The sequence below is a fragment of the Pan paniscus genome, chromosome 11 (genome assembly GCF_029289425.2).
Source record: "Pan paniscus chromosome 11, NHGRI_mPanPan1-v2.0_pri, whole genome shotgun sequence".
Lineage (NCBI taxonomy): Eukaryota > Metazoa > Chordata > Mammalia > Primates > Hominidae > Pan > Pan paniscus.
This window is the reverse complement of record NC_073260.2, coordinates 2,694,348-2,754,043: the sequence shown is the minus strand read 5'-3', so window position 1 is coordinate 2,754,043 and position 59,696 is coordinate 2,694,348. Positions and strand designations below refer to the sequence as shown.

The 59,696-nt window shown below is 60.5% G+C and overlaps 2 protein-coding genes across 8 annotated transcripts; one reads left to right on the top strand and one right to left on the bottom strand.

Annotated features, from left to right (window-relative positions):
- The first annotated feature begins 33,235 nt into the window (after nt 1-33,235).
- EGFL7 (EGF like domain multiple 7) lies at nt 33,236-42,716 on the top strand. 7 transcript variants are annotated; one of them, XM_003816966.5, is made up of 10 exons: nt 33,413-33,430; nt 35,013-35,106; nt 38,561-38,682; nt 38,877-38,993; nt 39,934-40,049; nt 40,242-40,337; nt 40,497-40,658; nt 41,278-41,342; nt 41,949-42,111; nt 42,287-42,716. In XM_003816966.5, the coding sequence occupies exons 3-10, from the start codon at nt 38,603-38,605 to the stop codon at nt 42,307-42,309; spliced, it is 822 nt and encodes a 273-aa protein (XP_003817014.1). In that variant the 5' UTR covers nt 33,413-33,430; nt 35,013-35,106; nt 38,561-38,602; the 3' UTR covers nt 42,310-42,716. The 7 variants fall into 7 exon arrangements, with proteins under 7 accessions (XP_034785435.1, XP_034785434.1, XP_003817014.1 ...); XM_055117464.2 differs by lacking the exon at nt 33,413-33,430 and having other exon boundaries at nt 35,000-35,106; XM_034929541.2 differs by lacking the exons at nt 33,413-33,430; nt 35,013-35,106 and adding an exon at nt 36,072-36,137.
- A 465-nt stretch (nt 42,717-43,181) lies between these two features.
- AGPAT2 (1-acylglycerol-3-phosphate O-acyltransferase 2) lies at nt 43,182-57,425 on the bottom strand. The gene is made up of 6 exons (XM_003816964.5): nt 57,054-57,425; nt 47,753-47,886; nt 47,285-47,460; nt 46,952-47,047; nt 44,774-44,846; nt 43,182-43,966 (listed from the first exon to the last, which is right to left on the bottom strand). Exons 1-6 carry the CDS (start codon nt 57,233-57,235, stop codon nt 43,791-43,793), a joined length of 837 nt encoding a protein of 278 aa, XP_003817012.1. The 5' UTR covers nt 57,236-57,425; the 3' UTR covers nt 43,182-43,790.
- Between the last annotated feature and the right edge of the window lie 2,271 nt (nt 57,426-59,696).

Genomic DNA, 59,696 nt, shown 5'->3' with positions numbered 1-59,696 from the left:
GCAGCTGATGGCACAGGTGAGCAAGCCGGAACTCCACAGGCTCCCTGTCCTGGGTTTGCCCCTGGGGCCCTCGGCTCCTCTCCCCAGCAACCTGTGTGTCCGGGATTCCCCCGCCTCTGTCCTGTGTCCAGCTGGGGAGTGGGGCCCCGGGATGGATCGTGGGAACAGCCACGGGGCCACTGAACAAGGCTTGAGAGGGCTGGGCAGGGTGGAGGCGGCTGCACCTGTGCCTGTCTTGCTGGGGGGTCCCTGGAGACTGGGGTCCTCGCCTGGGCCCTGTGCCCACCGCTCTGCACTTTGGTTTCCTGGTGGCATCAGGACCCATCACTCTGGGCCAGCCGAGGGCTATCCAGCTAGGACACCCAGGCCTGGTGGCTGCCCAAGGCCCCTGAGGCTGGGCCCGGTCAGGGCTTCCCAGCCCCTTCTCCCTTCTTGGCAAACAAAGGCCCTGCCAGCCATATGCTGCGACTCTGATTTGTTGGGCGGGGGACCTGGGGCATTGGGCACGCCCCACCCCACCCACCCTGGCACAGCACAAATGCCTCTTAGCCTGCACAGTTCCTCTCTGCACCCCATAACCCCTCAAACTGAGCTGCTCCCCACAGCTGGGTCACCATCACCCCAGCTGCCCAACCGAGGCGTGTCACAGTGAAGGCCCCAGCCCTGCCTGTTGCAGGGGTGAGGGGAGGGGCGCGACGACACCACCCTGTCCCCAGCTCCACTCCCTGAGGCACCGTCTCCTCCTCACAGCCCCCACTGGTCTCCTTACTGCAGTGCCCAAGACCCATCCTGGACTGGGGTCTGGTGCTGGGAATCTCACACTGGACCCCCAACCTGGCTCCCATGTGCCTGTCCTGCCCAGCCCCAGGCTGCCCCTCAGCAGCTCTCACCCCCTAGACCCCAGACTCCTGTCTCCCCTTCCCCACTCCTCCCAGGCTGGGCTGGGTCCCGCTGTGCCCATGTCTGCCCGCATATCTGTAGGACCACTCGCCGCCTCACCCCTGCACCCCCACCCGCCGGCCACAGCCACTCCCAGCCTGCACCTGCCAGGGCTTCACAAATGACCAAGGGGAAATGAAAACACAACTCTTCTGAGTTCAGCTGTCCAAGGCAGAGGCTGGGCAGTGCCCCCTGCCCACCAGCTCCTGGAGCTGAGCCAGGGGCTCTGGGAGTGGGGGAAGGAGTCAAAGACCCCCGAGCAGAGGAGAGACTGGAGAGGGACTGGTTGGGGTGAATCGGCCTCCAGCGTCTTCCAGCAAAGCGTCTCCTCCCACCCACGCTGGCCTGCGACCATTCCCCAGACACCTGGCGCCACCCACCGGGCCAAGTGGAGGCTGCGTGTGGGAGGGCTGTAGCCCTCAATGCCCTGGGGTGCTCAGATGAGGGGGCTGAGAAGGGGAGGGGCCCTAGATGGGGAGGAACAGAGAAGCCCTGTTAGACACATGCCTTGAAGAAACTTGGTTTACACACATACACATGCTTCCACGTGCGTGCACACACTGGCAGACACACGTACATACACACGCACACATGCTCACACAGATGCCCATGCTTGCACACACCCATCCACGCTCACTAATACACATGCACGCATGCTCACAAACTGACGCCCGCATGCTCACAAACTGACGCCCGCATGCTCACACACAAGCACACGTGCTCACACACATACATACGCATGCATGCTCACACACATACACGTACATGCATGCTCACACGTGCACACATACACACACCCATGCTGACACACATACATACATGCCTGCACACACACACGCATGCTCACACAGACTACTGCATGCTCGCACACGCACACATGCACACATGCTCACATACATACACACGCATGCATGCTCACACATATACACACGCATGCATGCTCACACATATACACACGCATGCATGCTCACACACATGCTCGCACACATACATACACACACATGCTTACACACACGCACGCATGCTCAGACTCCCGCATGCTCACACACGTGCTCACACACGCACGTGCTCACACATACACATGCACAAATGATCACACACACACCTGCATGCATGATCACACATGCACACATATGCACCCATGCTTGCACACATGCTGACACACATACGCACGCAGGCATGGTCACACGCATACACACGCACACATGCTCACACGCACTCATGCACACACATACATGCTCACACACATGCACACATACACACACCCATGCTCGCGCGCACACACACACACACATGCTCACACACATACACACACACCCATGCTCGCACACACACCACACACGCATGCTCCCACACATACACACATACATGCTCTCACACACTCTCACTCTCACACATACGACTGTTCCTGGGGCTGTGCTGCCCCCCTGTGGCTGCTGACAACTCCATGTCCAGCCCACTCAGCTGCCGGATCCCCAGGAGGGCCAGCATGGATGCCTGGGGCAGAGGAGGCACGCAGCCACCCAGGGCCAGGGAGCACCAAAGCCTGGGTAAGGGCAGAAGCCGCCAAGCCCCCGGTTTGCTCCACCCCTCAGTCCCCATCACAGTCTGGGCCAGGACTCAGAGCCCTGGGTTCCCCAACAACCTGCCCCTCCAGGGAACCCAGGACCCCTTAGGACGGAGCTCCAGACCCCATCAAGGACTAAAGGAAGAAAATTAAACACAAACAAGGTAGAAGAAATAATGAAAACACGAGTGGACAGAAATGAAGTGGAAAGCGGACAAACAACAGAGAAAATCAAGGAAAGCAAGAGTGAGTGATTTGGAAAGATCCACAGAACCCACAGATTTCCAGCTGGACGAATCAAAGGAAACAAAAAGAAGAAACCACAAATCAGCACTGTCAGGAAGGAGAGGAGGCGCCATCTCACCTCCCACAGACACCGAGAGAGTGAAAGTGTCAGGAAGGAGAGGAGGTGTCGTCTCACCTCCCACAGACACCGAGAGAGTGAACGTGTCAGGAAGGAGAGGAGGTGTCGTCTCACCTCCCACAGACACCGAGAGAGTGAACGTGTCAGGAAGGAGAGGAGGCGCCATCTCACCTCCCACAGACACCGAGAGAGTGAAAGTGTCAGGAAGGAGAGGAGGCGCCGTCTCACCTCCCACAGACACCGAGAGAGTGAACGTGTCAGGAAGGAGAGGAGGTGTCGTCTCACCTCCCACAGACACCGAGAGAGTGAACGTGTCAGGAAGGAGAGGAGGCGCCGTCTCACCTCCCACAGACACTGACAGAGTGAACGTGTCAGGAAGGAGAGGAGGTGTCGTCTCACCTCCCACAGACACCGAGAGAGTGAACGTGTCAGGAAGGAGAGGAGGTGTCGTCTCACCTCCCACAGACACCGAGAGAGTGAACGTGTCAGGAAGGAGAGGAGGCGCCGTCTCACCTCCCACAGACACCGAGAGAGTGAAAGTGTCAGGAAGGAGAGGAGGCGCCATCTCACCTCCCACAGACACCGAGAGAGTGAAAGTGTCAGGAAGGAGAGGAGGTGTCGTCTCACCTCCCACAGACACCGAGAGAGTGAACGTGTCAGGAAGGAGAGGAGGTGCCGTCTCACCTCCCACAGACACCGACAGAGTGAACGTGTCAGGAAGGAGAGGAGGTGTCGTCTCACCTCCCACAGACACCGAGAGAGTGAACGTGTCAGGAAGGAGAGGAGGCGCCGTCTCACCTCCTACAGACACTGACAGAGTGAACGTGTCAGGAAGGAGAGGAGGTGTCGTCTCACCTCCCACAGACACCGAGAGAGTGAACGTGTCAGGAAGGAGAGGAGGTGTCGTCTCACCTCCCACAGACACCGAGAGAGTGAACGTGTCAGGAAGGAGAGGAGGCGCCGTCTCACCTCCCACAGACACCGACAGAGTGAACGTGTCAGGAAGGAGAGGAGGCGCCGTCTCACCTCCCACAGACAGTGAGAGAGTGAACGTGTCAGGAAGGAGAGGAGGCATCGTCTCACCTCCCACAGACACCGAGAGAGTGAACGTGTCAGGAAGGAGAGGAGGCGCCGTCTCACCTCCCACAGACACCGACAGAGTGAACGTGTCAGGAAGGAGAGGAGGCGCCGTCTCACCTCCCACAGACAGTGAGAGAGTGAACGTGTCAGGAAGGAGAGGAGGCATCGTCTCACCTCCCACAGACACCGAGAGAGTGAACGTGTCAGGAAGGAGAGGAGGCGCCGTCTCACCTCCCACAGACACCGACAGAGTGAACGTGTCAGGAAGGAGAGGAGGCGCCATCTCACCTCCCACAGACACCGAGAGAGTGAACGTGTCAGGAAGGAGAGGAGGCGCCGTCTCACCTCCCACAGACACCGAGAGAGTGAACGTGTCAGGAAGGAGAGAAGGCGCCATATCACCTCCCACAGACACCGACAGAGTGAACGTGTCAGGAAGGAGAGGAGGTGTCGTCTCACCTCCCACAGACACCGAGAGAGTGAACGTGTCAGGAAGGAGAGGAGGCGCCGTCTCACCTCCCACAGACACCGAGAGAGTGAATGTGTCAGGAAGGAGAGGAGGCGCCGTCTCACCTCCCACAGACACCGAGAGAGTGAACGTGTCAGGTTTATTAACAGCTTTATGACCACAAATTTCCCAACTTAGATGACATAGAAAAATTCCTTGAAAGACGCCAATTGTTGGATCTGGCAGAAGAAGTTTCATCACCAAAATGGCCCTAGATCTAGTAAAGAAATTCCATATACAACTAAAACCTTCCCACAAAGACAATTCCTGGCCCAGATGTCTTCCCTGGTGGATGCAACCAAACATTTAGGGAACAAATAATATCCATTCTACACAGACTCTTCCCAGAAATACAAGTTTAAGAGGCCACCATTACCACAAGCTCAAAACCAGAAGAGATATCATGGGAAAAGGAAATTACAGGCCAACTTTCCTCATAGACATGGACACAAAACAGTTTCTAGAACACTTGCCTGAAAAGCAAATAGAGGCCGGGCGCGGTGGCCCATGCCCGTAATCCCAGCACTTTGGGAGGCCAAGGAGGGCGGATTTCTTGAGGTCAGGAGTTTGAGACCATCTTGGTCAGCATGGTGAAAACCCGTCTCTACTAAAAATACAAAAATTAGTCGGGTGGTGGCGTGCACCTGTAATCCCAGCTACTTGGGAGGCTGAGACAAGAGAGTCACTTGAACCCGGGAGGCGGAGGTTGCAGTGATCCGAGATCGTGCCATTGCACTCCAGCCCAGGCAATAAAGCGAGACTTCATCTCAAAAAAAAAAAAAAAAAAAAAAAAAAAAAGCAAATAGAATAATTTTTTTAAAAACACATAGACACAAAAGTTGTAATGAAATAAATGCAAAGTAAATCGAATTGTGCAATATATAAAGAGGATACTACATCAAGACCAAGGGGAGTTTATCCCAGGAAGGCAAGGGATCCAGCTTTCTTTTTTCTTTTTTTTTTCTTTTTTTGAGATGGAGTCTTGCTCTGTCACCCAGGCTGGAGTGCAGTGGCGCAATCTCAGCTCACTGCAAGCTCCACCTCCCGGGTTCACACCATTCTCCTGCCTCAGCGTCTTGAGTAGCTGGGACTACAGGCAACAACCACCACACCCGGCTAATTTTTTTGTATTTTTAGTAGAAACAGGGTTTCACCGTGTTAGCCAGGATGGTCTCAATCTCCTGACTTTGTGTCCGCCTATCTCGGCCTCCCAAAGTGCTGAGATTACAGGTGTGAGCCACCGCGCCTGGCCCCTTTTTTTTTTTTTTTTTTTTTTTTTTTTGAGATGGAATCTTGCTCTGTCACCCAGGCTGGAGTACAGTGGTGCAATTCTGGCTCACTGCAACACTGCAGCCTCCGCCTCCCAGGTTCAAGTGATTCTCCCGCCTCAGCCTGCCAAGTAGCTGGGATCACAGGTGCGTGCCACCACGCTCGGCTAATTTTTGTATTTTTAGTAGAGACAGGGTTTCGCCATATTGGCCAAGCTGGTCTCAAACCCCTGACCTCGTGATCCACCCACCTCAGCCTCCCAAAGTGCTGGGATTACAGGCGTGAGCCACTGTGCCCGGCCAGGATTCAGCTTTCTAAAGTCAATCAGCATAATTTACCATGTCCAGCTAACAGACAGACAGAGAGGGACTCCCTAAAACAAGAGCGGTTTATTTGGGACTAGCAAGCTGCAAAGGGAATGCTTGGCCTCTGTAAACTACGTGCATATTCCTGTAGGGAAAGGAAGAGGAGGGTTTCTAAGGGAAAATGGGGAGAATCATGTTGTTTTGAAAATTATCCTTGGCTACAAATACCAACAGCTGGGGTGAGGCCAGTCAGAGGTTGGACAGGCGGTGGCTGAGCAGACATCCTCGGAGAAGCATTGTTTGGGTCTCAAGGCCTTCGTGCAGGGCTCTGCTGCCCATAGTCTTTTTCCTCAGGCACAGGCATGACACATCTCTTCATGACCTCGCCCAGCTCTGTTTGTCACGGTTTGGTGGTGGTGGTGGTGTTGTTTTGTTGGTTTTTGAGATGCCGTTTTGCTCTCATTGCCCAGGCTGGAGTGCAGTGGTGCGATCTCGGCTCACTGCAGCCTCTGCCTCCCGGGTTCAAGCGGTTCTCCTGCCTCAGCCTCCCGAGTAGCTGGAATTACAGGCACATGCCACCACACCAGGCTAATTTTTGTATTTTTAGTAGACACGGGGTTTCACCATGTCGGTCAGGCTGGTCTGGAACTCCTGACCTCCGGTGATCCTCCTGCCTCAGCCTCCCAAAGTGCTGGGATTACAGACGTGAGCCACCGTGCCCAGCCTGTTGTTGTTTTAACACCAGTGACCTTATATTTATTCTGACAACTTTCACATTCATGTTAACAGAATAAGAAAAAAATCCATGTAATCCCCTCGGGCAAAATCATGACAAAATGCGTCATTGTTCGTGGTGCAGACTCTCAGCAAACCAGCAATGGAAGGGAGCCAACTACACTGACAAGACCATCTATCCAAACCCATCGCTGAAGCCATGGCTGACGGTGAACCACAGAAGGCCCCAGCCGAGGTGGGGACCAGGGCCGGGGGGCTTCTCTCACCACCTCTCTCTGCACCGTGCAGGAAGTCCCGGGGCAATAGGGCAGGAAAAGGAAAGGAAGACATACATGATCCGACATGTAGAAAATCCTTTTAAGGCTCACGTAATCCCAGGTGCGGTGGCTCACACCTGTAATCCCAGCACTTTGGGAGGCTGAGGCAGGCTGATCACCTGAGGTCAGGAGTTCAAGACCAGCCTGGCCAACATGGTAAAACCCTATCTCTACTGAAAATACAAAAATTAGCTGGATGTGGTGGTGCATACCTGTAATCCCAGCTACTTGGGAGACTGAGGCAGGAGAATCACTTGAACCAGGGAGGCAGAAGTTGCAGTGAGCCAAGATCTTGCCACTGCACTCCAGCCTGGGTGACCGAGTGAGACTCCAACACAAAACTAAATAAATAAAAAATAAAAATAAAAAAACACAGAAAAGTGCTCAACATCTGTAGAACCAGAGAAATGCAAATTAAAATTACAGTGAGATGCAGCCAGGCGCAGTGGGAGGCCGAAGCAGGCGGATCATGAGGTCAAGAGATCGAGACCATCCTGGCCAACATGGTGAAACCCATCTCTAAAAATACAAAAATTAGCCGGATGTGGTGGCGCGTGCTTGTAGTCCCAGCTACTAGGGAGGCTGAAGCAGGAGAATCGCTTGAACCCAGGAGGTGGAGGTTGCAGTGAGCCAAGATCACACCACTGCACTCCAGCCTGGCAAAAGAGCAAGACTCCATCTCAAAAAAAAAAAAAGAAAAATTACAGAGAGTTGCCAGTACATACCAGTTCATCAATGGTAGCAAACACATCTCACGAATGTAAGACGTTAAATAATCAGAGAAACTGTGTGCGGGCTGTATGGAACTGTCACGAAACAACATTGCAACAAATTCAGCTTAAAAATCTTAATTGGCTTTCATTCACAATTCTGAAATTGGCTTAGAACCAGGACAAATTCAAACCTGGAGCTGCACAACGTTCATGGAAAGGGAAGTGATATGCAGAGGCAGTTTTGGTGGTGGCCACTGGGCACTTTGCCTTGAAATCAGCGGCCACTGGCAACTGACAGCTGGCAGCTGCGGTGACCTGGACCCAGTCCCTGTGACAAGAGGCCAGCCTTCTGTGGCCTTCAGGCCATGCCAGGCTGCAGTTTGCTGTATGGACTCATGCCCCAGGCCTCCTCGGTGAAAACTTAACAGGACTCTCGGGTTCATTTTGAAACCTTTATGTAAGTCTTAGCCGGGCACGGTGGCTCATGCCTGTAATCCCAGCACTTTGGGAGGCTGAGGCAGGTGGATCATGACGTCAGGAGTTTGAGACTAGCCTGACCAACATGGTGAAACCCCGTCTCTACTAAAAATACAAAAACTGGAGGCCGGGCACAGTGGCACATGCTTGTAATCCCAGCTACTCGGGAGGCTGAGGCAGGAGAATCACTTGAACCCAGAAGACGGAGGTTGCAGTGAGCTGAGATCGCGCCACTGTATTCCAGCCTGGGCAACAGAGCGAGACTCCATCTCAGAAAAAAAAAAAAGAAGAGAAACCTTTATGTAAGTCTAAATCTATTCTGAAATTAAAAGTTGATGTAAAAATCTTTAAAACGTAGCCTGCAGTCACATGGGGGGAAGCCAGAGGAGGGGGAAGATGAGTGAAGCCCAGCTCTGCTCCTGGGAGCTGAAAGCACAGGTGTCAAAACACCAGCCGGGAGTGCGGCAGTGCAAGGCCTGGTCCTGCCTTCCCCGAGTGCTCAGGACAGAATTTTCCATCTGTTTTATTTTTTAAATTTGTATTGATTGATTCATTCATTCATTTATTGAGATGAAATCTCGCTCTGTCGCCCAGGCTGGAGTGCAATGGCATGATCTCGGCTCACTGCAACCTCCACCTCCCAGGTTCAAGCAATTCTCCTGCCTCAGCCTCCCAGATAGCTGGGATTACAGGGGCCTGCCACCACACCTGGCTAATTTTTTGTATCTTTAGTAGAGACGGGGTTTCACCATGTTGGCCAGGCTGGTCTCGAACTCCTGACCTCAGGTGATCTGCCCGCCTCAGCCTCCCAAAGCACTGGGATTACAGGTGTGAGCCATCGTGCTGGGCCCATTTATTTATTTATTTATTTATTTGAGACAGAGTCTCGTTCTCTCTCCCAGGCCGGAATGCAGTGGCGCAATCTTGGCTCACTGCAACCTCTGCCTTCTGGGTTCAAGCGATTCTTCTGCCTCAGCCTCCCGAGTAGCTGGGATTACAGGCACCCGCCACCACGCCCAGCTAATTTTTTGTATTTTTAGTAGAGATGGGGTTTCACCATGTTGGCCAGACTGGTCTTGAACTCCTGACCTCAGGTGATCTGCCCACCTCAGCCTCCCAAAGCACTAGGATTACAGGTGTGAGCCACCACACTGGGCTTATTTATTTATTTATTATATATATATATATATATTTTTTTTTGAGGCGGAGTCTCGCTCTGTCACCCAGGCTGGAGTGCAGTGGCATGATCTTGGCTCACTGCAACCTCCATGTCTGGGTTCAAGCAATTCTCTGCCTCAGACTCTCGAGTAGCTAGGATTACAGGTGGCCACCATCACTCCCAGCTAATTTTTTGTATTTTTAGTAGAGACAGGGTTTCACCACGTTGGCCAGGCTGGTCTTGAACTCCTGACCTCAGGTGATCTGCCCGCCTCAGCCTCCCAAAGCGCTGGGATTGCAGGTGTGAGCCACCCGCCTGGGCCATTTATTTATTGTTTGAGGAACTGCTATATTGCTTCCCACAGTGGCTACATCATTTTACATTCCACAACATCACACTAGGGCTCCCATCTCTCCACACCCTGAACAACACTTGTTACTTCTTTTTTTTTTTTGAGATGGAGTTTCGCTGTTGTTGCCCAGGCTGGAGTGCAATGGCGTGATCTCGGTTCACTGCAACCTCCACCTCCCGGGTTTAGGCAATTCTCCTGTCTCAGCCTCCTGAGTAGCTGGGATTACAGGCGCCTGCCACCACACCCAGCTAATTTTTGTATTTTTAGTAGAGATGGGGGTTTCATCATATTGGTCAGGCTGGTCTCGAACTCCTGACCTTGTGATCCACCCGCCTTGGCCTCCCAAAGTGCTGGGATTACAGGCGTGAGCCACCGCACCTGGCCACTTTCTTTTTTTTGAATAGTAACCATCCTAATGAGCTCGGGACATTGAGTTGTGGTTCTACTTAACTTCTGAACAGAGGGAACACAGCAAAAACGACTGCTTCAATGCCCCCCTCTGCTCATTCTCACATCTGTGTCAACTTTGGGATGGTTTTACCTTTTTTTTTTTTTTTTTAAATCATAGAGATGGGGTCTTACTATGTTGCCCCATCTGGTCTTGAACTCTTGGCCTCAAGTGATCCTCCACCTCGGCTTCCCAAAGTGCTAGGATGACAGGCGTGAGCCACCGCACCCAGCCCTGGGATGGTTTCGATTACATCATTTTTCTCATCATGGGTCCCGTTCTCCTGCTTTTCCCATTGCCTGGCAGGTCCTCTTCCTTTGGACGCCAGTCCTTGTGAATTTCACCTGGCTGGGTGCCGGGGATTTTTGTCTTCCTGGAAATCTTCAGCTTTGTCCTGGACGTGCGGTTAAGTGATCTGGAGGCAGTTTGATCCTTTCTAGTCTTGCTTTTATGGCTTGGTAGGAGGGCTCAGAGCACAGCTCGGGCTCAGGCTGATCGTCCCCCGCCGAGGCAAGCCCTTCCCAAGGGCTTCACCCAAGTCCCCGTGAGTTACGAGATTTCCTGCTTGGCTGATGGGGAGAGACACTGTCCTCAGCCCTGCAGGAGTCGGGCCCTGTTCCCTCTCATCCTTCCGGGTGCCTTTTTACCCACCCTGGGGAGTTTCCTTATGGGGATCCGCAGGGCCATGCTCTTCCAGATACTCCAGGGGTCCCATCCAGGTCTTCAGGGTCCCTCTCTGTGCGACCCTCTCCACTCTGGTACTGTGTCCATGAACTCGAGCCGCCTCGGTCTGTCCAGCCTCGGGGGTCCACTGGGACCTGCATGGGTTCCCCCTTCCCACCCACAGCCCGGACTGCCTCCCAGGGCAGTGAGCACGGGTGACTAGGGCACGGCTGTTCCCATCGCTCAGGGTTACTGTCCTCTAACGCCTGGTGTCTCGTGTCTTGGAAGCCATGTGTCTGCGTTTTGTCTGGTTTTGTTTTGCTTTTTGGCTGTTTCGGGTAGGAGGGTAAGTCTATGACATCCCGCCTCAGCTGGACGGAGAAGCTTTTCCTAGAGTAATGGAAATATTCTCAATGTGGTTTTGGATGGTGCCGCAGGGTCTGCAGTGGACACACTCGCTGACCTCATGCAATCCGGCGACTCTGCTGCAGATGCTGGGACTCGTGGGCCCCCACCATCGGGGGAGCCGGTCCCCATAAACTCCACCGTCGCGGGGGCCGGTCCCCGTAAACTCCACCGTCGCGGGAGCCAGTGTCTGTAAACTCCACCGTCGCGGGGGCCGGTGTCTGTAAACTCCACTGTCGCGGGGGCCGGTCCCCGTAAACTCCACCGTCGCGGGAGCCAGTGTCTGTAAACTCCACCGTCGCGGGGGCCGGTCCCCGTAAACTCCACCGTCGCGGGGGCCGGTGTCTGTAAACTCCACAGTGCACTCACAGTGCACGCCCAGAGAGCAGCAGCAAGGGGGCTCAGCAGGTGATAATTTTCTGGAGAAAAGAAAGAAGTGGCCTGGTTGGTTCCCCATGCCTAAGATTGGGCCTCCCGGCCCCTCAGCCTGGTGCCCTTGAGCATCTGTCCCTGCCTGACCTGGGGCTGTCACTCACCTGCCAGCTCCTCCCTGTCTGCTGTGCCACACAAGCCTGCCCCACACACCAGACAAGACCTCCTCTTTCCCCCCACGTTTTCCATGAATGTTTGCACACAAAGGCTCAGTTCAGGGCCTATTAACTAAAAATTTTTAATGTTTATATTTTTATTTTTATTTTTTTGTTGAGAAAAGGTCTCACTCTGTCGCCCAGGCTGGAGTGCAGTGGCACTAACACAGCTCCCTGCAGCCTCCTCCCGGGCTCAAGTGATTCTCCCACCTCAGCCTCCCAAGTAGCTGGGACTACAGGCAGCACATTGGCCAATGTTTCAGTGTTTTTGTGGAGATGGGGACTTGCTGTGTTGCCCAGGCTGGTCTCAAACTCCTGGGCTCAAGCGAGTCTCCCCCCTCAGCCTCCCAAAGTGCTGGGATTACAGGCATGAGCCACCACACCTGGCTGTGTTTTTTTAAATTTTAAAAGCAACGTGTGCACTTAGTTTAAAAGTTTCCCCAAGACATAGAGAAAATAGCAACTCCAACTCCAGAAGTGATCACTTAAAATTCCTTTTTTTTTTTTTTTTTGAGACAGAGTCTCGCTCCCTCGCCCAGGCTGGAGTGCAGTGGCACCATCCCGGCTTACTGCAAGCTCCGCCCCCCAGGTTCACCCCATTCTCCTGCCTCAGCCCCCCAAGCAGCCGGGACCACAGGCACCCGCCACCAAGTCCGGCTAATTTGTTTTATTTTTTAGTAAAGATGGGGTTTCACCGTGTTAGCCAGGATGGTCTCCATCTCCTGACCTCGTGATCCACCCGCCTCGGCTCCCCAAAGTGCTGGGATTACAGGCGTGAGCCACCGCGCCTGGCCCACTTAAAATTCTTTTAGCCAACTTAGCTCTTCTAGCCGGCATTACTCCCTGTTTTGAAATAATATGCTCATCATGCAGGTCCTTGAAGCTTCCTGTTGACTTCCTACCAGAAGATGAGGATCTCACTTTCCCGTCTCTCCTGGCCAGTGCATGCCCTTCTCCCCTCCCACCTTCAAACAGACGACGGATCCCAAATTCTTCACACGGATAGTCAGCACTTGCATTAATATAACTCTGTAATTGTTCACTCTTGAGCCAAGTACTATATGATAAATGCATTTCCTTTTTACAACTTTTTGTTTTTCCTGGAATTCAAAGTTGCTTCCTTTTTCACTTGCTTAGTTAGAATATTGGTTAAGTTACTGAGGCAAAGAACCAAAACAACAGGAATCTAAACATGATAGAGTTGGTTTCTCCCTCACATGAAAGTCCCGAGGCTGATGGGCTTCCCTGCCGCTCTCAACACGCGGCTTCTGGCTCAGGACCAAAGGGGCTGCTCCACCTCTCACCATCTCCCTGCCTGCAGGAGGGAGGGAAGGGTCAACAAGAGAGTGACCCTGGCCAGGCACGGTAGCTCACACCTGTAATCCCAGCACTTTGGGAGGCCGAGGCAGGTGGATCACAAGGTCAGGTGTTCGAGACCAGCCTGGCCAATATGGTGAAACCCCAACTCTACTAAAAATACAAAAATTAGCCAGGTGTGGCGGCGGGCACCTGTAGTCCCAGCTACTTGGGAGGCTGAGGCAAGAGAATCACCTGAACTTGGGAGGTAGACCTTGCAGTGAGCTGAGATCGCACCATTGCACTCCAGCCTGGGCAACAAGAGTGAAACTCTGTCTCAAAAAAAAAAAAAGGAATAAAAGAAAAAATAAATAAAAACCAACCACCTTCAATCTGATAATTCTGGGCGGAAAACTGAATATAGTTTGGACCAGATCTTCGAGAAAAATTCATATACACCAAATTAACTAGTTCTGTTAAAAGGCTGCTATAAAAATACACATCATCATGAGATATACAGAACTTTAGAATCCAGCTAAGAGTGGAGAAATACTGAATTTCTTAATTTATCTGGAGGGGGCTGTAAATCCAAAGGTAGAAGGGCATTTCAGCGTTCTGGCGTGTTCTGAGATTCTAGGGTATAGTATCTCCCATACACACAGAGAGCATTTTGAAGGTGGCTACGGCCAGGACACCTCGGGGTGGGTTCTCCTGGAGAATGACCCTTTCTTTTAATGGGAAGATCCGGAAGTGACACCTCCCACTCCTGCTCTGGTCCCATTGACCAGAACTTGGTCACAGGCTAAGTTAGAGTCTGCAAGGAGGCTGGGAAACGTGGTCTTTAGCTGGACAGCCTTGAGCCCAGTGAAACCCCTTTTACCATGAAATGGGAGGGCACAGCTTGGGTGACAATTAGAGGTCGCCGCGGCACGGGTGGTCCTCACCCGAGCTCTCCCACGGAGCCGCAAGGCTCGTCCCTGTGTTCTCACACGCATCAGGTCATCGCTCCTTTCCATTTCTTTTCTTGAAGGCATCGCCTGGCCTCCTGGAGACCTTTGCCCCACCCGTCTCCTCTGGACTGGCCACTCTGGTCACTCTGACAGCCTCCCTTCAGCTGTGACGCTGCCACTTCTTCTTTCAGTCATCACGGGAATGCCCCCTGTGGGTTTTCCACGTTTGAATCCCAGAGATTTGGCAGCCGGCCCCTCCCCAGAAGATCGCGGGGACCTACTGCCCCTGCAGAATCCCTTGGCCTGCCCCAAAGCCGGCAAGCAAACCCTCACCCCAAAGCGTCTGGCATTCCCTGGTCACCTCAGGACAGCCCAGCCTGCCATCCTCCCCGATATGCAGGCCGTGCCGCCGTGTGACTCGCAGGATTCAGGAGTCAGGGGGCCAGAGTCGGCGGCCAGGCTTTCCCTGGAGGCTGTGCCCAGAGCTCCCCAGAATGTGAAATGTGGTGACAGCGGTGCCCGCTGGCTGCTTGCAGGACCCCGGCAGTGACCCCGCGGGCAGGGCCCCCCCGGACGGCCCCCTGCGGAGGGCACAGCTTTGCAGGTGGGGTCGGAGCACAGGGTCCCAGGGTCCCAGGCCCCACTTCCCAACCAAGCCAGGTCCTCTCTCCGCCCCTCTCCTCGAATCTTAAGAGCCTTTGGAGAGAAGCCACGCAGGGCGGGACGCACAGGCTGTCAGGGTGGGAGGGGTGCGTGTCCCACGTGCAGGGAGCCCCGCCCAAGGCTGGCAGCAGCAGGGTAGAGGCCACTGGTCCAGGGCAGCTTCCGCGGGGAAACACCGCCGCGCTGTGAGCATTGGGGGAACTGCAGCCGCCGCCCCATCTGCCGGCTGCGGGTCGTTGGGGGGGCCCCATGCCAACGGCCATGGAGGCCAAGGACCCCCGGAACCCCTCGGCCTTTGTCCCAGGAGAGGCTCCTCACACCCTCGGTGCCAGGGCCCTGGGAGCCCGTGAGACCAGGGTTCTCCCTGCTCAGACTCTTCCTGTGGCCTGGAGGGGACAGTGGGGGTGACAGGCACTGACCACCAGGCAGGCAGCAGCCAGGCGGAGCCTGGGGTGTGAGGACACAGAGGTGACCAGGTGCTGAGCCCCTCCCTGATGAGCTCAGCACGGAGGTGGGAGCCCCTGACCCTTTCCCAGGGCTCTGAGTCGGCCTTGGAGAGTGTGGCGTTGAGCCTGGCCAGAGGTCAGCAGATGGCGGGCGGCTGGCGCTGGGGCCCCGGCTCTGCAGAAGGGTCAGGCCCCAGCACACCCGGGCATTTCCTGTGCAGCCCCAGATGGGTGAGGTCAGCTGAGAAGGGGAGAGGCCACAGGGGACTTCCTCTATCCTCTCAAATTAGCGGAGGCAGGGCCCCGGGCCGGGCCAGGGCCTAGGGCGGACGTGCTCTGGATATGGCAGCCTCTCCTCTCCCACCCCCCAAGGAAGCGCTACTCAGCTACAGCCGCAGCCCCAGTTGATGGGTGGGAAACTGAGGCACAGCCAGATCCACAGATGACAATGCGCCCGGTCGGCGACTGCGGGTGGCCCTGCGCTCTCTGGCCTGCAGGTCACAGGCTCCAGCCACGGCCAACAGAAAAAGACTCTCACGGCCTGGCTCACCCACTGTCAGTCAGGGACGCAAAGGTCCCTCCCACAGCAGGGCCACGACCTGAATCTAGCCACTGGGCTCAGGATGCCTCCCCGGGAGGCAAGGGAGAGCCCTGTCACCACGGAACAGGTTAGAGGGGCACAAGCCTCTGTGGGCCTCTCCCACGCCCCCCGCCCCCCACCCCCCGTGCTTCTGCAGAAGTGGGGGTCTGCAGGGGCTCTGGCGCCTTCCCACAGCAGGTGTCATCAGGGCAGGAACACAGTCCCCACCGCCTACCCATGGGTTTCACGTGCTGGGGGCAGTCATCACCCCAACCTCAAGAAGCCAAGAGGACTGGATGTGGCCTCAGCACCCCACCAGCAGCCATGTCCTCCCAGGGAGGGAGCATGACTTACGCCTGGGGCAGAATAGGCTGCAGGGCCCGCTGGGAAGCCGTTCCCGGACCCCAGCTCAGTCCTCCGGCAGATTCACTCCGAGGAAGGTAGCACTGGTGACCTGGCCGGTGCTAGGCCCCCAAGCCCGCCCGCCAGCGTTCTTCAAGTCTGCACGTCCGAGGGCGGGAGGGAGCATGGACCCTGGCAGCCCCACCCTGACTGGGGTGGCCCCACATCCACCAGAGGGCAGCTGGGCCCAGTCCCGGCCATCCCCTTCAGGAGCCAGCACAGCAGGAGGGCCCCTTGTCAGCCAGAGCCTGGGTGGACGGCAGAGCCCCAGGGGCCGCCTCTGGACTGAGTTTGTGCCTCACCTAGCTGGGGCCTGACCTCGAGAGGTCACTGTCGCCCTGGGCCTCAGTTTCCCCATCCAACGGGTGGGGAGAGCGTTAGCACCCACATCACAGCGGCCCCACAGATCAGTGCAGCGTGAAGGACTCAGCTAACCCTCCAGACCCCAGAGGCTGGGCCTCCCACCCCGCTGCCCCTGACCCATCCTGCACATCTGCCCCCACCTGGCTCCCCTTGCTCCCCTCAGCGTCCCGTCCCGCTGGGTGGGGGCCTCCAGCGCCTCCGCCTCCGGGCTTCCAGGCAGGAAGGCGGCGGAGAGGAGCGTTTCCGCGCAGGCTGCTGTGCTGGGAGTGCGGCCTCTGATAAGGACACACATGGCTGGCTGCACGTCCGCCTTTTGTCCCTGGCTCCCGCCAGCCCTTCCTGCTCCGGCCTGCAGGGTGGGGACTATGGGCCCAGCTGCAGCCCTCCCCCGACCCCCACCTCCACTCTGCCCCTGGCTCCACAGCCCCTGGGGTCCTGGCTGCCCTGGGGGAGTTTGAGGCCCCCAGTAGCAGCTACGGCTGGGGCCCCGGACAAACTGGGGGTGTAGGAGCTCTAGGAAATCAACCCCAGGGGGGCTGCTGAGGCTAAACAGAAGCATCAGCCCCAACCCAGCAGGGCCAGATGTTCTGCTCTCCCTCCCCCAGTTTCGGCTGCCGGGAGGGTCCCCACCGAGGGTCCCCCCCGACTCCTGCACAGGCCTAGCCACAGGCTCCCTCCCGGGCTGGACCGACCACTCTCCTGTTTGAGGTCCCAGAGAGGCGCTGGCCTGGCCCGGCCCATGTGCCCCACAGACACCCCTGGCTGCTCCTCCGGCATCTGTCTTAAAGTGCCAGCCCAGCGTGAGCCCCGCATCAGCGACCGAGAGGCATCCATCCTTACCCCCGACTGCCCATGGTGCCCACGCGGCAACCTCACAGCCGGTCTGCTGAGCTGGGCGGAGGAGAGGTTCCACCCACCCCAGAAGGAATCCACTCCCATCCCCTAAACTCCAGGAGCTGCCCTTGGCTGAGGAAGGACTGCAGAGGGCACGGGGCAGGCTGAGCCCAGGGTGGCAGGGGCTGCATAGTGCCCGGGATGCCTGGCAGGAGAGAGACCCGCAGCCCAGAAGGCTTCCTCTCCAGGACTGGGGGCCCCTCAGTGCTCACACCTCCCACTGACTCCCAGCATCCCCTACAACGTGGCCCACGTCTCAAGGGATTGGAAGGAGCCCCCGCAGAGGCCATTGGCACGGACTAGAATGCAACCCAGTGGGGCATCCACCGATGTGGTCAAACGCTCAGCCAAGATGGTGGGAAGCGTTCAGGTCTGAGGCATTTCTTCTTTTTCTTGAATAACACCTTTATGGCTGGCCACAGTGGCTCATGCCTGTCATCCCAGCACTGTGGGAGGCCGAGGTGGGCAGATCACCTGAGGTCAGGAGTTTGAGACCAGCCTGGCCAACATGGTGAAATGCTGTCTCTACTACAAATACAAAAATTAGCTGGGTGTGGTGGCAGGCGCCTGTAATCCCAGCTACTAGGGAGACTGAGGCAGGAGAATTGCTTGAGCCCAGGAGGCAGAGGTTGCAGTGAGCTGAGATCGTGCCACTGCATTCCAGCCTGGGAGACAGAGTGAGACTCCACCTTGAAAATAAAATAAAAATAACAGCTTTATTAAGAAATCACTTATATACCATACAATTCACCCATTTAAAATGTACAATTCAGTCCGGGCTCAGTGGCTCATGCCTGTAATCCCAGCACTTTGGGAGGCTGAGGCGGGTGGATCACCAGGTCAGGAGTTTGAGACCAGCCTGGCCAATATGGTGAAACCCTGTCTCTACTAAAAATACAAAAATTAGTCGGGCGTGGTGGTGGGCACCTGTAATTCCAGCTACTCGGGAGGCTGAGGCAGGAGAATCACTTGAACCTGGGAAGCAGAGGTTGCAGTGAGTTGAGATCGTGCCACTGCACTCCAGGCTGGGCAACAGAGGGAGATTCTGTCTCAAATAAATAAAATAAAATAAAATAAATAATAATAATAAGCGGGCGCAGTGGCTCACGCCTGTAATCCCAGCACTTTGGGAGGCCGAGGCAGACGAATCACCTGAGGTTGGGAGTTCAAGGCCAGCCTGACCAACATACAGAAACCCCATCTCTACTAAAAATACAAAATTGAATGGGCGTGGTGGTGCATGCCTGTAATCCCAGCTGCTCGGGAGGCTGAGGCAGGAGAATCACTTGAACCCGGGAGGTAGAGATTGTGGTGAGCTGAGATTGCACCATTTCACTCCAGCCTGGGCGACAAGAGTGAAACTCCGTCTCAAAAAAAAACAGAAAGAAAGAAAAAAAAGAAAATAGTAATAATAATAATAAAACGTACAATTCAGTGGGTTTGAGTAATAATTACATCATTAATTCTTTAAAATTATCAAATTATACATAACATAATTTGCCATTTTTTCCATTTTTTTCCAGACAGAAGTAATTTCTAAAACATTGCTAGGGAAACGCTCTGACATCTTCTGCAGAGGTGAAAAAGCACAGGCCTGACTCAGGTAGCCGCGAGTTCAAGTTCAGCCGCAGGCTCTTCCCCAAGGTGCTGGTCTTCGCAGGAACCCCTTGCAGGCAGCTGCAAAGAGCAGCACGGCGCGCACACACAGGGTCCGGCTGGCGTCTGGCCAGAGCGAGGGAACAGTAAGTGTGTCCTGGAGGCGCTCGCCATGCACTCACACGCCATCTGTGGATTCGGAAGTGACCTCCCCCTCGGCTGACGAGGGTTCTCTGCGTCTGGAGAACACAGGACGTCCACAGGAAAGTTCTCCCCACTGCACTCCCGGCTGGCTCTGAAAATTATGAAGTAAGTTGAATGCTCTGAGGGCTTCATTCCATCTGCCCAACTTTTACATAAAACAAGGAAGTTGAGCCCAGTTTAGGGGAAGAATGTACAGAGCACCAGGAGGCAGGGTCTCCTCTGAAGTCTTTTTTTGGACCGAATCTCACTCTGTGGCCCAGGCTGGAGTGGAATGGCATGATCTCGGCTCCCTGCAGCCTCCACCTTCCGAGCTGAAGCAATTCTTGTGCCTCAGCCTCCTGAGGAGCTGGAATGACAGGCATGCGCTACCATGCCTGGCTAATTTTTATATTTCTAGTAGAGATGGGGTTTCACCATGTTGGCCAGGGTGGTCTCGAACTCCTGACCTCAGGTGATCCACCCACCTCAGCCTCCCAAAGTGCTGGGATTACAGGCGTGAGCCACTGCGCCCGGCCTCTCCTCTGAAGTCTTATTGCCTACCTTTTTTTTTTTTTTTTAATAATTAGGCATTGTATTTTATATTCTTTTCTTTCCCCAGTGCACTGACTACTTATTTTATTTATTTTTTTGTTATTGTTGTTGTTTTTTAAGACAACATGTTGTTTTTTAAGAGTCCCACTCTGTTGCCCAGGCTGGAGTGCAGTGGGGCAATCTCGGCTCACTGCAACCTCTGCCTCCCAGGTTCAAGTAATTCTCCTGCCTCAGCCTCACGAGTAACTGGGATTACAGGTGCCTGCCACCAAGCCCGGCTAATTTTTGTATTTTTAGTAGAGACAGGGTTTTGCCATGTTGGTCAGGCTCGTCTTGAACTCCTGACCTCAAGGGATCTGCCCGCCTTGGCCTCCCAAAGTGCTGGGATTACAGGCGTGAGCCACCACGCCCTGCCTGTTTGTTTTTTAATTGACAAACATGGTACATATTTATGGTACATGGCACGTTATGGTCTATGTGAACATTCGGGAACAGCTACGTCAAGCCAGTTCATACCTACATCACCTCCCGTGCTTGCCTTTGTGGTGATGAGAAAGACTCTCTTGGAAATTTTCAAGAGCACAGTGCCTTTATTCACTCAAGTCGCTGGGTGTCCCATAGATCTTGGCACCGACTCCTCAACTGAAACTTTGTGTCCCATAGATCTTGCACCCACTCCTCAACTGAAACTTTGTGGCCTTCCGCCAACATCTGGCCACCCCGCCCCGCCCACCCCGGGAGCAACTGCCCCACTTTCTGCTTCTAAGCTCCACTATTTCACACTCCACATATGAGTGAGAGCATGTGGGATTTGTCTTTCTGTGCCTGGCCTATTTTACTTAAGATTGTGACCTTAGGCCAGGCGCACTGGCTCACGCCTTTAATCCCAGCACTTTGGGAGGCCGAGGCAGGAGGATCACCTAAGGTCAGGAGTTCGAGACCAGCCTAGCCAACATGGTGAAACCCCATCTGTACTTAAAAAATACTAAAAAATTAGCCGGGTGTGGTGGCGGGCCCCTGTAGTCCCAGCTGCTCAGGAGGCTGAGGCAGGAGAATTGCTTGAACCAGGAGGCAGAGGTTGCAGTGAGCCGAGACTGTACCACTGCACTCCAGCCTGGGCGACAGAGTGAGACTCTGGCTCAAAAAAAAAGATTGTGACCTCCAAGTTCACACATGTGATCACAAGTGACAGGTCTCCTTGCTGAAGGGTGAGCAGTGCCCCGCTGTGTGTATCCGCCACACGTATTCATCCTTGCATGCACTAACTTTGTTTCTTGGCTATTATGAACAGCGTGCGACGCCCGTGGCCTGCAGCTATCTCTTAGACACATCAATTTCATTTCCTTTAGGTCTATACCCAGAAGAGGGATTGCTGGGTTACATGCAATGTTTAATGTTTTGAGGAACCTCCACACTGCTGTGCCACTTTAGCCATTTTTAGGTGTCCCTCGGGGGAATTCTATTCACAATAGGGTGCAATCACCACCACTATCTATGTCCAAAACTTGTTCATGCTCCCAGATTGAAACTCCACGCACCTCAGGTGTGTATCCCCGTTCTCCCCTCCTGCGGCCCTTGGTAACCACTAAGCTGCTTCCTGTCTCTATGGCCCTGCCCGCTGCGGACATCTCTTGTCAATGGAATCACTCAGGGCTCATCCATGCCGCAGCTCCTGCCAGGGTGTCATTCCATTTTTTTTTCTTTTTTTTTTTTTGAGATGGAGTCTTGCTCTGTCGCCCAGGCTGGAGCACAGTGGCGTGATCTCGGCTCACTGCAATCTCCACCTCCCGGGTTCAAGCAATTCTCGTGCCTCAGCCTCCCAAGTAGCTGGGATTACAGGTGCGAGCCACCATGCCCAGCTAATTTTTGTATTTTTAGTAAAGACAGGGTTTCACCATGTTGGTCAGGCTGGTCTTGAATTCCTGACCTCAGGAGATCCGCCCGCCTCGGCCTCCCAAAGTGCTGGGATTACAGGTGTGAGCCACCGCGCCTGGCCTAGTGTTAATTTTTTTTTTTTTTTTTTGAGACGGAGTCTCGCTCTGTCGCCCAGGCTGGAGTGTAGTGGCACAATCTCAGCTCACTGCAACCTCTGCCTCCGGAGTTCAGGCGATTCTCCTGGCTCAGCCTGCAGAGTAGCTGGGACAAAAAGCGCGCACCACAACACCCGGCTAATTTTTGTATTTTGAGTAAAGACAGGGTTTCACCATGTTGGCCAGGCTGGTCTCAAACTCCTGACCTAAACTGATCCTCCTGCCTCGGCCTCCCAAAGTGCTGGGATTACAGACGTGAGCCACCGCCCCAGGCCTCATTCCTTTTTTTTTTTTTTAAATATTTTTTCCCCTTTTTTAATATTTGAGACAGGGTTTTGCCAAGTTGCACAGGCTAGTTTTGAACTCCTGAGCTCAAACAATCCACCCTTCTTGGCCTCCCAGAGTGCTGGGATTACAGATGTGAGCCACCGCCCCTGGCCAGAGCTTCATTCCCCTTTACGGCTCAGCAGTGTCTCACTGTACGGATGGGCCTTGGCTTGTCAATGCACTCATCTGTGGATGGGCATCCGGGTGTATCCACCTCTCGGCTCCTGTGAGCACGCCGCTGTGTGTACATTGCGCGTCTGTTTGAATCCCTGCTCTCGGGGAATGTACCTAGCAGTGGAGTTTTGGAGACTGTGGTAATCCTATGTTGAGTCTTGTGAGAAGTGGGGGGACCCTTTGTTTGTTATTATTTTTAAATTTTTTTCCAAACTCTCTTCTCTCTGAAATTAAAATGTGTTCATATAAACTGTGGCCCTGGAGTTGGGCGTGGTGGCGTGTGCCTGTTATCCCAGCTACTCGAGAGGCTGAGGCACAAGAATCACTTGAACCACAGAGGCGGAAGTTGCAGTGAGCTGAGATTGCGCCGCTGCACTCCAGCCTGGGTGACAGAGTGAGACCCTGTCTCAAAAAATAAATAAATAGGCCGGGTGCGGTGGCTCACGCCTGTAATCCCAGCACTTTGGGAGGCCGAGGCAGACAGATCACGAGGTCAGGAGATCAAGACCATCCTGGCTAACACAGTGAAACCCTGTCTCTACTAAAAATTTTAAAAATTAGCCAGGTGTGGTGGCGGGTGCCTGTAGTCCCAGCTACGTGGGAGGCTGAGGCAGGAGAATGGCGTGAACCCAGGAGGCAGAGTTTGCAGTGAGCCGAGATCGTGCCACTGCACTCCAGCCTGGGTGACAGAGCCAGACTCCATCTCTAAATAAATGAATGAATGAATGAATGAACCATGGCCCACTCAGACTGTGGACTCCTACGAAGCAGTACTGAGTCACAGACACACACAGCACTGACCAACCCTAACCCATCACGGCCACGCGCAGTGGCTCACACCTATAATCCCAGCACTTTGGGGATCACCTGAGGTCAGGAGATCGAGACTGTCCTGACCAACATGGTGAAACCCCATCTCTACTAAAATTAGCCGGGCATGGTGGTGTACACCTGTAATCCCAGCTACTCAGAAGGCTGAGGCAGGAGAATCGCTTGAACCAGGGAAGCGGAGGTTGCAATGAGCCAGGATTGTGCCACTGCACTCCAGCCTGGGCTACAGAGTGAGACTCTGTCTCAAAAAAAAAAGAAAAGCCATCGTGCTGGGCACAGGGCACTGGCCACTTGGCTCCCACAACACAAATCTCCCAGGAGCAGCAGAGAGCACGTCGGGGCTGCCAGGGGCCAGGCAGAGTGTGAGGGGCTTTGGAGGGGTGGGAAACATCCTATCCATCCTTGGCGGTGACGATTACACGGGGGTGCTCATTTGCCCAAATGCATTAAACTGTCCACGTAAAGAGGGTGCCTCTCGGACGATTTTAGGGCAGAGACGTCTGTGCCTGATACTGTCCTGGCAGCCACGTGCCCTCATACACTTGCCCAGACCCTGAATGTGCTACACGGAGTGACCCCAATTACACCGTGGGCCCCAGGTGACTGCGACATGTGAGTGCAGGTTCACCCACGTCACAGACGAACCGCTCCAGTGCGGGGGGAGCTGTGCACGTGGGGGCGGGGGCTGTGGCGTGGGACCTCTGTACCTTCTCTCAATTTGGCTGTAAGCCTACAACTGCCCTAAAATAAAGTCTCTTTATTTATTTTTTTTATTTATTTTTACGCAGCTCTCTTTTCCTTAAAATAAAGGCTCTAAAATTGTGTGATTCCACCTCCCTGAGGCTAAGCGAAAGAGCCGCGTCTGCCCCTGTCCTTCCCGGGGGCCGGCAGGGAGTGGGTACCCGGCGGTGACTCAGCCCTGCAGCCTCCCAGCCCTTCCCCGTATGCGGGCAGCTGATGCGGACGCCTCCGACCCTCGTGGGGTTTGTGGAGAGCGTTGATCAGCGCTGCCGTCAGAACAGGACCTGTGCGAGGCCTCGCAGATGCCGGGAGCCGGGCGGTGCTCTCGGTGCTTCTCATCAAATCCACTGGCTCTTCGAGAGGAAGCACATGTCACAGCCCAGCTCAAACAAGAAGCAAGAAAATCACTCTTCATTTTGGAATTGTAAAATAAAGTGGAAATTATCCTCAGGCTAGAGTGACCTTCCTGTCCTGCCCCAGCCACCCCCCACCTCCCAGCACCTGCCGGTAACAGCCCTGCACACACCCCCGAGACCCTCCGCCAAACCCAGCCCACCACCCCCAGGAGGGCTGTGGAAGAGGCCAGAGAGCGCATCCCCTCTGGCTCCTGGGGTGGAGGCCTGCTGTGGGTTGGCTGGAATCAGCCCCCCTCCCCCGTGTCCTGGGTCCCTGCAGCCCAGCGAGGCGGACACCTAGCCACCCCTCATCCCAGGGAAGCCAGGGCCAGGGAAGGGCCCAGGAGGGGAGGGTTCGCCCTTCCCCCTGGATGTCGTTCCTTTAAAAATCCCTGCCGCTGGCCGGGCGCGGCGGCTCACGCCTGTAATCCCAGCACTGTGGGAGGCCGAGGCGGGCGGATCACGAGGTCAGGAGATCGAGACCATCCTGGCTAACACAGTGAAACACCGTCTCTACTAAAAATACAAAAAATTAGCCGGGTGTGGTGGGGGGTGCCTGTAGTCCTAGCTACTCGGGAGGCTGAGGCAGGAGAATGGCGTGAACCCGGGAGGCGGAGCTTGCAGTGAGCCGAGATCGCACCACCGCGCTCCAGCCTGGGAGACAGAGCGAGACTCCGTCACAAAAAAAACCAAAAAAACAAAAAAAATCCCTGCTGCTGGAGTGGTTGGGGGAGCCGGCTGGGGGTGCAGACTGTGGTGCCACTGTGGCCGCCGCCATCATTGTCACCATCATCAGCATCACCATCATCAGCTGCCATCCCTGAACCCTCAGGCTTTGCTGGTGGCTGGGAGGGAGGCCGAGGCTGGCATGGCCTGCTGCCCTGACCTGCTTCCTGAACGCTCCGGCCACCCAGGCCTGCATGGAGTAGGGTCCACGGGCAGACAGATGGGCAGGCCCCTTAGGCAGAGCAGCCCTCCCCATCCCGGCAGTGTGGGGTCTGCCGGGCAGCCTGAGAGAGGAGTTTCCAGTCATTGCCCAGGCAGGGGTGGCTCAGGAAGCTGCAGTCCCCCCCGAGAGGCCTGATGGTGCTGGGCGGGTTTGCGGCATCCCGGCTGAGAGTCCAGTTGGTGTCACCTGGGCCAGGATGGTGGCCAGTGGCAGCAGCAAGGATATAGGCATGGGGGTGATCCCGCCTGATGCAGAGTCACTGCCAGGGCCTGGGGAGGGACCTGCCCCGTGTCCCCTCCCTGCCTGGGGAAGGGCCCGGACCACCTTCACACAGTCACCCTAGGGCACTAATGGGGAGTGAAGGAGCCGCCCCCCCAGAGCAAGACAGGGAGCTGGTGTTGAGACATGCAGGACAGGGCGCTAGGATGCAGGGGTGCAGGGTGCTGGTGTGGAGAGATGCAGGACAGGGCGCTGGGGTGGAGACTGCAAGGTGCTAAGGTGGGGACGCACACCTGGCAGGGCTGGAGGGAGCACGGGCTGGTGGCAGCCTTGCCTCTCAGGCTGCTCCGGGCCAGGGTGACTTGGGAAAGCCAGGCTCGAGAGGTGAGGCGTTGCCTGGGGTCACACGGCTGGCAGGAACGGCCAGGGCTGGCTGCAGGGGCCCGCACTGCCCTCCCGCCTCCACCAGAACCCGCTGTGTTTATTCAGGGACGTGAGGGGGTGCCCAGGTCCAGCAGGTGTTAAGCCGAGCAGAGCCTGCAGCCCCAACGAGACAGCCACGGGAGCTCGGCACCCTCAGTCCCCCAGACAGGGCTCTTCCCCTCTTTGGGCCTCAGTTTACCCATAGGTGAAAGGAGGGCACAGTTAGATGGTCCCTAAGGCCCCAGGGACCCAGGCCAGCCTTGCCCTCCCCCCAGCCCCAGCAGTAGGGCATCTGAGCCTTTCATCAGGAAAAGGAGACTAAATTTATGCCTCAGGCCCCCTCTGCGCTTGGCGGGGCAGAGGTCAGGCTTCCGGCAGCCCCCACCCCTTGACGCAGTTCCCCTTCCCCTCTGGGGGGCTCTGGGGGGGCTCTATTGTTCTGGAGGGCTGGTTCCCAATCTCCCCGAACACTCACTTCCTGTTTCCTGGCTGAGAGGAAACAGAGATTCCTGACCAGGCAGATGCCTTTTTTTCCCTTTCTCTCTTTACATTTTTTAAGGGTATTAAATAATAGTGATAATATGACGGCAGCCTTGGTGCTGAGGAGTGTGGACTCCGGGACTGGAGGAAGCCCAGGGCCACCTGCATGGGGCTCTGTTGACCCTCCTTCGAGAATCTGCTGGAAGCTATGGACCCCTCCTCCCTCCCCACCAGGGAAGGGCCCGGACATAAACTGTGTGCACTGTGACTGGGAACAGGGAGACCCCGGCACCCTCCCCAGGACTCCCAAGACCCTCCACGCCCTGATCTGACACGTGGGGAAACTGAGGCAGAGAAGCCTTCAGGGCACCTATGGTCCCTGACCCTACCGGAGCTCTATGACAACCCCGCAAGAGAGACAGGGATGATGCCTCCAGGGAGGGACCCTCACACCCTTCCCAGAAGCCCACAGACCCCAGACACACGGGCATCCCCAGGGGAGGGGCCCCCCGCCACTGTGCCTTGCGGAGACTGGGGTCCCTGTGGCTCTGGGTTCCAGTCCAGCCCTGCCGGGGAAGGCCCTGGGAGCTTGAGCAGCCACTCCCATGGGGCCTCAGTTTCCTCGTCTGTAGATGGGGTCAGATCATTGCCTCCACTTCGCAGGGCCAGGGCAATGGCCCCAGGAGGAGACACCCGAACGCAGCACCTGCTCACAGGCATCCACCGTCTCTCCCGCTATTTTCTCCCCTAAAAGCTTGGAGCGCCTGGTCCCCAGCTCTCCCCACACGGGCAGGCGGGGAGAGAACAGGGCGGCCCCCAGATCTCCCCAGGCGGGCAGGTGGGGAGAGGACAGGGCGGCTCCAGCTGGGGGCCGGGCTGCTGAACTGCCGCCACCTCAACTGACTGCCCCACAGGCCCTGAGCTCTCGGGAACTTCTCCTTCCGTCGCGGGAGATGAAGTGCTTTTTCCCCTTGACGTTAACGGCTGCCCCATCCGTCGGGCCTGGGCAAATCACAGCCCACCGAGTGGGACTTCTGTGCCATGTACTGGCGCCAGGCATGAGGGCAGCCTCAGGGGGCCGGCAAGTCCCCCTTCCTCAGCCCCATGGGAACCTCAGCAGGGGTGGGAAGCAGTCTCCAGGGCCTGCAGGAGCGGGATCCCGGAAGCTGGACACTGGGACCAGCCCCGTTCGTGGCGCTGAGGACCCCGAAGGGACACGCGAGGCCCTGGCAGCCGCATTGGGTGGGGACTCTGAACTCACTCGAGGGTCACATGACCCTCCTTCAAGAATCTGCTGGAAGCTACGACTCGAGGGTCACATGACCCTCCTCCAAGAATCGGCTGGAAGCTACGGACCCCTCCTTCCTCCCTCCTGGGAAGGACCCAGGCACAAACTGTCTGCCCCATGACTGGGAACTGGAGACCCCGGGACCCTCCCCAGGGCTCCGAAGACCCTCCATGCCCTGGTCTGACACGAGGGGAAACTGAGGCAGAGAAGCCTTCAGGGCACCTATGGTCCCTGACTCTACTGGAGCTCTATGACAACCCCGCAAGAGAGACAGGGATGAAGCCCCCATGGAGGGACCCCCACACCCTTCCCAGAAGCCCACAGACCCCAGAAGCACAGGCATCCCCAGGGGAGGGGTGCCCCACACACTAGGGGGCTCCATCTGGGGCTCACCCTGCTCAACAAGGCTTTCTCGAGAGTCAGACCACCAGTGCCCACCTCGTGAGCTGCCAGGCAGCACCCAGTGTCCATCTGGGGACCCCTCTCCCAGGCTCACTCCACAGTGGAGGCCTCTTCTCTCTCCTCCCCTCCAGACTCCCTGGGTGCTGCTGGGGACATCCACGGAGCCTGCAGCACACAGCCCCCTGAGCCCACACTGCGCTCTCACCCCAGCCAGGTGTCTCCCCTGTGAAGCAAGTCTCTCCCTAGGGACGGATTCTGCTGTTTAAAAAATAAGATTTTCTTCACCTTCCTACATGAACAAAAATAACAATACAGCAATACCACTGCAAAATCATCAGAATGGCTAAAATGAAAAAGACAGACAACAGCAAGTGCTGACAAGGGTGTGGGGCGGCCAAATGCTCCTGCACTGCTGGCAGGGGACCTGAGAACTGCAGGGCATTCCCTGGCTTCCTGCCCCTCCTGGGACTGGGGACCCCCCAGGGACAGCCTAAGGGAACTGCATTTATCTTCACATCTGCCAAAAGATAACACGAAGATGTTCAAAGCTAAGCCCCCAGGCTGGTAAGAGCTCCAAGGCACCAGCAGTGTGTGCAGAACTGGGGGGAGTCTGTTCTCCCAGGGATGCTCCCATCACCTGCTGCCAGCAGTGGGGCACGCCAGTCCCCTGGGGTGTGGCCAAGGGGCTGTGTCTCCTGCCTGGGCTGCCGGCCCCTCTCAGGTTCACTTTCCCATCTCTAAGCCCACGTCTCGCTGCAGTTCGAGTTTGCCAGGCCACCAACGGGTGACACGCCTGGCGCAGTGGGGGACTCCGCACCTTCTGCGCACCTGCTCCAAGTCACCTCTTCCAGGTCCGGGTCCCTGCCCTGTGGAGCGCGCACCCTGGCAGGGGCATGGAGCACCGGCAGGATTGGACTTTGTGCTGAGTGTGGTGGCGCCTTAGGAGGAGGTCACACAACCCGATGTCTCCCTCCGCGAAACTCCCTGAGCACTGGGTGTGAAGGGCAGCGGCGCCCAGCAAGGCCGAGGAGGGGCGACTGTTATCCAGGCAGGAAGCGGGGTGGACCGGACCAGGGTAGGGGCAATGTCAGGAGAAGGGGACACTCAGATGCAAAGCCGGTGGGGACCTGCCAAGAAGCCAGCCCACAAGGCCATGGACTCCTCCACGCCATCAGCTGGAGCAGTGGGCAGCCCCAGGAAGGGAGACGGGAGCGGCCAGGGGAAGGGCGAGGGGTCCCCCGGGCGACCCCCGAGGCTCAGGTGCCCGGACTCCAGTCCTGGGCCTCCATTTTCCACCCTTGAACAAGCGGCTTCCACCTGTGAGCCAGCCGCCTCCTCTGAAAATGGAAGCCCCTCAACTCAGAGGGTGTCGCTCTGGGGCGTGGGTCAGGGGCCGGAGCAGGCAGGGAGAGGAGAGAGGAAAGGCTGGGGACCCTCACTTCTCCCTGTCCAAACCCTCGCTCGGGAGCAGACGGCTCCTCTGCCCGCAGGCACCCCGCCCGGCAGCTCCCTCCAGCCCCCGTCGGGTCCGGGACGTCCTCTGATGGGAAGGTTCCACCACATCCGTGGCTGACAGAGCCAGCCCGTCCGAGGCCGGGGGGCGCTCGGGGTAAACAGGAAGCCCCATCCCTCCCGCACTCTGCTTCACTCCCTCCTCCTGCACCTCCTGCAGCCCGGCTCCCGCGGCCGCGCCTGGTGCCCCTCTGTCTCGCACCACCTGAGATGCCCAGGCTGGCCTCTGCCAGGGGCTTAGTCTGCCCTCTCCTGGGGCTTCAGAGGCCAAAAGCACCCTGGTGAGGGGTCCGGGAGGCCCGGGAGGGCCCGGGGGGCTCTGCCAGGCCCCTCCACGCCTCTCTGCCCAGCCAGCACGCTCTGGGAAGGTAAGGCAGCCCTTCCCCTTATAACTAACCTCAGAACATTCCCAGGTGGCTGGAAGGCCACTGGACAACATGGCCCTGCTGACAAGAGAGCCAATGGGGAAACTGAGGCCTGTGTGGGGCACAAAGCTGGGACCAGAGCTCCAGCTTCCTGCCCCTGCCGGGCCTCCGCCTCTGACGCCACCCCAGGCAGGGTGAAGCCCTGGGCTCCAGACCTTCCAGTGCCCAGATGAGGACAGGCGCAGGCCTTGGGGTGGCCACACTCTCCCACCAGGTCTCCCCCTCTGTGCTGGGCCCCTGAGGTGAGGGGAGGAGGCCAGGCGTGGGGCCCGGCCTGGCTTCTGTGGGGCTGGAGCCTGGGCAGGAGGCACTGCTGACTCCCAAAATGATTCCCTGCTGAAGGTCTGTGCCATGATCCCAAACACACGCCACCAGAGCGGCCAGGGCAGGGAAGGGGGCACCTCCAAGGACCGGAGGGTGAGGGAGGGGCCCGCCTGCCCCTTGCTGAGCCCCTGGGCCTTGGGCACAGAGTGTGCTCCACCCATACCAGAACCCGGGGGCAGCCCCAACCCCCTGGACCCCCAGTACCCTCTGGCGTCCAAGAACCCATGTCTGTCCCCTGCCAACCCCCCGCCCCTCCTGTCCCCGCTGGGCCCCCGACATTAGGGCAAGGCCCCAGCCCACCTCCTGTACCTGCCTCTGAGGCTCCAGGAGCCCAAGAGAGTGGAGTGCCCCTCCTGTGGTGGCTCCAGGCTATGGGATAGGGCAAAGCTGGCACTCTGGGCCTGAGCCCAGGCCTCCTTCCCTTGGGGAGGGTCTAGTCTTGGCCTGGGGAGGGGCTGGGGGCAGGGCAGAGCTTATCAGGAGGGGGTTGCAGTGAAGAACAAGTTGGCAGCAGGCGGTGGCCAGCCCCCCAGGCTGTCACCCAGGAGTCCAGTGCCAGGAGGACAGCCTGGGGAGGACGCAGACTCTGCCCTCGCCCCTGGCCTGTAAGCACAGCAGTCAGTTCACCGGGAAGGCCCCCAGCGGGCCAAGCCTTAGCAACTCGTGCACTCGGCTACTTAGCTACTCCTGCCCCGAGCTGTCCCCTGGCCGGATAGGTCTGATGACAGGGGCTGCTCCAGGTTGGGACATAGGACAAGCTGGGGTGGGGGACATGGGGCTCCCCAAGAAGAGGAAGGAAGGGTGAGGCGGCCTCCTGTGCCAAGCATCCCAGCCCTGTCCGGCCTCCAGGCTCACCTGGGCCGGTCACTTCTCCCTCTGGGCCTCAGTTTCCCCCTCTGTACACAGAAAGGGCTGGATCTAGCCCACCCCATGCTTGTGGGTCCTTCCACCAGGAGGCCAGGGCAGATCCAGGGGCATGCAGGTGGGGGAGGAGGGGGCAGGCCGCAGGGATGCAGGCAGAGGGCAAGAGGGCACCTCCTGGGATGGGGGCACAAGCCTACTGGGCCCCTATACGGTGGAGTAGCTAAGTAGCCGAGTGCACGAGTTGCTAAGGCTTGGCCCGCTGGGTCCTTCCCAGTGAACTGACTGCTGTGCTTACAGCCAGGGGCGAGGGCAGAGTCTGGGTCCTCCCCAGGCTGTCCTCCTGGCACTGGGCTCCTAGGTGACAGCCTGGGGGACTGGGCCCAGCCTGCTGCCAACTCATTCTTCACTGCAACCCCCTCCTGACAGCTGGAGGGACAGGCTGGCCAGGGCAGGATGAGCCCCTGGGTGGGAGAGCCAGGGGGCCGAGGGAGGCACAGGGCGGCTGAGGGTGCAGCCAGTAGGGTAAGGGTCAGATCCCAGGGTGGCCTAGTGTGGAGGAGGTGGGGAAATGGGGTTCTGCCTGTCTGCTCCAACCTCGGGGCAGGGGCCACCTCTGGAAAGAGGCCCCTCCCGCTCAGACCAGCGGTGCCTGGGTGCCAGGAGCGCCCCCTTAAACCAGCTCAGTGACCATGGAGCAGGTGCAGAAACAGGCCCGGAGAAGAGTGAGGGCCTGCCTGGCTGAGGCCCTGAGCCCTGACCACAGCCTGGCGCCCAGAGCAGACCCTTCCCCTGGCCATGGGTAGAGGGGAGCTGGTTCCTGCTTGAGAGGGAGGCGCATCGCGTGTGGGTGAGGTTTCCACCTGCCCTCCAAAGTCCCGTGGGGAATTTCCCCAGCTGCCCCAGCCTCCCTTGGCTCAAGTTGCCCAGCTGAGTGGGGCTGGAGAGGTGGGGGCACACTGACCGCCCAGGGCCAGGGAAATGGGGGTGTCCCAGGCATCAGGCCGACAGGGGCTGACCTCAAAGCAGGGCTCACACCCCACGGACAGCGGGGTTGGGAGAGGCCCTGCTCTCCTGGGGTTCCAGGCGTGCCCTCCAAAGCCACCCAGCTCCCTTCGGCACCGTGTCCCCTCCCACCCAGCCCACCTTTGCCACAGTGGCTCGCTCGGCCTGAGGCTCCCACTGCCGCCTGAACAGGGAAGCTGAGGGTCAGACCTGGAGGCTGGGACGCCGGGAATCTGACAGAGCACCCCCTGTGATCACCCACAGTGTCCCGCATCCCTCCCCACACCCCCGGCCGCAGCCTGCTGCCAGCCCAGAGCACCCCTGTGAAGTGGGGCTGAGGGCGTTGGGCCTGCTTGCCCATCTCCAGGGCAGGGGCTCACAGCCTCACTGGCGGCTCTCTTAGGGGAGAGAGCTTGGACTCCATGCTTGTCCCCTCCCGTCACCCCCTCACCATGGGCCTCAGGGACCCACGGAACAGGCTGTTCTCGGACCGCTCAGCCTGTCTTGCCACCCCAGTCCCTTCCTGCCGGGCCTTGCCACTTGCCATCCCTCACTGGTCAAGGCTCCCGTGTGGCTGGTCCCTGCCTTGGCCTGGGGCCCCTCCAAGCTCCCGTGCTGTGTCACACACATCTGGGGGTGTCCTGGGGGAGGGCCCAGCATCCTGTGGCCCAAAGATGCAGCAGCTCCCTTCTGTCCAGCCACACGTGAGCATGGCCTGTGGACCCACGGTCCTGGGAGGGCCCTGGGCTTACGTCCTCCACCCCACACTCTCCCCAGGGTCTCCAGCAGGGTCCAGCCCTGGTTTCTGGCTGTTTTGGGGCTAGACTCTGATGGCCCAGGGGACGGCTTCCCCACCCCTGGGCAGTTTGTCCAGGCCCCCTCACACGGTGGCCCCCACCCCCCTCAGCCTCCTGTTTGTCCGACGACACGTCCCCGTTATCAGCGGAGAACACACACAGGAAGTCCGGCTGGGAAGGGCCCATCCCAATCCCGATTACCCAGGACGGAGCATAAAAAGCCGCCCTTCCTCGCCCGGGGGGAGCCTCCCTGCACCAAGCTGGCCCCGCACGGCTGCAAGGGAGGCTCCTGTGGACAGGCCAGGCAGGTGGGCCTCAGGAGGTGCCTCCAGGCGGCCAGTGGGCCTGAGGCCCCAGCAAGGGCTAGGGTCCATCTCCAGTCCCAGGACACAGCAGCGGCCACCATGGCCACGCCTGGGCTCCAGCAGCATCAGGTATGGCGGGGTGGCCTCGGAGGGGCAGGGAGCGGACAGGGCGGGCCCCCCGTGCCCCTCACTCCCGCTGACCGCGGTGCCCGCTGGCTGCTCCGCAATCTGCTCCCCAGCAAGGTCACAGGGGAGGGGTCCCAGTCTCCTCCCCTTCTGCACAGAGGAGGCCACTGAGGCCCCTTGGCCAAACGCCTGCTAGTGGGTGGCCCAGCATAGATCCCAATCCAGTCTGCTGACTCCAACACTTCACCCCCAGTCGCCCTTCCCCTGAACCCCACCCTCTGGCCTCTCTCTCCCTCCGCAGAGCAGCCCCTGCGGTTGGCAGCAAAGTTCAGCTTGGCTGGGCCCGCTGTGAGGGGCTTCGCGCTACGCCCTGCGGTGTCCCAAGGGCCGAGGTCTCCTCATCTTCTCCCTAGCAGTGGATGAGCAACCCAACGGGGGCCTGGGGAGGGGAACTGGCCCCGAGGGAGAGGAACCCCAAAGCCACATCTGTAGCCAGGATGAGCAGTGTGAATCCAGGGTGCGGGACGTGGGGCTCAGGCTTAGGGATGACTTGGTAGGGTGCGGTGGGCAAATGGGTGACTCTGTGGGCCCCCCTTGGACCCTGGAGAAGCCCTTGTTCTCCTTCTCCCCAGCCTCATGCAGAGTGGCTGAAGCCCCATCCCAAAGCCCCCAAAGCCATAGTGGGTCCTAGAAGGCCCCACTTTTTGTCTCATACGTCCACACCAAGAAGCCTGTCTGAGAACCCCCACTTTCCAAATGGTGCCTAGCCAGGATGGGGGCAGCAAGGGCTGACTCGGGGCAGCCCTGGAGCTGCCCTTTCTGCTCCATCGCCTCTTCCAGACTCAGGCAGGAGAGGTGGGGAGGCAGGTCAAAGGGTTAAGTGACCGCAGATCCAGAGATGAGGCCAGGGGCAGGGGACAGGGAGGGTGGCGGTGGCTCTCCCACCCAGAGGCCCCCTAGGCCCCACTCTGAACACTTCACTGCTGGGGGCTAGGTAAGAGCTGCCCTGCGTGGGCTCAGGGCGCCAGGAGCCCTAGGACTCCCCAGTCAGATGAGGAACGCCCCCTGACAGCAGCTGCTCTGGTCGTCCCTCGGACCATGTGCCAGGGGCTTCCAGGGCCCCTGGTCCAGAGCAGTGGCCACTGGATTGCAGGGTGGGGCGGCCTCATTTTGGGGACTCCTCTCTGGGGACCTGGGCCCCTCCCTTCCTCCAGCTCCCATGCACCAAGGTAGGACCAAGCTGGTGGCCCTCTCGGACCCATCTGCAGGCCCCTTGCCCAGCACCCTGGGTTACATGGAGAGACCTCCGGCTCCACTCACAGCAGCCTCCCATCCCCATGCCAGGGAGTCCAGGGCTGGAGGCAATAACCCCATTTTACTGAGGCCAGGGGCTGCGATCCGAGAGGACAATCAGCTTAGGACAGGATGGGGTCGGGGTAGGTGCAGGACAGGGGCCTGTAGGCCTAGTGCAGGCAGAGGTCCCACAGCAGCACCGAAAGCTGGTCCCCGGCCCCTTCCCAGCCCCCAGACATCAGGGTGACCAGGACTGTGCGGAGGCACTGACGCACACCTCCTCTCCAACCAGCAGCCCCCAGGACCGGGGAGGCACAGGTGGCCCCCACCACCCGGAGGAGCAGCTCCTGCCCCTGTCCGGGGGATGACGGATTCTCCTCCGCCAGGTGAGTCCCAGCAAACCCCTTGCTCCGAGGGAACACTTCTCACACCGGCACCCACGCGGGTTATGACACAGGGCGCTGGCTCCAGCTGGGGTCTGAGGGGCTGCTGAATTGGGCTGGCCCGAGCCCCACGTGCCGCGCCCGCAGTAACAGCTGTAACAATTGTTGTGTGGCCACGACCTCACCATCACTAGATCCCAGGGCTGTTTAGCCCCATCTTATAAATTTGGAAATGGAGGCCTGGAGAAGAGAGGTGACCAGCCCAGGGACCTCTGGTGTGAGGAGACTCTCTGGGGGCCTGTGGATTCGCTGGGAGGAGTGTTCTGCGATGGCCCTGACTGTGCTGAACTCAGCAGTGACCCAGTGACCCCGGTGAGGGTGCCTGATGCCTGAGAGAGGGCCAGGTGGGGGCCGGCGCAGGGGCCCCCAACCTAACACGCTAAGGCTAGGAGGCAGGCCTGGGCTCTGCCATGTGGTCTCAGAGGAGATCTGGGTCTCTGGGCCTGCGGTGGGGACGGTCATGATGCCCACTGCCTGCGAGGCTGCAGAACCCAGCTCAGTGCTAACCTGCGCCGGGCGCCTACCGCGCGGCCCCCCAGCGGCTGAGATGGGCGTCCCGGGGTGGTTTTCAGCCTGGGGGGCTTGAAAGCTAGCAAAGGGCCCGCAGCCCCGTCAGTGTGGGCGCCCTGGGCGGCCTCTCCTGGCTCCTGGTGGCCGGGCTTGGTCGTGCGTCCCCAGCGACCGCGCAGCGAGCGCCCTGCCGCGGGGACTCGGGCCCCAGGATTCCCGGAGCGGGGCTGGCGGGCCGCGGCTCAGAGGCGCGTTTGCGTCAGCCCCGGGTTCCAGCAGAGTCACTGCCCGCCCGGGGGCAGCTCGTCCGCCGCGGGGCCTCAGTTTCCCCGTCTGCGCAATGGGGGCGGGGCGGGGCCGCCAGGTGGGGCGGGGCCGGGGGCGGGGCGGGGCGGGGCTCGGGGCCCCCACGGCGCGGGCTCGGGCGGCAGTGGCGGCGGCGCGTGCGCGCCCCGGATCCGGCGGTGAGTGCGGAGCGAGCGGGGCGCGCCGGGGTCGGGGTCTGCTCGCCGCCCGGGCTGGGTCGAGGGCGGGACCCGCGGAGCCCCCGGGGGCGGGGAACCTGGCCGCGCGCGGAGCTGGGGGCGGCTCCGGGACGAGGCAGCGCGACCGCTGGGGCCGGGGGGGTAGCGGGCCGGGGCGCCCGCGGCTGGGTCGGGCCGGGCCGGGAGAATGGGCCCAGCGGCCCCGGGAACCGGCTCCCCCTGCCGGCGGCGGGCGGGCGGCGCGGCGGGGAGGGCCGGGGTCGCCGCGGCCCCTCGTCCGACCCGGCGCGACTCAGCGCCTCGGGGCCCAGCCTATGCTGCCTGCTCCGCCCCCCGCGAACCCCGGAGCCAGCAGCGCGGCTGGGAGGGGGCGGCGGGCAGGTCCGTCTCGCTCCGCCTCTGCGCCCTCCCTCGTGGGCCCCGAGGTCCCCAGCCCTGCTCCCGCCGCGAGGGGTCCGCCAGTGCCTGCGGCGCAGCCAGGCCCCTCCCTCTGCGGACCCGGGCTCTCGCGGGTGGGGGCTGCGGGGCTGCTGCCGGGCAGGTGGGGAGGGAGCCCGTGGGCGCTGGGGGCACGGGGACCGGACTGCTGGTCCACCTGGAGCCGCCGCCCCCTCCCCGCCCGGCACCCCTGGGTCGAGGCTGTGGCCCCCCCCAGGGAAATGGGGCTTGCAGCACCAGCTCGGAGAGCACCACGGGCTTCCTCTGGCCTCGGGAAAAGCATGACTTTCAAAAATTGAGTCTCCACTTAGCACCACTTCCTTTCCAGACGACTCTCAGGAATTGTGGGGGGTGCTGTGCGAATATGTGTGGGGGGCAATGAGGTCTGGGAGATTCGCCTCCCCCCAGGCCCGCCCTGGCATCCCCCTGCTCACATCAAGCCGCCGGGCCGCTGCCCTACCTCTTCCTTCCCGGGTCCTACTCCCCAACGTCCCCCGACTTCGAGTCTTGCCTTGAGGTCGCACCAGACCCAGCCCCTAACAGTGTCCTTCATCCAGGGCCCATCCCCAGAGTTAATCTCCAGCCAGCTCTGCCCCCTGGACAAACTCCTGCCCAAAAACTGCTGTGATGCCCCCCCTGCCCCCAAGCTAAGTCCCCACCCCTCAGCTGCCCAGGGCAGCCTCTGCCTAGTTGGTGGCCTCTGCCCTGCCCTCCTCTCTCCAGCGCACAGGGGACAGGAGGCCCAGGAAGGACCCCCAGCCACACTCCCTGCTGGGACCGGGTGATGCCTTGGCAGTGCCCGTGGGAAGCAGGTGTGGGATCGTGCTCCACACCCAGTGGGGCTGGCCAGCAGCGACTGAGGACAGTGTGACTATTTATAGGACTGGCTGTCAGAGCTGAGGAGGGGCCTCAGAGACCCTATTCTAGTGTGTGAGGAAACTGAATCCCAGAGAAGGGACAGCCTTACCCCAGCCTCTGCCCCCACCCGAAGCCTGGCCTTTCCCTGCGGAGGGCCCTGCAGTGCCTCGGAAGGAACCCACCCAGCCTTTGGGAAGCACCCGTGAGAGGCCCTGGGTGGGACCCTGCAGCATGGCAGGGGCTCGCCAGCTCTCCAGACCCCTGGCTGCGCATAGGACAGAAGCCCATTCCCGGCATTGTCACAGACCATTAATTCTGGGCTCTCTCGTGCTCTCAGGAAGCCTCACCCGGGCCCCTGGCTCCTGCTGCACAGCCAGGAGGGGGTTGGATTCCGGTTCCAGTGACACTGTCGGGGGCTGCTCCTCACCCCCAGGTGTGCACCTGGCACAGCCACTGTCCCAGGATCCCTGGAGGCTGACTGCACACATATCCCAGCCTGGGAGGGACCCCCTCTAAAATGAAGGCCGCCCCTCTGGTGGTCTTAGAATGTGTGCACCCCCCGCACGGTTCCTGCTGGCTTGCAGCTGCTGGCCCACCTACTGGGGCCGGTTCCACACTCAGATGAGAAATCCAATTCCAGAAGGGCTGAGGCCGGCAGGTCCCTGGTGGGGCTGGATCCCAGCTCTGCCCACGAACACCCCGTTTGCACAGACTGGGGTGCAAACTCACCCCTGCCCTGCTGTGAGGAGGGCCCTGGAACCAGGCAGGACAGGAGAAACTGGGCCACCCGTAGCTGGAGCCATCCTTCCCGGAGCCTCGGGCAGATGCCCAGCAGGATCCACTCGATTCCTGCACCAAGAGCTCTGGACAGCGTCACCCCCCCTGTGGCCCCCAGGCTGTGGCCCCAGCTGTTTGTGCCTGGTGAGGGTCTGGCTAGCTGGAAGAGGGGGCCAGCGGAGGAGAGAGTGGGCGCCACCGTGGGGCTGTCCCACTGGTGGAGGCTCCAGCGGAGATGAGCTGGGCAAGCCTCGCGGAGCAAGTGCAAACTGCACCCGCGTCCTGGGGGCATCTGCGGGGAGACTTAGGGGTCATGCTTTGTGCCCCAGGCCACCCAGAGGAGAAGGCCACCCCGCCTGGAGGCACAGGCCATGAGGGGCTCTCAGGAGGTGCTGCTGATGTGGCTTCTGGTGTTGGCAGTGGGCGGCACAGAGCACGCCTACCGGCCCGGGTGAGCCAAGCCCTAGCCTGGGAGTGCTGGGGTGGGGGGACCGGGAGCCCTCAGCACCTCCTAGAGGCAGCCCTCAGCACCTGTCGGGGACTCCCTGGGGGTTCCTGCTGAGGGTCCTGCCCCGGCCACAGGTTCCCATCATTCTTGGGTCCTGCTCTGGGACTCCTGGGCTGACCCCCTCTCCACCCCCGCAGCCGTAGGGTGTGTGCTGTCCGGGCTCACGGGGACCCTGTCTCCGAGTCGTTCGTGCAGCGTGTGTACCAGCCCTTCCTCACCACCTGCGACGGGCACCGGGCCTGCAGCACCTACCGGTGAGTGCCCCACCACACCGAGCTCACCCAGCCCCAGCCTCCCAAGTAGGCCACACATCAGCATGTCAGGGGCGAGGCGGGGGTGAATCCTGGGACCCAAGATGGGAAACTGAGGCCAGAGCCATGAGAGGGCTGCCTGAGATGGGCGACCCAGGGCGGCCGGAGCCAAGGGGTTCCACGATCACCTCCAGTGTCCTAATCCTTGCTCTTGCCCCGACACGTCTCAAAGGACCGCACCTCTAAGAGCATCCCCATGTTTAGAGGGGTCACCCATCCTGTCTGCACCCCTCCACTTCCGGGGGACTAACCCCTCCCTACCCTGGCATCCCTGGCTGCAAGTTGCCATATACACAGAATGGTGCCTGACTCCCCTGGTCCCACTCCACTGGGCACCCCCCTCCACATGACGGCCCCCAGTGGGCACAGATGAGACCGTGAAATGTCCTGTATGCCCACACAAGGGGCACACACCCCTAAGTCTCCGCCTGGGGCAGAGTCCTTCCTGGGTGTGGGAGCTCCACCCCCTGCTGGGGGAGGGGCCTGGGAATTCAGACTCCTGGAGGTTTAAGAAGCGCTCCGATGCCCAGGGCCCACACTCTGCCGTGACTCGCCGTAGGCCGGGCACACCCTCTCCTCTGGGGCCTGGATGCCCCCACAGTAGGAGGCCAGATAGGTGGGGGCACACACAGGCCTGGCCACTGCCTCTGCTCCATGCGGAGTGTGGCTGGGCCTTCCTGCTGTGGCTTGAGTCCCGGCCAGCACCGGAAGGCCCAGGCAGGGAAACGGCTGTGCAGTGACCCCTCCGTGCCATCCCTTGAGGAGAAGACCCTTGGGGGCATGCTGGGGTAACCCTGTCCACTCTGAGAGGGGACTCTAGATGCCCAGCAGGTGACTAAGGGGGAGTAGGATGCCCCTCTGAGCTGTCCCACCCACCCCACAGAACCATCTATAGGACCGCCTACCGCCGCAGCCCTGGGCTGGCCCCTGCCAGGCCTCGCTACGCGTGCTGCCCCGGCTGGAAGAGGACCAGCGGGCTTCCCGGGGCCTGTGGAGCAGGTGAGGGCTACGTCCCTCGGCGCCCGGTGTTAGGAGGGCGACTGTTCCCCAATCTTCCAGCAACGCTCCTGCTGCTTTTCTTGAACCCCGAGCAAAGCACCACCTTGCCGCAGAGCACCCCCTCCCTAGCAGCTGCCCCCACAGGGTGCTGGGGACCCAACTGAGCTGGTGACCAGCCTCCCCCGCCCACAGCAATATGCCAGCCGCCATGCCGGAACGGAGGGAGCTGTGTCCAGCCTGGCCGCTGCCGCTGCCCTGCAGGATGGCAGGGTGACACCTGCCAGTCAGGTGAGGCTGGCTCTACCCTGGGGGGCCCTGGAAGGGTCCTGGGCACCTCCTTGCATGTCCTGGGGTTACTGCTGGCCCATGAGTGGGTGGTTGTGAAGGGAGCTGTGTGGGCAGGACCCCTCCCGCAGGCATGGCCGCCTGACACCCCGTTTCCTGCAGATGTGGATGAATGCAGTGCTAGGAGGGGCGGCTGTCCCCAGCGCTGCGTCAACACCGCCGGCAGTTACTGGTGCCAGTGTTGGGAGGGGCACAGCCTGTCTGCAGACGGTACACTCTGCGTGCCCAAGGGAGGGCCCCCCAGGGTGGCCCCCAACCCGACAGGTAAACAGCCCTGGCTGTGCCTGGCCTGGGGAGGCAGGCAGGCAGTGGACATTGCCGTGTGGCTGTTAGGCATGGTGGGGGGCACTGGAATCTGGGCGGAAGGCGGTGGGGGCTCCCTCTCCAGGGAGGGAGGATGGGGAGGGAGGATAGGTGGGTTCCCGAGAACTGGGGGCAGGTTGCCCGGAGCCTCATATCAGCCAAGAAGGCAGAAGTGCCCCATCCCGGGGTCCTGTCTGCATCCAGCGCAGCATTCTGGAAGATGCCACGCCTCCGCTGGCGACGGGACATTATTACTTTTGGTACGCGCTGTGACACTTCAAACTCGTACCGTGAGTAATAATGCGCCGTCCACGGCACCGCATCGAAAGCGCCGCTGAGACCTCAGCCTTGACCTCCCTCAGCGTGGCCGGGACCCTGAGCCTCTGCGCAGAGCCACGCGCCCCGACGTACTTAGGCGGCACAGCCCTGAGACCTCTGGCCAGCGCCAGGCAGGCAGCGGGGGCGGCAGAGGCCTGGGCCTGAGTCTTCTGGCTCTGCCTCTCCCTGGGGACAGGAGGGAGCCTGGGGGTGTGGGTGGGGAGCCGGCCGGCCGTGACCCAGCGCCTGGCTCTGCCCGCAGGAGCGGACAGTGCAATGAAGGAAGAAGTGCAGAGGCTGCAGTCCAGGGTGGACCTGCTAGAGGAGGTGAGGCGTGGGGGGGGGGCAGGTCCTCACGACAGCAGAGGCCCAGGCCCGGGTACAGGCTCCGTAGTCTCCTGGGACATGGTCCCAACCCACGGATGGCTAGGGGTGGTCTGGGAAGGTCCTGGCCCTGGGGAGGCGGCTTCCTCGCTGCTGACTGCCGAGGGGGCCCTGGCCTGGATCCATGCTGGGCAGAAGCAGCTGGACACTGACCAGGAATCCCCAGGGCTGGAGGAACCAAGCTTGACAGCCCCCCAGACAATACACAGAGCCTGGACCCAGACGAAACCTCCCCACCCCCCACCATCTTTGTCCCCACCAGGACAAAGAGCTCCTGCCAGTCTTCCCACTGGCCAGTGGTCCAGCTGTCCCCCAGTTCTGCTGCCAGGGACCCCAAGGCTGGGACCACCCCGCCAGCCTGACGCCCCAGGCACCCACTCTGCCGCAAGCTTTTCTGCCACGGCAGCCCCCTCTAGTGGACACTTGGAGCCCTGCCGCGGAGGCTGGGGCTGGAGGCTTGTGGAGCCCTTCCCAGGGGTCCTCCCTAGACCCCGGTGGAGCAGAAAGGGCGGGGGCCGGCCCAGGGTCACTGCTCTTCTGCACCCGCAGAAGCTGCAGCTGGTGCTGGCCCCACTGCACAGCCTGGCCTCGCAGGCACTGGAGCATGGGCTCCCGGACCCCGGCAGCCTCCTGGTGCACTCCTTCCAGCAGCTGGGCCGCATCGACTCCCTGAGCGAGCAGATTTCCTTCCTGGAGGAGCAGCTGGGGTCCTGTGAGTGCCCCCACCCTCCAGAGCCCTCCTCCCGGGTCTGGGCCCAGTGGGCCTAGAGGGGCTACCCAGGCTTGGGGGTCGGGGGCGACCAAAGGCCAAGGGGTCAGTCAGATCTAGCTGGGCGGGGAGGCTGTGGGGAGCAGTGATCTCTGACCTTAGCCTCATCCAACCCTAGGCTCCTGCAAGAAAGACTCGTGACTGCCCAGCGCCCCAGGCTGGGCTGAGCCCCTCACGCCGTCCTGCAGCCCCCATGCCCCTGCCCAACATGCTGGGGGTCCAGAAACCACCTCGGGGTGACTGAGCGGAAGGCCAGGCAGGGCCTTCCTCCTCTTCCTCCTCCCCTACCTCAGGAGGCTCCCCAGACCCTGGCATGGGGTGCGCTGGGGTCTTCTCTGTGAATCCACCCCTGGCTACCCCCACCCTGGCTACCCCCACCCTGGCTACCCCAACGGCATCCCAAGGCCAGGTGGGCCCTCAGCTGAGGGAAGGTACGAGCTCCCTGCTGGAGCCTGGGACCCATGGCACAGGCCAGGCAGCCCAGAGGCTGGGTGGGGCCTCAGTGGGGGCTGCTGCCTGACCCCCAGCACAATAAAAATGAAATGTGAGCTGCTGTGTCAGTGGATGGACTGGGGGCCTGGGAGGAGGGCGCTCACCTCCTGGCCACCCCTCCCAGACCCACTGCTGGGTGCCGGCTGGCAAAGGGGGCCTGGTGGAGCGGGCAGTCGTGGGCTGGGGAGGGGTCTCCAAGGCAGAGGGGGTGGGCAGGTGGTTTCTGTGAGGCCACAGAGAGCTTTGTCCTGGGGACATGTTGGCCCCAACCAGAGGCCAAAGAGCAAATCTCTGGCCTCCTTCCCAGTAGCCTGAGGATCCCGGCACACTTGCCCGTTAGGCGACACCCCCACCCATCGATGGAAGTAGTATAGGGTGATGTGGGTCCACTCCTGGATAGGGAACACGGGTGGGTGGCGGTGCCTGCACCCTGGGCCTCTAGGGAGGGCAGCTGGGAAGACACAGCGTCGCCTCCACCGCCCTGGTCACCTGCCCGCCCTGTGAGTGACCACAGCTCCCCAGCCACTTCCAAGAGTGTGTTTATAAAAAAACAGCAACGGAGTACAGTGCTGACCCCACAGAGTCTTCCAGGCCAGCAGGAGCAGCAGGCCCCGATTCCCAGCTCCCTGTGGCCCAGGGTGCGTGAGTCTGGGACTCCCGGCCCTCCAGGCCCCTCCTCTCCCAGAGAGCCTGATGCAGCTTGTGGGCTGGACCCTGGAGCCCAGCTGCACCCTGGTGGGTCCCAGGCGGCTGAGCAGAGGGCTCGGACAGTGTGCGTCTGGCCTTGGGGTCCTCCCATCTGCTCCTGGGCCATCGGGGGCCTTGTGGCTCAGCCCACCAGCGGGCCACAGCCGCAAGCCTCATCTTTATCATCCCAGCTCCCAGAGGCGCTGTGGGCGCGAGTCCCTGCCCTCGAGCCCGGGGAGGGTCCAGCTGAGCCCCCTGCAGGGGACACCAGGGGCCTGTGTCTGAGGCCAGTGACAGAAGGGGCTTCCTGCTTCCCGGGCTGAGTGAGAGCCGGGGGAGCCGGACAGAGTGGTATTTGGAAGCCCGGAGGGGTCCCCTCTGCCCATCCTCCAGCCATCGGCTTCCACCTGCCCTCCCCAGGTCATGCCCTGCCGTGGTCTGGGCTACTGGGCCGGCTGCACGCCAGACCCCGCAGTGGCCCCGTTCTCCTGGGGGGTCTTGGAGATGTGGAGGAAGGTGGTCCTCATGGCCCGGTGGCAGGTGTCCACGAGCGCAGGGACGTCCGCCACAGTGAGGCCGCTGGTGGGGATGGCTTCCAGCACCTGCACTGTGACTGTTCCTGTGGGGGAAGCAACAGACCTCAGTGGCCTGTGGGGAGCTGGGGCCCACCTCAGCCTGCTGCCCTGGCCTCACCTCTCCCCAGCCCCCCACAGCCCCTCCCTGGGAAGCCCGAGGCCGGGCTCTTCCCCTGGACTCCCTAGCCGTGGTGGGTTATTTTAATTGCAGTAACGTTGCTGCAGTAAACCCCATGGCTGCCTGGCCTTCATGCCGCATTTTCGACAAGTCTGCGCTCCCCTGTTACTGCCCCCAAAAAGCCCCACTTCCTGATCAGCCCCTACCTCACTGCCTGGTCTCTGCCCTCCATACGGGGCGAGGGGCTGTGGGAGAGATGGAGCTGGGTTCCCCCACTGCTCTCCAACTTTGACCCCACTGTCCTGCCTGGGCACCAGGTGCCCACGTTCTGGGAACTGGCTGGAAGGGGCAAGAGGTCATGAGCCCCGCAGCCTGTGCCCCTGGGCTGCCTGGGTTCCATCTACCCCATGCAGGAATCAGCCTGGACACATGGGCTCAGAGGCCGCCCTCCAGGCCCCCAAGCTGTGTGCACAGCTGGGGTCAATCCGTGTGAAGTCTCTTGGAGCCTCAGTTTTCTCATCTGAAAAATGGGCCCAGCACCACCCATCTCACAGGGCCATGAGGCCATGAAGCCCACAGCTGGGACTCCAGCCTGAGTCACTCATTCGCCACATGGTCACCGTGTGGCCACGCCACGGGTGCCACCCGGAAATGGGAACGATGAGGGGCCCGGGGCTCCGTGACTGTAGGGTCAGGCGGGGCCTACACCCCAGGTGCACACATGTGGGGGTACCTGAAGTGAAGAACTTCTTCTTGGTGTTGTAGAAGGAGGAGAAGGAGGAGTACACCACGGGGACGATGGGCACCTGCAGGCAGGGAGACGCACAGCTGAGGCAGCCCTGGGGACAGGCCGGGCACACCCCAGGCTGCATGTGGTTGGGGAGCCCTGTCCTGCGGCCCACCCACCCCTGCCTTCGCTGCTGCCATGGGTCCTCGTGGCTGTCCTGCCCCTGGGACCTGGGATACGTGTCCTGCTCTGGTTGGCCCAGAGTTCCATAAGTTCATCCTGCAAATCTTTACTCATCTCCTCTAGGAAGCCCTCCTGAGCTAGCACGTGTTTGCCTGGTTCACACCTGTCCCCATATTGGGTGTGCAGCTAGCCAGCGGGGCAGGGCCCTGTCCGGTTTAGAAGGAGGTTATGGCACTCTTCCCTGCCCACGCCTCTCTCCCAGTCCTCTCCATCTCAGGAAGCCAGCGAGGGAGGCAGCCCTAGCCAGGGGGAGGGGTGGAGCCTGCTGGTGTTCCTGGAAGTCACTGGGGTCAAATCCAAGGGCACTTGGGGGTGATCATTAACCCGAGGCAGCCAGGGAACCCCCAGGGGGCCAGCAGGTAGGCTGGGGACTGGGAGCAGGAAGGGAGGGGGCCAGCAGGTAGGCTGGGGACTGGCAGCAGGAAGGGAGGGGGCTAGCAGGTAGGCTGGGGACTGGGAGCAGGAAGGGAGGGGGCCAGCAGGTAGGCTGGGGACTGGGAGCAGGAAGGGAGGGGGCTAGCAGGTAGGCTGGGGACTGGGAGCAGGAAGGGAGGGGGCTAGCAGGTAGGCTGGGGACTGGGAGCAGGGAGGGAGGGGGCTAGCAGGTAGGCTGGGGACTGGCAGCAGGAAGGGAGGGGGCTAGCAGGTAGGCTGGGGACCGGGAGCAGGAAGGGAGGGGGCCAGCAGGTAGGCTGGGGACTGGGAGCAGGAAGGGAGGGGGCCAGCAGGTAGGCTGGGGACTGGGAGCAGGAAGGGAGGGGGCTAGCAGGTAGGCTGGGGACTGGGAGCAGGGAGGGAGGGGGCTAGCAGGTAGGCTGGGGACTGGCAGCAGGAAGGGAGGGGGCTAGCAGGTAGGCTGGGGACTGGGAGCAGGAAGGGAGGGGGCCAGCAGGTAGGCTGGGGACTGGGAGCAGGAAGGGAGGGGGCCAGCAGGTAGGCTGGGGACCGGGAGCAGGGACGGAAAAGCTGTGGGTCTCCTGGCTGAAGCTGCACTGTGGCCACCCCCAGCCACCCCATCACAGCCGCCCGTCTCCCCTCTGCTCTCCCAGAGCTGATCCAGCCCTCACTCCGCCCCCAAAGGGAAGTGACATCAGCCCCAGGCTGGGCAGGTGTGCCCTGCACCTGGGCAGGGCTGGGATCAGAGCCCAAGGATGCCCACCCAGCCCAGCGCCTCCGGGGCTCCCCAGGCCTCATGGCCTTAGCTAGGAGCCTCCAGAAGGAGGGCCCCCTCCCCACCACCTTGCACAGGGCCAGGCACTGGGGGCCACTAGTGGCCAGTGTGAGGGAAGGAGCTGAGACCCCTGCCCTGAGCGAGACCCCACCCAGGTGGGTAAAAGCTCCTTCTCCTGACGCAACTCTTCCCAGCACAGCGGCAGAGGCAGGACAGGTGCTGGGGGAATGGCTATACCCTGGCCTCTCCCAGACACCCTAGGATGCACTGCACCCCTGGAGGCTGGGGACCAGGAAGTCCAGAGTCTGGAGGCGCTGCTTACAATGAGCTCCACCCACCCTGAGCTCTGGCCCGACCTGATACTACACCAAAAGCCTGGCTTGTCCAGACCCACTGCCCATGCCCTGAAGCCCACCCCAGCCAGGCACAGGCCCAGAAATGAGCCTCCTGAGAGCTCGGCAGCAGAGGCCAGCGGCCCGGCTCCCCACCCCTCTACCTGCCCAGCCTCACAGGCCAAGCACTGGGTGCCCACCAAGGGCAGCTGGTCACTCTGGGCTCTGTGTGGGCAAAAGGCCCAAGGGGCTGCCCTCCCTGGTCGGTCAGGGGGCAAGTACAGGAAGGGGCAAGTAGGCCCTGTCCCCAACTCAGTGGGAGGAGTCCCTTGTGTGTCAAGGGTCCTCAGCTTGGCTGGTGGTCACCTCCTGCCTTAAGCCAGCCTGACCCCGCCTCCCCAGCCTGCACCCACCCCGGGAGGGCTGGGCTCGGCCTACCTGTGCCTGGACTGCCAGGTAGAAGGCGCCCTTCTTAAAAGGCAGCAGGTCCCCATTGTCGTTGCGAGTACCCTCGGGATAGATCCACACTTTGAGCTGCAGGGAGAGAAGAGCCTGGACTGACCTCACGCCCAGGCCGCCCCAGAAAGGCCACGCCGCCTCGCCTCCTAAGAAGCCCCACTTCGCAAAGCAGCTGGCATGGGACCCCACCTGCGGAGCATGGATGATGTGGGGGTCTTGTTTTTTCTGCCAAAACCAAGTCACAAGCTGGCCCCTGCCTGGCCCCGCCCAGGCCCCACCCCAACCCCACCCAGCCCGGCCCTGCACACTCACGTTCTCCCTGACCATGCGCTCGCCCAGGTCGGCCATCACTGTCATGGCAGTGCTAGAGCGCTGCCGGTTGATGAAAAAGACGCCCCCGAGGTACATGATGAGGCCCACGGGCCCCAGGAAGAGCAGCTCCCGCTTGGCGATCTGCACACAGCGCTCCGGAAGGACCTCCATGAGGCCTGGGAGACAGAGAGACAGAGACAGAGACAGAGGGGGAGACAGCGTGCGCTGGAAGACAGCTGCTGAGCACCCACAGGCCTGCCTGGCACCCTGCCTTCTCCCTGGCTACCTGGACGGGTCGTGTGGCCTCCGAGCCTCTGTGTCCGGCCCTGAGGGAGGTACTGAGGCCGAGCTCGCCCAGGCACAGGCAGTCCTGTGTCCTCGTCCCCGGGACCCAGCCCCAGCCCCACACAGCCCCAGCTCAGCCGGCCCCACTCAAACCCCAGAAGCCGCCCCCGAGGCTCGGCCTACCCATCATGTCCAGGATGCTCTGGTGGTTGGAGACGATGACACAGGGCCGGGCCTCCTGCAGCCTGCGCGGGTCCCGCACCTCGAAGCGGAGCCCGTAAAAGTACTTGAAGCTTCGCACGAACCAGCTGATGATGCTGCAGGGGAGGCCACCATGAACACGGGTCCCGCAGATCCCGCAGCCGAGGCTGGGGCGCGAAGGCCTGGGGGTGGGGTGTGGAGGAGGCTGGGGAGGGGCCCTCCTGGCACGGGGCAGGAGACCGGGAGACACAGGGGAGGGAGCCCCTGAAGCGGACAGAGTCCCGGGCCCGGCTCACCCACCTGGACGGCTGCCCTGCCTCCGTCTCCCCAGCAACAGAGGAAAACCCAGAGCCTCTGGAACTCGGATGCTAGGAGCATGGGAAGGCGCCCACTTCCAAATCCACGTCCAGGGCCCACCCAGCCCTCATCCACCCCACAGGGGACCCAGCCGGAAAGGAACTGGCACTGGCTCTCACGTCCGCTATGAAGGACCCACGTCGGGGAGAGCAGCCTCTGCACCCCAGCAGAGGAAATGGGGCCCCACACACCCTGGGGAAGGTCACTGGCCCCTCAAGGCAGGGCCACATCAGGAAGAAAGTGTCGGCGCCAGTGGAGACCCCTGAAGCGACCTCCAAAAGGTTCTTCCAGAAAAGAGCCGAGACCGAGACCCTCTCTCGCCCCTACCCTACAGAATCAGGCCGGTTCCCTTTCCCCGTGAAGAGGCGGCGGGGGGCTCGGGGCTTGTCTGAGGTCACACCAGGAGCAGCAGCAGAGCCAGGGTCCGGGCCACCTGAGCCCCGGCCCCAGCAGCCCCCACTCTGGCAGGGGCCCAGCCCACTGGGGGCTGCCCTTGGAGCACCTGCAAATGTGAGGTGGCCTTGTCCAAGCAGCCCATCATGGTTGGGACCAGGGATGTCCAAGGGGCACCCGAAGACTCTGACCAGCTCCGAGCGCCCCAAGCCTCTGCCCTGCTGTGCTGCCAGGAAGCTCTGGGCACACCCCAGATAGGGCACCCCATCACAGGGCAGCCGGCGGGGATGGAGCCAGGAGGACGGAGCTCCACTCCGAAGCTCCAGCAGGGGTGGATGGCCGGGGCAAGGCTGTGCCAGCGCTGACCGGGGGGCTGCCAGTGCTGCTCCCCTCTCCATGCAGACTAGTGCCCCCCACCATTTGATCCCCCAGCAGTCCTAAGGGCCCCACGCTTCCTACAGATGAGTCTGAGTAACTGCCCCAGGCCACAGAGCAGAGATTCAAAGCTGGGGCCTTCTCTCAAAGCCATACTGGTGGGGATTTTTGTTGTTTTAACAGGGTCTTGCTCTGTCACCCAGGCTGGAGTGCAGTGTCACAATCTGGGCTCACTCCAGCCTCCATCTCCTGGGCTCCTCCCACCTCAGGCTCCTGACTAGCTGGGACCACAGATGTGAGCCACCACACCTGGCTAGTTTTTGTATTTTTGGTACAGATGGGCTTTCACCATCTCTGGCCAGGCTGGTCTCGAACTCCTGGGCTCAAACAATCTGCCCACCTCGGCCTCCCAAAGTGCTGGGATTACAGGCCTGAGCCAACTCGCCCAGCCTTTAAAAAAAAATTGTGGTAAAATACACGTAACATAAAATGTATCTCCTTGGCCTTTTCTGGGTGCACAGTTCATGGGCGCTGGGCACATTCGGTGTCCAGCAGCCATCTCCTCCCTCCAGCTCCAGAACTCTCCACCTTCTCTGGCTGACGTCTGTTCCCATGTGACACAAACCCCTGTCCCCTCCCCAGCCCTGGCACTCTGCCCTTCCATGTGTGAGCCCAGGCCTGCGGCAGCACCACCTCAGGCTGATGGGGCAATGCTCATGACCCCCTGTTGCAGATGGGGAAACTGAGTCAAGGGTGGCCTAATGGTTAATTCTGGTGATGAGTCCAGCCGTCCGTCCCTGGACTTGGAAGCCTGGGGCCTCCTCAGATCTGCCCTCCTCAGCCAACTCTAGATATCTCCTCTCCAGGCCGCGCCGGCCACCGTCCCCTCCCACCCAGAAGGCACACCCGGGCTGGTAGCACCCGCACACTCAGGGGAACTGCAGGGCTGTTTTGCCTCCACACTCATCTGCGCAATCCAGCTTCCTGGACCCCTGTGACGCTCCAAGAAGACGAGGAGGCAAAAGCCGGCAGTTCACCAACAGAAAACACGGAACTGTCTGGTGCTAGCAAGACGGCCGTGTCGCCAATCAAAGAAGTGCAAATGGAAACAAGAGACTGTCCTCATCCTTCCCCCTGGCACAGATTAAAACGCCTGATAACAGGAGGTGCCAGCCAGGGCGTTGGGAACAGGCCCAGCGGCTGGCAGGAGTGAGGAGTCGCACAGACAAGATGCTTCTGTGGAGGGCAGGTTGGCAGGCCCGGCCAGAGCCCTGAGGAAACCTGGCCCTCTCCTCTCAGAATCTTCCAGGAATTCGCCCGACGGCTGGAGTGAGAAGCCTGCGGTGCTGAAGTGTGCGGTGAATTAGGAAAACCTGAAAATGCTTAAATAGCCACCAGTAGAAAGAGGGAAAGTAAATTAGGGTCCATTTCACAGACAGCTGGGGCACGGGGAAAGAACAGGACAGGTCCACACTCATCTCCTGTGAAGGACATGTGTACGATTTCTAGCAGCAGCCAAGACACACCTGCAATTCCAAAGCTAGCTGCCTGCAGGAGGCTCGGGCCACATCTGAAAGGGACATTGGTTCCCTCTGGTAGTGACATTGGCCAGTTCCATCTTTTATTTACTTTTTTATTTTTGAGACAGGGTCTCACTCTGTCACCCAGACTGGAGTGCAGTGGTGTGATCTCAGCTCACTGCAACCTCCGCCTCCCGGGTTCAAGCAATTCTCCTGCCTCAGCCTCCTGAGTAGCTGGGATTACAGGTGCCTGCCACCAGGCCTGGCTAGTTTTTGTATTTTTAGTAGAGACGGGGTTTCACCATGTTGGCCAGGCTGGTCTCGAACTCCTGACCTCAGGTGATCCTCCCGCCTCGGCCTCCCAAAGTGCTGGGATTACAGGTGTGAGCCACCGCGCCTGGCCAGCTAGTTTCTTAGTGTTAACAACTGCATCTTGGTGATGTAAGATGTTAACAAGGGAGGAAACTGGTGAGGGCCATATGGGGTCCCCCGTAATATCTTTGCAACTTCTCTGTAAATCTGAAATTATTAAAAAATAAGATCTTCATTTATTTTTTATTTTTTTGAGACGGAGTCTTGCTGTCACCTAGGCTGGAGTGCAGTGGCGAGATCTCAGCTCACTGCCATTTCCACCTCCCGGCAAGCGATTCTCCTGCCTCAGCCTAGCAAGTAGTTGGGACTACTGGTGTGCGCCACCACACCCGGCTAATTTTTGTATTTTTAGTAGAGACGGGGTTTCACCATGTCGGCCAGGCTGGTCTCAAACTCCTGACCTCATGATCCGCCCACCTCGGCCTCCCAAAGTGCTGGGATGACAGGAAGGAGCCAGCGCGCCGAGCCCTCCTCTGTTCTGATTGTGGTATAACACGCACCACCTAAACAATATAATTGTACCCATTTCTCAGCCACCCCCCGCGGTGTCCCGTACATAGTTCAGAGCTTTCTGAAAGCTGGTGGGAAAGTCTAGACTCACTTTACAAGCAGTTCCTGGATGGGCGGGTGGCTCACGCCTGTAATCCCAGGACTTTGGGAGGCCGAGGCGGGCAGATCACCTGAGGTCAGGAGTTCAAGACCAGCCTGGCCACCATGGTGAAATCCCGTCTCTATTAACAATACAAAAATCAGCCAGACGTGGTGGCAGCTGCCTGTAATCCCAGCTACTCGGGAGGCTGAGGCGGGAGAATCACCCGAACCAGGGAGGAGGAGGTTGCGTTGAGCCGACATGGTGCCATTGTACTCCAGCCTGGGTGACAGAGCAAGACTTCATCTCACACACACAAAAAAAGTGTTTCCTCAGAGAGGAAGGGACTGAACTAAGCCCTGCAGAGGCTCCTGCGGCCGAGGACACCCCCGGGAACCCAGGCAGAGAAAAATCGCCTTCTAAGCACAGAGGCCCCCTGCACCTCCTGTGTGCAAAGCCTCGAGACAAGGGCTCTACATGAGTCACCTCCTTTTGTTCTGACAGTAACCCCCCAGGGTAGGTACGATCATAACCCCCCTCTTCAGATGAGGAATGCGAGGTTCAAGGTTCAGCAAAGTTAAGTGACTTCCCCAAGGCCACACAGCAGGGAAGCCAGAACAGGCCTGAGCCCCCCTCGGAACCCTGCTTCGGAGCTGGCAGAGTCATGCTGGGGCAGCGCGGGCCCCCAGTAGGACTCTAGGAGCTCATCCTGAGGCTCCCTCCCTCCCCCGGGCTCCGCAGTCCCCTCAACCCCTCAGCAGGGCTGGGAGCTTGCTCCGGCCTCCCCCAGCAGGAAGCTCAGAGCAGCCACTGTCCCCAGGCTTCCCCCACCAGCTTGCCCAGCCCAGGTCCTGTCCTGTGCCAAACACCTTGCCTCACTCAAACTCCCCTCCCACCAACCACAGGCGGGCGAGGGGCTGCCCTGTCCTTTCCTCAAAGCCTGGAGCAGGTGTCGCTGTGCCAGACCAGGACACAGTCACACGGACCCCAAATCCAGGTCCTGGACTCCTTGCCTCCCCGGGGTACCCCAGCAGGGGCAAAGCCAAGGTTGCCGGAAGCCTGGAGCTCAGGGAGCCCTGCTGGCCACTGCCAGGCGGGTGACTTGTGCCAGCTTTGCCCAGCAAGGCAGGAGGCCCAGGGAGCAGCCCAGTGCCCAAAACTAAGTGAGGCTGAGCCCAGACTGGGCCCTTCTGGTGGCATCGGAGCAGTGGGCTCCTGCTGAGGGAAAGCCCAGGTCCTGCCTCGGTCTTTTTCAGGAGCCCTCAGACTGGAGTCCACTGGCCTCGAGCGAAGCCCCGTAAGAGACCCCTCTGGGGTCTGCAGGAACCCAGCCTCCTCAGACCGCCTGAGCTCAGCCCCCAGGCACCTGGGCTGCTCCCACACTCAGGCTCTGGGCCTGACGGGGATTTGGATCCCATTTCCCTTCTTCCCAGCTATGGCCTCGGGCAATGCATTTGACCTCCCAGGCTCCTGTGGAAGGGTGTGCAGGCTTACATTCTATGAGGCGGAGACCCCCGGGGCACCATCGGGCCAGGGCAGGACCTCCACCAACAGTGGCTGTGATGGGGATGACTAGGGGGCGGGGGGGAGGGGGGGAAGAATCCAAAATGGTTGGGGCCAGGCACGGTGGCTCACGCCTGTGACCCCAGCACTTTGGGAGGCTGAGGCAGATGGATCACTTGAGCCCAGGGGTTTAAGACCAACCTGGGCAACAGAGCGAGACCTTGTCTCAAAAAATAAAAAAAAAATCCAAAGTAAATCAAAGCGAAAGGCCCCTCAATGTGCCTAAGCCCCCAGTCCCACCAGCACCTGGCTCAGGCAGCTGGGAGGCGGTTCTAGGTCAGGGCCCAGGCCACTGGCCAGGCTGTCCTCGTGGAAGGCCACTCGCTGACCCTTGCCTTGGTCCTGGGCTGGGACACTCCCAGGAGACCCAGCAGCTCTCTGAGCCAGGACTTGCCCATCTTCAGCTGCGTGAGCTCATTCAGGGCAGCCCCCTCCCCCTCTGCTGGGGCTCGTTGGGGCCACCGGGGACAGGGACCCCAGTGAGGAATCTGGTGTTTTCCGGCAAGTGTCATCCAAGCTGCAGCACAAGGCGGGACGGGTCCATAGGGGTGCGGGGTCCAGCCCACACAAACACCCGGATGTGGGGGGTCCCCATGACTCCTCAAAGCGGATGTGTGGGAGTGCAGGTGTGGCGGGCGGGAAGGAGGTGGGACCAGAGAAGCCCTCCCATCCCTCAATCAGGACAGCTCCAATTTCTGGGCCTGCACAGAGACACCTGGAGGGCTCTGGAGGACCAAGGTCACGGTCTCCCTTGGGACTAAGACCCCAGTGCTGTGGTGACACAGGGCCCCCGATGGCATCTGTCATCACCAGACATCTGTCAGGGGACCCGGGACCATGCACTGGCCGGCAAATCTGGGTCAAACCTTGCCCGACATCCCAAGTCCCCTGTGCCTTCTCCCCACACTGGGCGTGTGGTGTGGGCACGTGCTCCATGGGGACAGGAGCCTGCCCTGCAGCCAGGAGCTGCCACAACCACTAGGTCCCGGCCTCCAGATACCAGCAGAGCGTGGGGTTCAATTCGGGGAGCATCCTTAAGAGGAAGAGCACCCCTTTTCTGTCTGGGACCCTGAAAATGGTCGGAATAGAGGTCAAAGGAGCCGGAAACTAACTGCTGTTTCCCTAGGCTGCCCATCTGGTCTCCTTTGCTGTATGAAAAAGTAAACTTCTCTGTGAATTAAGCTGCTGTCTTGAGGGTTTTCTGATCCTGTAGCTGAACCCAGCTGTAGGACATGGAGCCGCTCTGGGCTTTGCTTTCCTCTGTCGAATGGATGTACCAGGGCATCGGCCCCTGGTGAGGAAACGTCCCCTGCAGCTCCACCCTAACTGCGCACACAGGGAAGGGCTCAGGGGGCACCCCCTGCCTGGAAGGGGTCCATGGTCTCAGCCCCAAGCCTGGTGGGAACGAAGGCTGCCTCAGAGGTTCTAGTCCCATCACTGTCCCTCACACGCTCAGAACTACGGTGTAGAAGGTGGGGGTCTCTTGGGTGCCGCCTGGAACCCCGTGGGGAGGGGCTGGGCCTCAGCCAGGGCAGCCATTGCTCAGGGGCAAGATGGAGCGCCCCTCCCAGAGCTCAGGCCTGCGGCAGGGCTGCCTCAGAGGCCCCAAGCGCTGGGCTGGGAACAAGGGGAAAGGGAAAAGCAGGTACTCTGGAGTCACTGTCAGTGGGTTCGAACCCCAGTTCCACCCCATCCTGGCTTGGGGACCCTGCCCCAGTTTCAAGTTGCTTATCTCAGCCTCAGTGTCCTTATTTATAACACAGAGCACCCGCGAATCCCTGTTCCTGAGGCTGGAGGCACCCGTGGCGCACAGCAGGAACAGAGGCCGAGTATCCCCTCCTTCCCTTCCAGCCCCCCGGGTCCCTTCCCTGGAGTGACAAAGCGCCTGCTCTTCATCTGCCTTTCTCACCCCTCCCGACGGCCCCCATGGAGGGAACGCACGTTCGCAACAGCCCCACTCTTAGCCATTGCTGGGAGTCTTGGAAGTCATCAGGGACCCTGGGGCCTGGGGAGCATGTGCAGAGGTGTGGGGGAAGGTAGCCATGGAGCCCCAGGCCTCTCCTCCAGACTGCCCTGCCCTCTGGCCCTCCCTTCTCTTCAGGGACCAAAGCAGGAACAAAGCACCTGCTGTTAGCAGCCAGTGTCCCGGAAGCCACTACTCCACAGGCCTGAGCCTGGTGCTGCCCTGGAGAGGTGAGGGCGGCAGGAGGGTCCCATCCAAGCACCATCAGAGGCCCCAGGTCCCGAGGACACCCAGGTTAGCCAGAATCTCCAGGCTGAGATGGGGACAGGGCCGAGTGGGGCAGCAGGGCCAGTGCCAGCCAACCCAGCCTGCCAGGTTCATAGAAAGGGCAGCAGGTGAACTGTGATTTGGTCCCTGGAAAACAACCATGAAGTCCAGGCAGAGGCTCCTGCAGAACAAGCCAGGCTTTCTCACACGAGGAGGCCGCCAATGAAGAGGCCCGTGGCCTGTGGCCTGGCTCAGTAGTGGGGTCTGCTCCAGGGTCTCCTAAGTCAGGTGCCCCATCACTTCTGCTAAAAGAACAGGACCCCGTCCCCTGTCCACACCCCAGGACACGCCCAGCACAGGATGCCCTGCGGGCATCAGAACCACACAAGCCATTTCCTCGGGGTGGGGGGCACCCCCCCAAGGAACCCACAGACTGGCCCCTCCTCAGCTGGGAAAGCCGCACCCTCGCCCCTACTCTGAAGCACCCCGGGGGCTGAGGGGGGCCCCTCACAGAGACCCCTGCCTACAGGGGATCCCAGGGCCAGAACCACAGGTGAGGCTTTCAGAGATTCCAGCACAGGTGCCCAGAGCCCAGCCCCCAGGAACTCCCTGTTTCTGCAAACTGCCTTCCTCGCTGAAGGGTGCTCCACTGGGGACGTCAGCGCCAGTCACCACCTGGGCCAGCCCTGGAGTGTGCGCTCCCCGGGACCCCGGCCTGGGCCACCTGGCCTGCATCACCACTGGTCACACACATGTCTGGCTGAGCAGCCAGCAGGCCCTTCTCGGACTCTCCATGCTCACCATCAGCCCCAGGGCCCTCCTTCATATTCCTGGAGCTTCTGGGGCTCCGTTGGAAGCCATGAGTGTAGGCCCGTTCCAGCAGCCTCAGTGCCCTCCCAGGGCTGGCAAGGACAGCGAGTGCAGGGAGCTAGCAAACCCTCACCCACTGCCCCTGGAACCACGGATAAGGGGGCCTCTGGGGCCACAATGCCCCCACCCCAGGCCATTGCAAAAGCCACTGGCTGGGCAGTCCAAACAGGGCAGAGAGAAATGTAGCAACAGCCTGGGGACGGCTAACAGGGAGAGGGGGCAGGCAAGAGCCTTCTCCGGCAGCCCCCGTCGTCTTTGGCAGCCCAGTCTGACCTCTGGCCCCCAACCTCAGCCTGGCAAAACCAAGCTCCCACCTTCTGGAAGGCGTCCAGGGGAAGATTTCAGCCCCGCCAAACCGTAGTCCTAACTCTTCCTTCCCTTCGCTTGGAAGCTGGGCCCCCGGAGCTGGAGGCCAGGGGCGTGCTCCCCAGCACGGAAGCAGGTCCCCTCCGGGTCCCCCACCTCCCTGCGAAGAGGAAGGGGAGAGAAAGGGCAACCCGCCCCACAGGTGCGCCCATCACCGGGCGGACAGGCAGGAGGGCGTCGGAGGGAGGCCGAGGGGTGCCCCCACGCCGTCGTGCGCCCTGATCAATGGCCCTGGGGCAAGTCCCCGCTGCCCCGGCCTCGGTTTCCCCGCTCAGGAAGCAGGGCTGAGCCTCTCCCAGCGCGGACCGGCCCCCTTTCTCTCCGAAAGCTGCTCCGCCCCCGGAACCCCACGCCGGGCTGCAGGGACGCGGCGGAGGCCGAAACCGGTGTAGACGCCCGGGGCCAGGGCGGGGGGTGGGGTGCTGGGCACTGTGACGCCGGCTCCTTGACACCCTGACTCCGGGACCCCCTGACTCCGGGACCCCCTCCCGTGCCTGCCGCCGGCCCAGGCGCGCTCTCCCCGGAGCCCCGGAGCCCCGGAGCGGGGCGGGACGGGCGGGGCAGGAAGGAGGGAAGCCCAGAAGAAAGTTAGGGAAGCGGAAGCGGCGCGGCGGTTCCCCGGCCCCTCCCGGCGGCCCCCGGCCTTGCCTCATGTTCTCCACCGTCCGGCCGCCGTGGCGCAGCAGGCAGACGAGCGAGGCCACGGCGGACACCGTGAAGCACAGCGCGCAGTACAGGGCGACCTTGGCGTAGAACTCGGCCGCGCGGCTCAGCTGCACCAGCAGCAGCAGCAACAGCAGCGCCGCGGCCAGACACGGCCACAGCTCCATGGCCCGGCCCGGCGCCCGACGGCGCGGCCAGCTCGCTCTGGCTCCCGCTCCCGCTCCCGCTTCTCCCCCGCGCGCTCAGGCCCCTTATTGCGAGGGCGGCGGGGCTGGGCGGGGCGGGGCGGGGCGCGGGGTGGGGGAGGAGCGCGCCGCAGGGAAGGGCTAGGTGCGGCGCCCCGCCCCGACACTGTCCCCAACCACGCCCCGACACGGTCCCCTCACCAGGCCCCGCCCCGACACGGCCCCTCAGCCCCGCCCCGACACTGTCCCCAGCCCCGCCCCGACACGGACCCCCTTCCTGCCCTGGGTCACCCGGCCCGGACCTCCCCTCCACGCTCCCTCCCCACAGCCTTCTGCCAGGTTACCGAGGCTCTGGCGCTCTGCTCCCACCCTCCCGGTCCCAGGGGACCCCCCCATCATGGCTTGCCGGTGGCTCGGGCTCTGGCGCTGCGCCCCATGGTCTGGGCCTCCTGCCCCGCCCGGTGCCCCCTCCCCCCGCTGCCAGGGCAGCCACAGGCTCCTGCGCGCAGAACCACAGCTCCCCAAGGGCGTAAAACCAGCGGGGATGCGCCCGTGCCAGGCCGGTGGCCACGCAAAGGGCCGCCGGAACCGCCCCCGAGTGACCGGTGGCCACCTGGCAGAAGGCCTGGCTCTTAGGGTGTTCTCGGTCCCCTGCGGGGAGACTCGTGGGGGCGCGCAGGCCAACTGGGGCGTGTGTCTGGGCGGGGCTGGGTTGCCCCACCCTGGGTGCCAGAAGTAGCCTTGTCACCAGGGACGCTCAGGGGGCAGGCGAGGTGGGTGTCAGGTGGCGGCGTTCACATCCGCTTGGCAGCACGGCCAGCGTGGCAGGGCAAGGTGCAGCTGGGACAAGGGCAGCAGTCACCTGGCCCGGCCCCCACCCGGCGTCCCACCTCAGGCAGCAGATGGAGATTGAAAAGCAGTTTCCTGGGGTCCCTCCTCACAGGGACTCTTGGGTTTGCTGCAGTTGCGGGAGTGCTGGCCGCCCTGCGCTCTAACGGGTCAGCAGGGGAGCACGGCCCCTCTTTTTTCAGATGCAGAGTTGAGCTGTTAAAACATTTCCCTGAACATGGTAACCACCCCCCAAACTGTACTGAGAGAATGACAAATACAGAAACTGCTCTTCAAATGAATGGGGAACTGCGGTCCTGAAGGACGTGGGGTCTCGCTGCCTGGGCTCAGCAGCCCCTGCCCAGGCGGTCCCAGCTTTTCTTGAAAGTGGAGACACATCCTTTTGCCTTAGGCCTGTAGGCATCTTACAGCGAAACCCAGGAGAGCATTTTCCAGCCCAGTCTCCTTCTAGATCCATATGGGCTTCATCTGGAATCAGCTTGGAGGGCCTGGCTTGACCTCTTTCCACGCTTGGAGCCGGAACTGCACACCCCGCAGCCGGGAGGTCTGAGAGCTGCACTGCTGTGCCTCTGAGAGGCTGAGAGGTGGCTGCTGATGGCTGCGGGGTTTTCATCTTCCAGGGCAGATGTGATGGGTGCACCCTGCAGACAGGAGTGCCGCTGCCGGGAGCTGGGGGATGCGGGGGTGTGGGCTGGGGTCCCAGGTGGACTTCCTGGAGGAGTGGGGCTTCACAGCACCTTCAGCTGGAGGCTCTGTGCACCCAGGTCCCGAGCAGGTTGCACCCTGGCTGTGGAATCCAATCCTCACAACCATCAGGCCTGTCCAGGGGCTTTACATGCCAGCCCCCTTCTTGTCCTTTACCTCCCAGCCCACCAACCTTTCCAGGGTGGCCACCATCTTCCTGCACCCCCAGGTGACTGTGTGTGTGTTGGACACCTCTCCCTCCTCTCCTCCCCCCGGAATGGAGCCCGTGGGGCCTCGTCTGTTTTGTGCACCATGTGCGACCAGCACTCAGGCCAATGTCTGTCACATAGCAGGTGCTCAGCACACACTTTCCATAGGTAGCAAAGGCATCCCCATTTTACAGAGGGAAAACTGAGGCTCTCAAGGGTGAACACCAGACAGCCGGGACGTGACAGAGGAAAAGAGGCTGACTCTGAGCCGGAAGACTCCTGCCAGGGCAGCACACGGTGACCCTGTTGCCTCCCCAGACAAGGTGGGGTTTTGCCCACTGCTCTCCTGAAGAGGGTGAGACCTAATTTCACCTCCTCCCTCTTCTCTGCACCTTGCAGAAGGGTTGAGAGAAATGTCCACTTTTCCTCTGACAAGATCCGAGAGGAGGCGGGCCAGGGACTTGGGGAGTGATGAGGAAGTACTGTGTATTTTAATATAATGCCACATTTGGGAAGCTAACACATTATTTGTTTCTAGAAGTAAAGCTCCAGAGAATCTTATGGGCTGGCAGAGATGCCAAGAAAAGAGATTTTCTTCTTTTTTTTTTTTTTTTTGAGACGGAGTCTGGCTCTGTCACCCAGGCTGGAGTGCAGTGGCGTGATCTCGGCTCACTGCAAGCTCTGCCCCCTGGGTTCAAGTG

Excerpts from the sequence above, each read along its gene's own strand:
- EGFL7 (XM_003816966.5), top strand. The coding sequence starts at position 38,603 with ATGAGGGGCTCTCAGGAGGTGCTGCTGATGTGGCTTCTGGTGTTGGCA. Across the intron at positions 38,683-38,876 it reads GAGCACGCCTACCGGCCCGG|CCGTAGGGTGTGTGCTGTCC; the intron begins GTGAGCCAAGCC and ends CCACCCCCGCAG. Across the intron at positions 41,343-41,948 it reads GGGTGGACCTGCTAGAGGAG|AAGCTGCAGCTGGTGCTGGC; the intron begins GTGAGGCGTGGG and ends CTGCACCCGCAG.
- AGPAT2 (XM_003816964.5), bottom strand. The coding sequence starts at position 57,235 with ATGGAGCTGTGGCCGTGTCTGGCCGCGGCGCTGCTGTTGCTGCTGCTG. Across the intron at positions 44,847-46,951 it reads ACCTGGCAGTCCAGGCACAG|GTGCCCATCGTCCCCGTGGT; the intron begins GTAGGCCGAGCC and ends CCCTGCCTGCAG. Across the intron at positions 43,967-44,773 it reads GAAGAAGTTCTTCACTTCAG|GAACAGTCACAGTGCAGGTG; the intron begins GTACCCCCACAT and ends CTTCCCCCACAG.